The following is a 70,840-nucleotide window of genomic DNA, read 5'->3' as shown; positions in this document are numbered from 1 at the left end:
ATTCCTACGCTCACCGCTTCAATATCCGCCCCAGGTTCAACCAGTCCGTTCACTCCGCTCACTTCGACCCCGTTTCCCAGTTCTGGGTCGTCAGAACCAACGATTTTCAGTACATTTCCCCGTGGCTCGTCGTTGCTACCGGAGAGAATGCCGACCCTGTCATTCCCTCGATTCTTGGCATGGACTCCTTTCACGGACCCGTTGTTCACACCAGCGCCTATAAATCCGGTTCTCATTACAAAAACAAGAGGGTTTTGGTAATCGGTTGCGGCAACTCAGGAATGGAAGTAAGCTTGGATCTTTGCAGGCACAACGCCACCCCTTACATGGTCGCCAGAAACACAGTCAGTAACTCACTATATTCACTTCCCCTTCTTTCCCTATTCCCATGCACTAATAAGAACACGTTTTGTCTTTTTCTTTTTGCTGTTCTTTATTATACGAATTCGTGCTCCACTATGTCATGGTTGTTATCATAAAAGTTTGTTGATTATTATTGATTTTTAATGCTAATAATCCCTGATAAAATAATAGAGAAAAACCTGCATATTTGGACATATTATTATCGAGACACAGTTTGTTGACAAGATTTCATGGTACAGGTACATGTGCTGCCTAGGGAGATGTTTGGCTTTTCTACGTTTGGAATGGCGATGGGTCTATTGAAATGGCTTCCGATAAAGTTGGTAGACAAGGTCGTATTGGCGTTGGCTGGGTTAATGTTAGGTGACACCGCCCGCTACGGCGTTAGGAGGCCAAAAACTGGGCCAATAGAGCTCAAACTTGTCACCGGTAAAACCCCTGTGCTAGATGTTGGACAAGTAGCGCAGATAAGATCCGGTAACATCAAGGTACGTAGCCATGCTTTGTTTCCTGATTCATGAGTATGTAATTATGGCATAACATTGTAATCCAATCTTACCATATATGGAATCTTTTTCTAAGTTAGGTTAGGGTTTGTTTCAGGTGATGGAAGGGGTGAAGGAGATAACAAGAAACGGTGCCAAGTTTATGGATGGACAAGAAAAGGAGTTCAGTGCTATAATATTAGCAACGGGTTACAAAAGCAACGTGCCCACTTGGCTTAAGGTAAGAAGAAACTAAAAACTTCATTTTTACCTCAATCTTCTCGAACCTCATTTTTGTACTAGCTCTTCCCTTGTTTTTTTCTTTCTATTTTCACGATGTGAAAAACCCACAACACAACTTTTATTGAGTCAGTTGGGACATGCACAGCAGATACCAACAGAAGGATTTATTTTCTTCATGCAACTATGAAGGAAAGAGCATAAAATGATTTTGGGGTTTGTGCCAAACAAATATGAAACTTTTCATTCCAGTGACGTTTCATGTGTACCGATAATCAAACGTCGTGTTAGTTCTTCTATACTTACACCTAAAAAAAGTGTCCCTTTTGTTCCTTTCCGTCCTTCGAGATGGACAAAACTTCCTAGCAGAAAAAAACAGTCGCAATCTGCTTTGTTCCATCTCCTTTACAATTCCAAAAATCCAAATAGTATGTTTGTTTTTTACACTCTACTTGTTTAATTAACAATATATGATAATGCAGAGCCGTGAATCTTTCACGAAAGACGGAATGCCGAAAATGCCGTTTCCAATGGGTTGGAAGGGAGAGAATGGATTGTATACGGTTGGGTTCACGAGAAGAGGTCTTCTTGGAAGTGCATCGGACGCCGTAAAGATTGCTGAAGACATAGCTGATCAATGGATGAGCGTTAAGGACAAATCACGCCGTAATTCCCTTATGATCTTGCTCAAGAGTACATAGGATCACGTGGCTAATCTTGTAATTGTTCTGGATTTTTTTTTATTTTTTATTTATTTTTTCATGTATGTACAATTTTGTATTTCCAGCATTCTTGTGTCTAAACTTTTTTTTTCACTCTGCCTTCGTTTCAAACAGTTCCGTAAATGAAATGCAAGCTTATTATGTCTATGTCTCTATTTTCTTTGACACTTTATTTTAAGTTACATACCTCGATGATGAAGAAAAGAAAAAAAACAGGGTCACTTAGTTCAACGCAGGCTTGATTGAAGGATGAATTTTTGCAGAATAAATATAATTTTGATGGTGGAAGCAGGATGAGTGGGTGAGTTGGTGAGTTAATTATTGTGGTATAATTAACACGTTCTCTCTCCCGTATTTATTATGGTTAATAGAGTAGTAGTAGTAATAGTAGCTACGTACTTCCTATTCACTCTCACATCACACTACAAACAAATACACAACTTGGGTGCCAGCTCTAGACTGCAATATTCTGCTTTTTCATGCGGTTGGAATCTAATACAAAATATTATAAATTCTATAAAGTTCACAAATAACTAAGCATTCTTCCATTGAACTTGTAATAGATGTTGACGAGTTGAAGTTGAGAATTGGATAAGAAATTCATCAAAATATGATCAAAGAGGTCCACAAAACTTAAGACATGAATAAATCATTTAAATTTTTTTTATAAAGAAACTACAAAATTACAATTTTATAAAATTAATATCATGAAAACTAAATAAAAGGTGAAAGTAAAATATAACAGTCACATAGAATTAAGAGACACCTCACTTAAAAATATTATGTTAAAAGTCACCTCACTTGTAAAAATTTAACTAGAGTGATACGATTAAAAAGTTTTAATTTTTTTAGGACTATAAAACACAAAAGTTTAATAAATACTCAATTTAAAATTTTCAAATTTATTAGAGAATTAAAAATTAATTAAACCATTCAAATTTAAATAATTTATAAATTTATATACTTCTAATTATTTTTTTCTATTAAATATTTAATTTTTATTTTATTTTTTAATTGATTTATTGATGTTTAATTTTTTATTAATTAAGTGATATGGTTATTCTTTTATAATTGAATGATGAGGTTATCTTTATATATTATCTTATTTGTTTGTTTTTATGTATTAAAAAATGTGAAATCTTATAGTTAATACAAAATATTTTATTATTAATATAAATTGATAAATAATTTTTATTATCTTTGTTAAAAAATATGTTGTATTTGATATTTTATATTAAATGTAATATCATTTTGTATTAATAAAAAAAATAACAAGACAAGTTAAAAGCCATATAAACAATTAACAGAAAAATCAAACCATAAACATTCAATAAAAAATATAAAAAATTGAATACTTAATAAACTAAACACATTCATTAATTAAAAATACTAAAGAGAAACTTGAACCTTAATTAATTAATTTCAGTTTTTACAAAAAAGCCCACTCGTTTACATTGTGTTTCCCGTTTCCTTTTAATTATGCATATCCTTGCTCGCGTGTTACCCTTTTCTTTGCTTTATTTACGCAATGGATTCTTCACAAGGAAAAAGACTTGAACAGGAACCACGTTTTGTGCGCATCATTTGGAATACTATTAACACACTTGATTTTACAAGTTTTTATGTAGGAAATATTCTTATTCATGCCATTAATAATCTATATTAAAAAAACGAAATTAAATTAAATTTTATAAAATTGATTTAATAAAAAATGTTATATTAAAATAGTAAATTTAAGTTTAGTTATAAGATATGTAATTATATATCTCCTAAAACATGTTGAGCCACCAATAACAAAACGATATAAAACATCAGTGAAGAAAACCGTGTTCTAGCATCAGTTTGTGAAAACAAATTATATATGTTATATATGAAACTCTGATAAATTATTTAATACTTATTTGATGAAATCGTTTTTCTTTAATCTTACTTTAATAAGTTTCGCGTATTAGTTTTTTTTATGCCATTTACATTTTATTATCTTACTTTTCAAAAAAACAATAGAAAATATTAATGTCAAAATTTGTTTATAATCATGGTTTTTGAGTTATTTTTTTCTTGTTGATTCTTTTGTATCTATTTGATGTTATACTTGTTCATTATTGTTTTAATGATTATAAATAAATTACAACGCTCATCACTTTCCTTCTTTTATTTAAAATTATCATATTGACTATAACTAAAACAAAAATTATGAACAAAAAATATAGTTTCGAAATATAAATAGAAAAGAAAATTTTATGAACACATATTTATAAAATATTATTTGTAATAAATAAAACAAAATGGAAAAATTAGATATGATTCTATTCAGAACACACTAAGAAATGCTAATGTTGACAAACTTACATTTAACATTTTCAGGGATTTTAACATTGGTAAGTGTGTTATCCACTGTTTATGAAATCTAGTTGCTTCTAGTGCTATTAAATCCTAATCATACCAACATTCAGGTTTCTGTGTTTTTTGTGGGGGTTTCAAACCCCATTATAACTTTGTTGCATTTTTTTAAAAAAAATATATGTAAATTCTGAAATAAATGAAAAATTATAAAAACTAAAAATTTTAGTATTTATAATTTGCATGTAACATTCATAAAAAAAACAAATAATAAGATCTACAATTTTAATATCAAATAATATATAACTGAATCTAAACTTATACTAAAGTATATAACGTAAATTGAAATTCAAATTAAAGTACAAAATGAGTTAAAGAAAAACTAATTAAGAGGAAGGAACGCAAACAGAATCTTGCTGTGAAATAGTCCAACTGAAAACAACGTATGGTTCACATAGTAAAAAAATGTGAAAAAATCATTTTCACGTTATATTATATTCTTTAACTATCACATGTACACAATATTGTGTCATTTATCAAAAATAAAATTAAATACATAATTTTATTTAAAATTTTCATTTTATTAAAGTATAAAAAATGGTATTTATCTTTAAAAGAATCAAGATGTAAGTTTGATTTGATTTAATTTAATCTTAAGAAGGTAAATAATGAAAACGAAGATCCTAAAGTACTTCCCTTCCAAAAGAGATTATATTTTCTCTAAGTCACTTCACTCCCAGTAAAAATAGTTCCAAATCAACTAAAATTTGGATAATGATATTTGACAATGGTGACATTGACAAAACCAGATCCCATTATGAATATACCAGTATGCAGAGTGTCTACAGAGATGGGGTATATGTGTCCTCACATATATATATATATATATATATATATATATATATATATATATATATATATAATATTTATTTTAGAATAAATTTGAGTAGGTTGTAGGTAGCTTAGTGTAGTGTAGCAGTCGTTGGAGGTTGATGAAAGTAGTTGCAGGCATATGTTAGCAAAGCATAGGTTGGCATGACATGGCATGCAGAGGTAAGGTACTACTGATGAAATCAGGTCTGAATCGAGGCCAAAACTGATGCTGTGGACGCAAACCAAAGCCATGCCAATTTTCATTCATCTATCTATTCCCATGCAAACATATACACAAATTCTCTCTTCCTCTGCATGTAACGGGGCCCACGTGTACATACACCTAACACACCCTTTTCAATATTCTGTCAGTTTATACTGTTTTGTAATAATACATCTTTTTGTTCTTCACTCCCAGTGTGCATACATGCCAAACCCACCACTGTTGCATTCTGTTTTCGGCAGTGATGACCTGATCATCATACACCATATGAGGTCATACTTAATCCAGGGGTCCCCTACCTACCTCACTCCATATATATATATACATATCAAGAGAATTACTTCTCTATGATTCAGATTCTGTGGGGTCACTTTATCTCAGAAGCATGTTGTTTTTGTTGCAGTAGCTTATTGGGTAAAGCAGGTTTACAGCAAAGAGAGAGACGTTTCACAATGCCCACCCTTTTGTTGCTTCCATCTCTAGCTCACTCACACATCTCTGTCTCTGCCAAAGTACTTACAGAGAACGCGCTTCACGAATGCAACTCACGCTTACGACAAAGAGTGTTTTTTTATAGCTCTTTTGTCCATTTTTCTAATGTGTAACATGCACCTACAAGATTGCCTTCAAGGCCTTCTTGCAAACCAAATATGAAAACATTCATTAATTCAGCATACGCAGGCCATGCTTCATCGTCAGATCCTCAACATGATCTTCATACTATATCAATGTCACATATAACCTCCAAAAATGTAGATAGCAAAACATTTTTCTCAATAGATGCCAAATAACGTATAGTTTGGAATCCCACACCGCACAAAAGTAAGAAAATTTGGGTTTAATTCTTTTATATAAATTTATTCACAAATTGGGTGGTTTGAAAAAAATTTCCCTTCTAACTTACAAAGAGTAACATTGCATAAAACTTCTAGGAAAATATCTTAAAGAACAACTTTTTTTTTTTCAATGATTGATCTCAAATATATAAACTAATAAAATAATCACACCCACTACATGTGATAAAAAAATTGTTAAAATATCAATATCCAAACTTTTATAATGATAAAAAAATTATTAAAATATTATTATCCAAACTTTTATAATGCGCTAGGTACATTCACCATGTGTAAAGGTATATTATTGTTTTTAAAATTTTCAACCATAAAACCATTAAAAGAGTTGTGCTGATTAATCTATCTTGTTTTTTTTTTATCTTTTGATAAATTTATAGTTATTTGAATAATATGAAAAAGATGTATAATTTGAATAATGTATTTTGGACCATTGTTTTCTCTTATATAATAAATTAGAATACATGTTAGGAGAGATTTAATAGTTTTGTATTATTTTCTTTTTAATATATATTTTATATATCGGTTTCATAATAGTTAAATGTTTCTGTTAGTATTTTTTTATCTCAAAATTAAATTTTAATGTTTTTAAAATATCCATAATTAAATATAACTTTATGTTATAATTATAAAAATATTTATCTTGTACAGATGTTAAAGTAGTAAATTTTTTTAAATCATTAGAAAATTTCTCAGTTTTTTTTAAATATTGAATATTTAATAAGTTTTACTACTTAATTTTTTTTTTAAAAAAAAATTATTGTTTGCTGGAAGGGTAATAAAATACAAATTAGAGCAGCGGCCATAAAAGTGTTGGGGGTGTTGCTCCCTCCACCATCATTCTATACTTCCTCCACTTCCCCACACTGTTTTAAATACAATTATATCCTTAAGTTAAAAAGATTTTTATTTTTACCCTATTTTAAATAATTTGAAACCCTAATTTTACTTTCCCAGCACCTACCTACGGAACTCTCTTCCCCTTTCTCCATTTCCGTTTCACCTCCTCACCTCCGCACTTCCATTCCTTTTTCTTCCCAGTTTTTTTTTTTGTTTGAAAGCTTCCATTGTCGCCGTGGTGTGAAGGAGCGTCGCCGCCGTGGTGTGGAGGAACATCGAGGAGCGTTCAGAGCATTAACCAGCGTGAGGAAGTATACATCAACGGAGGTAACATCCTTCAACGGATGTCAACATCCATTTAACGTAAAACGGATGTCAAGGTTTATTCGAATACGCACCTGGAGGAAGCACGACACACACTCCACCACTCCACGCACTGCACCATGAGAGCGACACTGCACCACGAGAGGGAGACTGCTTGATAATTCTTTCCACCACCACCAACCTTTGCAACTTCTAGTATCTCACAACAACGAAAGAAAGAGAGGAAGAAATATAATGTTAAAATGAAAGAAAAGTATTTTACTCATGTACGACACTAGAATAGGTTATTAGTGAAATAGGTTGTGAATCGGTAAAATTAAAAAATAATAACCCTAAAAATAAAATTTTACTGAGGGGCAAAATAGTAAATGGGAGGTGGAGGGAGAAAGGTGTGGTGGTGGAGGGAGCAACACCCAAAGTGTTATTGTGAAAGAAAAGTAAGCGAGAGTTGCTCCCTCCACCACCACCAACCGCTCCCTGCACCACCACATACCTAATTTGCCCTTCTATAAAACGGATGTCAACATCCGTTTCACCTTCAACGGATGTTGACATCCATGAACGGATGTTGACATCCGTTTACATATTTTATATTTTAGTTTATTATTTTTATTTAAAAAAAAAAACTTCAACAGATGTGACGGATGTGGCCACATCCATTTAATAGATTTTTAAAAAGTATTTTATTTATTATTTAAATAATAATATATAAATTAAATTAATAATTATTATTTTATTAAATAAAATAAAATTATTTATAAATAATTAAGTAATAATTTTAAAAAAATTAAATAATATTTATATATTAATTTAAAATATAAAACATTAAAAAATTAAAAACTAAAAAAAAAACTAATTCAACGGATGTCGCCGTCCGTTAATGGATATGGCATATCCGTTTAGTAGATTTATAACAAAATTTTTAATTATTTTTTAAATAATAATACATAAATTAAAATTAATAATAATTAATTTATTAAATAAAATAAAATTAATTTATAAATAATTAAATAATATTTATATATTAATTTAAAATTTAAAAAATAAAAAAAAATTTAAATAATAATACATAAATTAAATTAATAATAATTATTTTATTAAATAAAATAAAATTAATTTATAAATAATTAAATAATAATTTTAAAAAAATTAAATAATATTTATATATTAATTTAAAATATAATAAATTAAAAAACTAAAAAAAAAAACCTCAACGAATGTTCCGTTAAAGAAAAGAGGTGGATTGTAGGATATTTTAAAATATAAAGGTTAGTTTTGAATTTTTAAAAAAATGTGGAGGTACAAAAAACAAAGTGGGGTGGTGTAGGGAGTAAAAGCTTTGCCGATGGCCCAGCCCAAAATTTAAAGTTTCCAGTTTACTTCTTCTGTTAATTCGATGACTTAATGTAAATATAGTTCGTTTGATTATAAAAAAAAATTGAGATATTTTGTGTTTGGAGAAATGTTAAAAAAAAAAATAGAGATCTATTTTTCTTTTTACCTATTTCTACTATAGTTCCATTGCTATTATTTTTATATTCTTTCATTACTAAACACGTTTCATTTTTATTTTAGCACCTTTTTCTACAGTATTTATTTCTCTGTTTTCTTAACTAATAAAACAATAAAGTTAAAAAAAAAAACTTAAATATATTTTAGATCTATTTAGTCACTGCATCTAATATTGGTTAAGGACTGAATTGTACTTAAATATTTGAAAAGTATATATTCTTATTAAAACTGAGTACCTGAAAGAGAATAAATTTTGGTTAAGGACTAATCTATATATAAATAATATATAAATTAACCATGTAAATTGTCGGTCCAATATTAGTCCATAAAACGGTGTACCTGAAAGAGATATAAAATATTGAAAATAGAGATATAAAATATGAAACAAAAACATAAAAATGTTAACACGTAATTAACAATATTTAATTGTGTTTATTATTTAATATGATGGGTTTAAAGTTAAAGATTGTCCAAACTATTTTTTATGTAAACTAAAAAAACATGGAATATCATAAGTATAATAATGAGATGAGTAATTAAATTTGAAGGGAAAGATAAGTAATTTTTTTTTTCAAAACTATTACTTTTGGCGCATAGAATTTTAAGTTGACGGTATAAAAGAGAACGAGGGAGTATAAAAAAAATTAAATAAAAAATAAGATAATTTCAAATAGATGAAGAGTAAAATATAGAAAAAAATTTAATTTATTATTAATAGTTTAGTTTTATTTTTAATCATTTATCGTTAATACAGGAGAAAATAAGAAAAATAAATAGATATAAGTACTTAAAAGTGAATGATGAAGTCTTTAATCAATCAATCAAATACATATCCAAATGAAACTTCCAGACTTATTATGTAACTCATTATGTAGCATCATTATCTTGAAGTTATAAATCTAAAGTAACTTTTATTTTTTCGTTTCTTCAAAGGAAAAAAGAAAAAATTTAACCCGGTTTTGCAAAATCTCTACTAATACAATCCAGAATTGGAGCCAAATTAGATAGTAAAAAGTCATTCCTTCGTCCATCTTTTGGCAGTATTCAACTTTTGTACACTGAAAGGACGTTTTTTTATTGTGTGTGGTGCATATCATAATTCTAATACCATGTTGAAAACGTGACCTAGGAAAGAGATAAAAATATTAAATAAAATATTATGAGTAAAATAAACCAAAACTATAATTAATTATCTCTCTTCCAATCACCAAACTATTTAGAAAAGGTAAAGGAAATTTAATAAATGATTTATTTTTTACACAATTTAAATATAATTTAATTTATATTTTCGATCGATTTCCGTGTATCTGATTTTGGTAAGAACCCTATCTCATTTGTGAAAAAGCATGATGGGCAAGTTGTCACAGATTCTGCTTTATTTTTGATTAATTTTTAAGGTTTTATAAATGTGGATAAATATGATATTTTAATAGCACCGTCTCAATCTGTAATAATTAACAATGATACAGTTGTCTCTCTTTTTCTTTATGCGTGGAAAACGCATAAATTTAAAAACAAATTATTCATGATTATCTTGTTCCGATAAAATGCAAGAAAATTGTAATAAACAGAGAATAATTAATTTAAATAATGTAATTACAGATAAACCCTGAAATTATTTTACTTAAATTTAATATTAATTTTTTTTGTTATGATTAATATATCGGTTACTTTTTAGTATATGGTTTATTTTATTAACTATATTAGATAAGCTGTAACATTATTATACACAGGCCTTTGACTTTTTTAATTACTATGACTATTGTATTTCATATCTTAATTACCACGGAACATAAAATACAGTCCAATATTAAAATACATTTAAATTTACAGACAATAATAAAATACAGTCCAATTCCTAGCCCCTGTGATAATTTAAATAAATCTACATATTAAATGCTTGCATTTTTCAAAAAATATTAATTAAAATGATTTGTATTAGATATTTTTAAAGCTGAAATAATATAAAAAATTATTATTCAATAACTTTAAGTAACAATTATCAACTGTACCACTGTATAGATGTATAGATAGTACATAATCAGATTTTCTAACATATAAGTTTTTTTTTATAAGAAGTATATTGTGAGAGATATTAGGTTTAATAAAGATAGAAGCTTTAATATCATATGCTGTTAACTTGTCTTTTCTTATTTTAAAGTTTTGAATATAAATTGTTTTATTTAAAAATATAAAACTAATATAAATATTATATTTTAACTTGTTAAAATAAAATAGAATAATAAAAAAAGTACTTACAGACAAATGCAACAACGTGTCTGTTTTTTCTACTGTATAATAATTTCAATTAAGTGCATTCGGTTAAAAATGTAATTATTTATTAGAATTTTTTATTCGAGTGAAGGAAAATATACAATAATAAATAAATAATTAATTAATTGTGCACTGTTATCTAAAATAAAATAGTTTGTATAACTTGAGTTTCATTTAAGTTTTATATTTATTTCCAAATTTCTTTAGTGAATGTTTTAGTCCTTTATTACTTGTTTATTAGACAAACTTTAATCTCACCGTGAATACTTTATTTTCTTCTATAAGTATTTCATCCAATCCAACCAGAATTATTCATTCCTAATTGGAGAAATAATAATAATAATAGAATACATAATTATCCTTATTTAATTAAAAATTTAAATTTATTAAATGTTCAATAAATATAAAATTCCAAAAGTCTACAGGTATTCTGTTCTTTGTTTGGATTTTCTTCTTCTTTGCTACTCTTTTGCCTCCTCTTTCTCTACCTGTCTATCTATTGTTGAACTCTTCAAATTCTTGTCCTATGCTTCTCACTTAGCTCTATCAACAAAATTCAACTCTTTCTTTACTTCCTCTGCTTCTCACAGCTTCCAACTCACTCCTCAACATATTCCCATCTCTACTCTCTCACCTTGTGCTTCTACAACCATGTCTCAGACTAACTGGGAAGCTGACAAGATGTAATTTTCTTTTTATGTTTCTCTCCTTTTATCATTTTGCAACATGGATTTCGTGCTTCCTGCTTAATTCTTCATTTTGGGTTCTGGGTTTCTCTCAAGAACTGAACTTGTGTATTGTACAAGTCTTATAAAGTTCCAATTTTTCGTTCTGGGTCTCTTAGGGTTTGTAGTTTTCAGCAAGTTCTATGGGGGAGTTGTTGGTTTTGGGTGCTAAAATTGATTTTTTTTTTTTGCGGTGGGTGACATGATTGTGTTGGGTGTTTTTTGATGTGGTGAATGTGAATTTGAGATAGTGAAATCTTTGATTATCGTTGTTTATTTGGCTAATGTTGCCTAATGTTGTCCTTGTTGCACTTTGAGGTTTCAGGTTAGATGTTTACATCCATGATTATCTTGTCAAGAGGGATTTGAAGGCTTCTGCTCAGGCTTTTCAAGCTGAAGGGAAAGTATCCTCGGACCCTGTTGGTGAGATGTCTCAAAACTCTACTCTTTCTTCAAATAAAGAAGTTTAACTGTGCTATTTTTCATTTCTCTACTTCCATGCTTATGGGATGACAATGTGGGGTTGCAGCTATTGATGCCCCGGGAGGCTTTCTGTTCGAGTGGTGGTCGGTTTTCTGGGATATATTTATTGCTAGGACCAACGAGAAGCACTCAGAGGTTGCTGCATCTTATATTGAGGTCGGTTGAGAACAATTTCCATTGGTTTCACAGTAGGGTGAGGGTACTAAAAATTGAGAAAAAAAAGCAGTATTGTAACATTCATATTTTTAGTTGAATGTTATTGTCAGTTGAAGAAGTTGCAATAGTATTTCATAAAGGAAGTTTATGCATTCAATTAGGTTCAACTTGCTAAATATTGTAATTACACCTCTTAATGAATGACTGATTTGGTTTGCTGTTCCTTACTTCCTGCATACAGTTTAAAGTATACTGTATGAGGAACGTTAGGAACCTTTCTTTAGAGTCAATGTTTGTTGAATCATATTTTTTTGAATTTGTGTATTGTTTAGTTCTAGGTTGATATTCTAGCAATATGATTTAATACTTCGTTCTGTTGTCTGCGTCTGTTTATTTGTGTACTTAATGAGCCTCATGGTAAGTGAGGTGTTCTGACATGTGATAAACTCACTTTCTTGGCCTGATTAATTATATTCTGATTTGTGTTGAGAGCTTACATTTTCTTTTCATTTCAAGACTCCTTTCAATATTTAATGAATTGGTTCAATCAAATGCTTTGTTAGAAATTATTGACTATTGTTATAGCTGAGTTGAGTTATAAGAACCCAAATATTCAGTTTGGGCAACTAATTTAGGTTTCCCCAGCTAATAATGTATACCCACACTGTCCTCATGAAATGATGTATTGGAATCTGCAATTCTAAGAGTTTCTAAGTTAATAGAAAATATTAGTCCTGCTTTAAGTTAATGGTCTGTGAAACCTTCTTTGCAGACACAATTAATAAAGGCAAGGGAGCAACAACAGCAGCAACAACAGCAACCACAATCCCAGCAGTCACAGCATCAACAACAGCAGCAACAACATATGCAGATGCAACATCTCCTCTTGCAGAGAGCACAACAACAACAGCAGCAGCAACAACAACAACAACAGCAATCACAACAACAACAGCCTCAACCACAACAACAACAAAGCAGGGATAGGGCTCACCTTTTAAATGGTAGTTCAAATGGATTAGTCGGAAACCCTGGAACTGCAAATGCACTAGCAACAAAGATGTATGAGGAAAGATTAAAACTTCCCCTTCAAAGGGACTCTTTAGATGATGCAGCACTGAAGGTTGGGAGATGCTTTGGGTATCTAATCTAAATATAAGATAAAAATGCTGTTTCTATAATGTGAATGTTCATACCTTTCTTTTCATATATTATACAGCAAAGATTTGGTGAGAACATGGGCCAACTTTTGGACCCAAATCATGCATCGATATTGAAGTCAGCTGCAGCCCCTGGCCAACCTTCTGGGTATCATATTTAAATTTATCTTTTAGTGCTTATTATTTCAAGTCTTTTTGGAGACAGAAGGTAGTTTGTTCTTGATTAGTCTCTGTAGCATAGATTATTTAAGTTTGATCTGATTCTGTGAGTTGAAGCTTACTTTGTTCACGCAAAACAAAAAATTGATCCTTTTACTTTTTAGTTTTCTGGACAGTCTGCATGTGCTTTTGAAGAATCAATGTTCATATATTCCCTGTTAAAAAAGTTATGGGTCTTGACTTTGCTTGTACCAAATTTCTTGATTTCAGGCAAGTTTTGCATGGTGCTGCTGGGGGGATGTCTCCACAAGTTCAAGCACGTACTCAGCAATTACCTGGGTCTACTCTGGTACAAATTTGTTCTTAGAGGACCTCATTAATTCGTATATTTCTTATAAGCTGTTTTCCCCTGACTTACCTCGTGGAATCAGGATATAAAAGGCGAGATTAGTCCTGTTTTAACTCCCAGAGCTGCTGGTCCTGAAGGATCATTGATGGGAATGCCTGGTATTTTCCCATTTTTTTTCCTGCTGTAACTAATTTGTGATATTTTGGAACCGTTTTGCTGCAAATTGACAGAATTTTAGTTGCTTTCCCTGTGCAATTTATTCATGGTTGGCTGAGGATATCTCATGATTTAGTGTTAGTTTCTTTATGATTCTTTTATACTATTCATGCACATAAAAGGAGTAAACAAGATATTTTCTGGTGACAGGATCAAATCAAGGTAGCAATAATTTGACTTTGAGAGGGTGGCCACTCACTGTGAGTAATCTGTTTAATTTGTTTTTATGTGAATTAATATTACTTATCCTGGTGAAGGCATATTATGTCCTGTTGAATGTGATATCATATTCATAATAACATTTATCCTTTATTAGGGTTTGGAGCAACTGCGCAATGGGCTACTCCAGCAACAAAAACCTTTCATGCAGGCTCCGCAGCCTTTTCATCAAATCCAAATGTTGACACCACAGCATCAGCAACAGCTTATGCTAGCACAACAAAATTTGGCGTCACCATCTGCCACTGAAGAAAGTAGAAGACTAAGAATGCTTTTGAATAATAGGGGTATTGGTCTAAACAAGGACGGTCTTTCAAATCCTGTTGGTGATGTGGTATCTAATGTCGGATCCCCTCTTCAAGGTGGTGGCCCTCCTTTTCCTCGTGGAGATACAGATATGCTAATGAAGGTGTTTGTTCTATTTTAACTTGTTTTCCATCTTCAGTATGGTTCTTGTATATTTCATGAAACTGTTTAATTTAGATATTTTGTATATTTACCACAAGTTTCATGGTTTGCATCCACTGTAAGTTTTTATTTTTATGTTTAGGTGAAACTGGCTCAGCTACAGCAGCAACATCAACAACAATCAAGTACCAATGCACAGCAGCAGCAGCAGCTTCAACAACACGCTCTTTCAAACCAGCAATCCCAGACTTCTAATCATAGCATGCACCAGCAAGATAAAGTAGGGGGAGGTGGTGGCAGTGTCACTGTGGATGGTGGCATGTCAAACTCATTTAGAGGAAATGACCAGGTCAGTCCTTTCTAGTAGTTGGTACGCATACTTGTTCAAGCTGTACCTGTTTCTTGTGGTCCTAATATCTTATGGAATAATTGGGCAATGTGCAATATTTCTTCTGATGCATAAAGGAGTGATAATTTTTTACTCATTAAATGTCTAACGGATTTCTGAAGTACACAATTGGTTTATTTTGCCAAGTATGTTGCAATAGTCACTTAGTTTATGTAAATTGTGAGATCTGATATCCAATTTTATGATTAAATATATCATCCTCTTTTCCGCTTGCTATTTGCATGTTGTCCTTATTGTTGGTGTTATATATTTTGCTGTTATTATGTTTTTATAATTACAACAGATTTTGTTTTTAAGTTAGTGGTTGTGAAATTGAGAATTTATGTGGTGGCAAGCTGTTTTGATTAAGGCATTAAATTTCAGTGTTACAAAATTTGATATCCAAAATGTCAAGATTTCCTGAACACTGTAGTTGGAAAAATGATTTTACTTCTGTTCTTTGAATTGAATTCCTCTGGACATAGATATGATGATCTGTTTATATAAACGTCAACAGAAGTGAGTGGCTATTTATTTCCTGCATTTGCAATGTAGAAATCCCAACATCAACTACTACTTTGTTTCTTTCAAACTGTTAACTATATATATACAACAAATGGCCATGCGTTGCAATGAGATTTTGACAATTATTTTGTAGTAAAATCACATGATTATAAATTTCTGTCCCTGAATTTGACAGACCTGATTTTTGTACCATACAAAGAGTTGTAAATAGGTTCCTAACATGATTATTTGAATGCACATTCAGGTTTCAAAAAGCCAAATTGGGAGAAAGAGAAAGCAGCCTGGATCATCGTCAGGTCCTGCTAATAGTACAGGCACAGCAAATACGACAGGTCCGTCACCAAGTTCAGCACCCTCAACTCCCTCAACTCATACGCCTGGAGATGTGATATCGATGCCTGCCTTGCCCAATAGTGGTAGTTCTTCAAAGCCTCTAATGATGTTTGGCACTGATGGTACTGGAGCCCTTACATCACCTTCTAACCAGTTGGTGAGTGCCTTTTCTCTGTGGTTAAATTGATGGAAGGAATTATGGAATTCCTTGCATGTAGACTCATTGCCATTCCATTTTGGCAGTGGGATGATAAAGATCTTGAATTGCAGGCTGATGTGGATCGCTTTGTGGAGGATGGATCACTAGATGAAAATGTTGAGTCTTTTTTGTCCCAGGATGATACAGACCCTAGAGATACTGTTGGCCGTTGTATGGATGTAAGCAAAGGTGCAGTAAACACCATTTTACATTGATCAATAAATATTCTGGCATCATCCTTGCAAAAGAGTTTCTCAAAGTGTATGTCTGAATTTCCCTCACTCCAATGTGAAAATTTGCAGTCTTTTCTTTGTATAGTGTAGATAATGTGTAATTTTGTGGTAAAATACAGTGAAGTACAATTTTTAAATACCAATTCAAATTTCTTGGTGCCTCAATATTCTTTACAATATTTATGATGAATGTGTGCAGTTCCTTTTTTGATTGATGAGTAAAAAATTGTTGGTTATATAATTAAAAGGGGCTTGCTTTGTTATCTTATATATGTGCATCTTATGATTGCTACTACGTGCTCTTTAATTCCTTGACGTGCATAAGCATAAAGAGGAAATGACATACAAATCAGACACTAAGGGCATGAATTTGTTCTATTGTCAGGCTTCACATTTACTGATGTAAGTTCTGTACGGGCAAGCACAAGTAAAGTTGCCTGTTGCCATTTCTCATCTGATGGGAAATTACTTGCAAGTGGTGGGCATGACAAAAAGGTTAGTGGAAGCATTGGTGTTGATAATGATATCTATTTCAGTACTTGCTTTGTTCAATCAACTTCCTGAATTAAGCAGTGATCTTGAATTGAAAAACAAAATCAAGAATGGTATTTTTCCTTTTATTATGTTTTGATATTGAATTGTATGGCCTTTAAGTCCTGTTTGCCTTGTACCGCAGGCTGTTTTATGGTACACGGATTCTCTTAAACAAAAAGCTACTCTTGAAGAACATTCATCTTTGATTACTGATGTTCGGTTCAGTCCAAGCATGCCTCGTCTTGCTACTTCTTCATTTGACAGAACTGTCAGGGTTTGGGATGTTGACAATGTTAGTTGACTTGTTTCCTGTTTTGCTATAGTTTGCAACTCTAGAGAAATTGTTTCTATATATTTTAGTGGGTTTGAAGTAACTTGACCACAATGCACATGACAATATTAATTGCCTCGACTTGAAGTGTGGCACACAGCAAAGTTAAAGGGACTTGTAGATAATCACTTTAACTGAAAATCTGTCCTTAGTGAGATAGATGATGAATTTATAAACAAGTACGCAACTATTAACCAACCGAGTTTTCAGCTTAAAATGTATTCTGCTCAAGATATGTTATCTTAGTGCTGTTTTGTAGATGTTCTTTGACGTGGTTTTACTATTCTGTATTGAAAGGCTTTTGTACGGAAGTGCTATATTTATTTGTTTGCAGTGAAGATGAATAATGTGGTGGTGTAGTGCTTAAGAAGCCTTAGGAATTCTTATTGCTGGTAATAGTATTCAGTGTTTCTAACAAATAGTTATAGAGATTGTATCGGGTTCAATATGAATATTGAATTTGACCATGATTTCTAATGTTCTAAATGTTTTGTGCTTTAGTTTTTTGCTGTTAAATCAATGTTTCTCCTATGGAGTTGTAGGATTGGTAGAAGGTTTCCTTCTACTGGATTTTGACGTGAACATTGGGACTATCTATTTTCTGGGATGTTAATGATTGCATTCTCAGATAATTTGTTTGCCCTTGTCTTGAACTAGAAGTAGAAGAATTTTGTGCAATTCTTTTAGCTGAATATATAATTACCATGCAGCCTGGTTATTCTCTACGCACCTTCACGGGACATTCTTCAACTGTTATGTCACTAGATTTTCATCCAAATAAGGATGACCTCATCTGCTCATGCGACGGCGATGGTGAGATACGATACTGGAGCATAAACAATGGCAGTTGTGCTAGAGTCTGGAAGGTAGAAAATGTTATTCATTATTAGCATACTTTAAATTCATTTCTCGGCGAACCACAAAGTAGGTCCAACCCTTCGCTGGGTCATGCAAAATATATGCTCTGTAGCACTCTGCTGCCCCTTTTTTGATAAAAGAACCTCATTTTTGTAGCTTGCTAACTTACAATTTCTTGCTCATTCATTTCAGCAATGATACATTCATTTTCAGTTTGCTAACATACAATTTCTTGCTCATTAGGGTGGCACCACCCAGATGAGATTTCAGCCTCGTCTAGGGAGGTACCTTGCTGCAGCAGCAGAGAATATTGTGTCTATATTTGATGTGGAGACACAAGTGTGTCGATATTCATTAAAGGTTGGTTTGCATACCTTTTTTTTTCTTTTCAGGTTTTTGCAGTAGGCATAGAGTAAATTCTTTCAACTAGAGGTTCCTGTTTTACTGGAATCAGAGTCCTTTTCTTCTGGTTATTATTAGAAATTCAGAGGCAGGCTTAATTTATAATACATAAATTTTAGTAGAGGGACAGTATTGTGCAGGAGATAGTCCTTGTGGTAACCTGAAAACTTTCTGTTAACTGTATGATCTGAGACGATTGTGTACTACAATGTATGGTTTACTATAACCCAAGATTATCTCATCACCAATTAATTATCTTTATTGGAATGTTGCACTATGATTGTAGGGACACACAAAAACGGTGGACTGTGTGTGTTGGGATCCTTCTGGGGAGTTGCTAGCATCTGTGAGTGAGGACTCTGTGAAGGTGTGGTCTCTTGGATCCGGGAGTGAAGGGGAATGTGTTCATGAACTTAGCTGTAATGGCAGCAAGTTTCATGCATGTGTTTTCCACCCAACATACCCTTCACTGCTGGCCATTGGCTGTTACCAGGCAAGTCTCATTCTCATTCTGTTTTTATTTCTCTTCCTTCTTCTTTCTTTATGCAGTGTTGTAAAATAATAAAATGTTGTGCAGTCATTGGAGCTGTGGAACATGAGCGAGAACAAGACAATGACTCTGTCTGCTCATGATGGTCTTATTACTGCTTTGGCTGTTTCAACTGTAAATGGTTTGATTGCTTCTACCAGTCATGACAAGTTCCTCAAGCTCTGGAAGTGACCATATTCTCCTCTTAGTTACTACTTTGTTTCCCTTCTCTGCTTCTTCAGCCATTTTTATTTTCTATGCATCTTTAGCTACTAACTTCTCTCTAATGTAACACTGTCTTCCATTAAATATCTATACTTGGATTCAATCCCTTTTCTTTCTTTTTCTCTTCCTAATACTTTTTTTCACCTCCCTTCTCGATACATCTTTTCCCTCTCCAAACTTGTTTTCAATGTTGTCAATTACCGATTATGGCGGTTGCCGGCTGGAGAGTTCTGACAAAACGTCATTCTACCACGGTCATGGCCGAAAGTGCATGGCAGTGAAAACCCTAAAAAGGAAAGAAGGGTTTCAATTGTCTGAGTCCAAAATGTTGAGATCACTTCAAGAAAAAAAGTTTGGGCCATCTAACCCAATCCAAACAACTCAAGGCTTAAAATCCGTAATTGGAAAAAATGTTTTTTTCTCTTTCCAATTGCACTCGTGTTATTTCTTATTTTACCTTTTTTTTTCCATTTGCACTCATATTTTTTCTTATTTTACCTCCACATTTTTAAAAGTTTCTATTAAGGTTGCCGTTTTGAAGGAATGTGTTTGAAATTTCATATTACGACATTGATATCAAGTTATAGTGTGTAAGTAGGGGTTAACTTATTTTACAAAATCATTTTAGGGGGGGTAAGTTAAATTTAAATTATATATTATTTGTATCGTATATTTATTTATTTAAATTCTATTTTGTTTGAAATATATATTTATTTTAAAACGTTTTATCCAAAATTATGTGTACATGGTGTTTGTTTACATTATTTTGAACTCAACAGCTTGAAACGTGTTTTTCTCTCTTTATGATTATTCATTTTGAAATATCCAACTGTCGCACTACAAGTTATCTGAGTTTTTTTTTAAATACATTTTGGGTAGTACTTTTTGAAATGTGTTGCAATCTGAAAGGTATTTTTTATTTATTTAGAAGAATGTTGTGGGGTGTATAAAGAAAATAAAAATACAGGATGTTGTATTTTGGCCTCTAGTTTATGTGTTTTGAATTTCTATTATCTATTAATATTTCATGTCTAAACAACTTAGATCCTTATGAAAATGTTACTTATCTTTTTTAAGGCAATTTTGTAGAGACGAATAAGTAACTTCAGGAGGGACTAAACATAAAACGAATATATTACACGAAAAAAAATTATATATTGTTTTTTATTTTATAAGGATTAAATCAATAATTTTAAAATTGTGAGCAATGACAAACAAATTTATTGGAAGAAATAAATTCAAAGTTTACTCATTTCATAGAAGTTTAAAATATATTTAATCTTATTTTTGAATTATTCATATTGAAATATTATTTATGACTAGTTGTATTGAAATTTAAGTTTTAATAGTTATGTATTTGATTTAAAATGATCTCTAATTACAATCTGTGATAATAAATATTAATATATTACACTATACAATAGAAATTAATTTAATTTGTGTATATATTTTATATTTTTTTACTCTTTAGTTATACTGTAATTTTTTTTTTGAATAATATAAATTATTACAGTATAGTAAAAGAAAAAGAAAACAGTGAATATACATATTCACTTATTACAAATAGTAACATCTAATTTAAATACTTTACAATAAAAATAATACGGAGACGTATAATATGAATTAATAAATAAAATATATAAGTATCATTGGTTTTTAACTTTAATACTTTATAAGATATTTTATGAGCAATAGTAATTAAAAATACAGTTTTTTGACATTTAATTAAATTTAAAATAATTCACAATAATTTATTTACATAGGTGGATAAATTAATAAAACAAAATATATACAATGATAACTTTTTTCTTTTTTTACTGTAAAATACATTTCTGTAAACAATAATAAATAAAGTCAAATTTTAATATATATATATATATATATATATATATATATATATATATATATATATATATATATATATATATATATATATATATATATATGGGGTTTGCTAACGCACGTACGCCTGTTTTTTAGTTGTTACATTTTAGTAATGTGTACTGTTTTTCAGTTGGTACATTTTAGTAATGTGTACTGAGTTCTAGTAGACAAAAATATCTTTATATATTATGAATTCTAAGTTTTAAGGTTAGAGGTATTTTAATAATTTTCATTCTCAAAACTAAAAAAAAAAACTTCCAAACCCTTGCTCACCCTCCTCATTCCTCTCAACCCTTTCTCTTTTATCTCTCTCACTCCAACATTTTATTTGTCATCCTATGATAACTCCAACTGAAAAAAATCAAAAACACTGGCTATTAAACAATTTTACATAAAAAGATTTTATAATGAGTTTTCATTTTATAATTTTTATCTTATCTAACTTTATATAATTTTCACAAGCATAAAAGAATTGGTAATTGACCTGAAAAAAAAATCAGAAATACTCGTTATTAAACAATTTCTTACAAAAAAGGATTTTATAATGAGTTTTCATTTTATAATTTGTCTTATCTAATTTTATCTAATTTTCACAAGCATAATAACATCAAAGGAATTGGTAATTGGCCTGAAAAAAAAATCAGAAACACTCGTTGTTAAACAATTTCTTACAAAAAATGATTTTATAATGAGTTTTCGTTTTATAATTTTTGTCGTATATAATTTTATCTAGTTTTCACAAGCATAATGACATCCAAAGGAATTGGTAATTGGTATGGAGGGTTTTTTTAGAGATGATGATTCAACATATGCAGATGATGAAATTAGAGAGGTTAGTGAAGATGACGAAATTGAAGAGATCTTGAATGAACCTTTGCCTGAAGGTGAATATGTCAATGACTCAACTATTTACAAAGGCAAATTGTTTAACGGTAAGTGTTTCTGATTTTTTTCAATTGGGACTACAGTAGGGATGACAAAAAAAAGGTTGGAGTGAGAGAGATGAAAGAGAAAGGGTTGAAAGGAATGAGAGAGGTGAATAAGAGTTTGGTTTTTTTTAGTTTTGATAAAGAAAATTATTAAAATACTATTAACCTTAAAAATTAGAATGCATGATATATAAGAGTATTTTTGTCTACTAAAATCCGGTATACATTGCTAAAATATACCAATTGAAAATAGGCATACGCGTGTTAGCAAACTCCATATATATATATATATATATATATATTTGTTGAATTAATAATAACTTTATTAAAATAATATTTATGTATATCAAAATGACGTACTTAATATAGAAAAAATAAAAATATAATTTTATACACTAAAAGGAAATGCTAAGTTATTGATTAAAACAACTACTACCAATAAAATAGAATTTATCGATAAATTTTAAAATTGTAATTAATAAAAATCTTTCTAACGATAATATTTATTGATAAATTAAAACTTATGTTATTTATAAAAATATTTATTAGTAAAGATTTTATAAGTAAATTTCATCAATGTCAAAGTTTTTATTTTTAACTTTAATTATATCGTGTAAAGATTAGTCGGTAATTAAATCTTTTTAAAATTTGTTAATAGTTAATTTTTAAGCTTCATCAATAATTACTTTTTAGAAAATCAATATCTTTAATTTTGGTGGTAAATCAGTTGGTAGTTGTATTTTTTTTTAAATCTTTCAATAATTCTATTAGTAAAATGAGTATAAACTTTTCTATTTTGATGGAATACTTCTTTTAAAGTAATGAGATTTGTGAGCAAAAGAGAAAAAAAAAAGAAAAAGACGAATAATAATACATGAGACAATAAAATGGTAGAGATGACGATAAATCAAAAAGAGCAAAAGAAGGAGAAAGAGAGTAAAGAGAGGTTGGAGGAAGACGGGGAGGATGGGAAAGGAGTAATTGGAGATAGTAGATGGAATGACGAGGATCGAGAGAGATGAATGAGGAAGAGAAAAAAGAAAAAAAAATGAAAACAGAAAAAAAGTACGAATAGGAAATAAAAAACTAAATCATGATATTTATTTATGAACTTTTGATGATAATCAAAATTCGTTGATAATTATAAACAAATATTTATCGATGAATAACTAAAGAAAAATATATATGTATAAATAATTATTAACATATTTGTTTGAACAAACAAAACAATAACACATCAATCCAAAGCCTTTCAGGAATTTCAACTTGTATAATTACATGAGTACTCACCATGAAAACTTTGGAATTGATGATGTTCTTCTCTCAACATCTAGTTGATACTTTCACCAACCTCATGTGGTCTCAAGGAAACCCAAATTTTTGATATTATTCATTCATTTTATGTGAGATAATTTCCACTATCAAGTTAAATTATCATAACGTAAGACCTTATTGTTGTTCCGTTATTCTTTAAGAGTTCACACACATAAATTACCTTGTTTAATGTATTATTTTCATTGCTTGTAGTGATATAGTGAAGGGTATGATCTTAAAGATGACAAAATAAGCTTACTAGTAATATGATTGTGGATGGTTATGGCCTTCCCTAATATTACATTTCAGATGTTGAAAACATGAAGAGTTGTAGTCAAATAAGATTGAAAATGTAAAATACTAATGCAAATAATATTGGTCATACCCTCCTTCTTATAGAGGATTTGTCCTCAATTTTTATGGAGTTTTGTATTTTTTTTTACCTTTTAAGTCAAGATTTAGATCTCATAACGTTTTTCACATTGTTTGTTTACTCCTTACGTAAAATATGAGAGTTTCTTTGTCAAGCGTTAAAAGAACAAATCCTCTTAAAAAAAGAAGGTATGATAGAAAACTATCTCCTGAACATGTATGAGAAGAACTTGAGGAATAATATTTGTAATTCAAAGAATTTATGACAAGGTCAAAGATCAAAACATATCTCTTTGAATATTATAATATTCCATGAAGGAAGAAACTTAAAGAACATAAAAATCGAGAACACAATTGAAGAATAATTTAGGAAATTAAATAAATTGTAATTTTAGTTTAATTTATAGAATGTTAAATTCGCTGGGTGAACCAGTTTGTGTTTACTGGGCAAGCGGGTCTCGCTAGGTGAAAGTCTGTGTCTGTAATTTTCGTTTTCTGTTATTTTTATGTGTTTTGTACTTTGAGCTTTATTTTAGGATTTCTAGGTTTTCTTAAAACTTATGTGCTTATTATATATAGAGGTATCAAAACCTAATGTAAATATACTTATGAATCATATTATATGCATTTGCATTGTTTAAGAGAGCATTTTTTTGGTTCTCGGATTAGAACTCTGATTCTTATCAAATATTAAATCTTTATGGCGAATCTTCACCTAATTTGCTAGATTGTGGCGTCCGTATCTATTAAGATATTTGGATGAAAGTAGATCGAAGAAGTAGACGACTACATTTCTACACCCCATTTTTATCACTTACGCAACTATTAAGATATTTGGATGAAAAATTTGTCGCTTTTTTTATTGACAAATCTATTTTAAAATTTGTAAGTACTAATTAAAAAATCTGTTGGTAATATATATTTCATTTATCACCTAATTTTATAAATAAATGAAACATGTATTATTGATGAATTTTTCTGTAAGTAATAAAATTGTCGGTAATTAAAATTTTTAATTCATTGGTAAAATTTGTTGATAATTCAAATTTACTAATAATTTTTTTCGTTGATAAAATTATAATGATATTTCCAAAAAAATTTATAGTGATTTAAATCTAACTTGTGGCAACATGACATATGTAGATTACCAGTATTTCTTGACTGTTGATGGAAAACTACCAGGAAAATAATTTAATGACGAGTATGGTGAAGTTCTTGAGCTGAAGTCCATTTCTATTTCAGTTGTGCTCCAAAGAAGAATTGAAGGAAGCTAAACTAGAACATATGGAAGTAGGGACACATAACACTCTTGATGTTATCAATGTGCTAAATAGGAAAACTAAGTCCATTCCTTTCAATATTACATTTGTGGAAGAAGCAGCACAACGTCTCGTTGAAAGGGAAGAAGACCTCAAGCAATTTAATTTTTTTAATTCAACGTTGAAGACAACCTTAGTAAAGGAGAATAATATTAGGTATGAAAGTAATAAAAAGGTTACGAAGAAATTTAAAGATAAAAATAATAAAATTTTTAGTTGTTATAGGGGAAAACTTTATAGAAAAGTACGTTTGTGACAGAGAACCATGTGAAAGGAAATAGTTTTTTTTTTCTTACTATTTTATCTTTGCTTCTTTCAGTCTTGTTCTATCATTTACTATCTTTTTATGTATTTCACTAATGATAGTAATATAACTTAATAAATAAAATATATAAATATTATTGGTTTTTAATTTAAATATTTAATTAGATATTTTATGAGCAATAATAATTAAAAGTACAGATCTGTTATACATTTGGTTAAATTTAAAATAATTCGCAATAGTTTATTTACATAAATAATTGTAGACAATAATAAAAAAAGTATATAAAATGAAAAATTTTTAATTATTTTTTTACTATAAGATTGTAAATAATAATAACTGTTTTAAACCCCAAATTATTTTGGTTCTAAAACTCCGTTTTTAAACCATAGTTCTGAAACTAGTAGACGTCCTTCATGAAATAACTGTTACCATTGGACTGGTCATGACAAAAACAGCAGAAAACGATTAGGGTAATCATAAATTACTTGCTGACTTGCCAGAAATCAATATTTTTTACTTTTAATTGTTTGTGAAATTTATTTTAATATGTAACCAAATAACCCAAACATAATTATTTATATAAATCTTGAATGTTGCTAATTTATTCTTTCCACATCTAACTTTTTATTCAAAAACTCACCATTATAAAAATTGAGCAATAAATATTATTAACGAAGCAACTTATTTCCATTCAATTAGGCTCACTAAATTTGATTATTAATATTAAGAGGTGACTTAGGCCTAACATATATACACAAAAAACTTAAGTATTATAAGGATGAATTATTGTTTTGACGACAATTTATATAGAAAAAAAGTATATTTTAGTGTGAAAGAGTGTCATGGAGTATGGCAAAATCAAACTTATGAGTTGGAAGTGACGTATAAACTCTTTTAAATAGATTTGACTTTGCCTAAGTGAATTTTCTAAAGAAACGTTAGATCTGCAATACATTCTATTAACAATCATAAAAAATTAAAATTCTTTGTCAACAATTATATACAACACGTGTTTACTTTACCGCTTACAAACGTATACTTAAGATATTTTTTTTTCTTCTTAATGTTAGTCTTAATTAAGTTTTAAGTTTCTCATTAATTTTAGTATTTTGGATTAAATTTTTAGTTTTTATTTTGTCCATTGCACATTTCATATTTTTGGTTAGCTATGATGCACATGTAGGTGTAAATAAATGGTTTGAATTTCAATTTCGTCATTCCTTTCATTTTTAATTGAAAACTTTGGTATCTTTGACATTTTTCATGATTTTATATATTGTCAAGTTTTAAAAAAATCACAACTTATATGTATATTGAATTGAACGTAGGTGTAACATATTTGTAGGTATGAATTGTTTTGTCATCCTAATTAAAATATGGTTAAAATATCTGTCCTTGATGATATGCTAGCAAATTAGTATCCATGGTAGCTCTGTATATATATAGTTTTAAGATGAACTTGCTAAATTGTACAAGAGGAACTTGTAGGAGAAGAAATCACATCTAGAGAGATAGAGAGAGAATATGATGATTTCATGTTTTGATTTTTGGAAGGGTGGAAAGACAGTAGAGGAAGGGAGTGAGGAGTGGAAAGAGATGAGCAAGAAAGTGAGAGAAGCATGTGAGAGTGATGGTTGTTTCCTCTTGAGGTGTGATGAGATCAATTCCAAAGGTGCACGCGAAGAGGTGTTTAAGAATATGGAAGAATTGTTTCATTTGCCTCAACAAACAAAGCAACAACACATCGTTTCAAAACCTTTCAGTAGCTTCAACGTCCATAAGTTTATGCACACTCACTATGAATGCTTTGGACTCGATGATGTTCTTCTCTCAACATCTGTGGACACCTTAGCCAACCTCATGTGGCCTCAAGGAAACCCACATTTTCGGTATTCATGCTTACATTTCAATGCATCACTTCTGTTAAGTTAGTCTTTTGAAAATTATAGAATGAATTTCATTAAACGTGTGTATTTTATGCAGTGAGACACTGAAGGGTATGAGCTTAAAGATGTCAGAAGTAAGCTTGGTGATCTTGAAAATGATTGTGGAGGGTTATGGCCTTTCCCAGCATCACATTTCAGATGTTGAAAACATGAAGAGTTGTAGCCACGTACGATTGAACATGTACAATACTGACAAAAACAATACTGCATACAAGGATAAATCCAACGGTCACACTGATAAAAACACCTTAACCATTTTGTGCGAAAATGAAGTTCAGGGTTTGCAGGTGCTATCCAAAACAGGCACATGGGTTGACATAGTGATACCTGAGAATTGCTTTGTGGTTATTGTTGGTGATGCATTGAAGGTATATATGTAGAAAATTGTAGCCATTGGGTACTTAATTTTTACATTATAATGAATTAAAATTCTTGTTAATAATCAGGCATGGAGCAACGGAAGGCTTCATGCAGCGACACATAGAGTGATAATGAGTGGAGAGAAAGAAAGATACACTTTTGGAGTTTTTGTAGCACCAAAGGAAGAGATGAAGATTGAGGTGCCTGGTGAGTTGGTAGATGACAAAATTCATCCTCTTCGTTATCGTCCATTTAATTATGGAGAGTTTTTCAGTCACTTTGTTTCAACTCATAACCATAATGCGATTGATGTGTTTGCTGGTCTTTGAAAGTAATTCATATGTTCTAGATGAAGTCAAAATATTCAAGGGATGGCTCATATAATTCCACCTCCTTTTCAATAAGATTTGCTTTATATGTTCTAGACCTTTTTATATCTGTCTCTTGTGTTTCCACCAATGAATATGTACTAATAAATAGTATGCAGTTTCACAGGTAATTCCATTCACTTTTTCTCCTCCCTTTCCCGAGTATTATCTCTCATGATATAATATGGATTTGTTTAGTAAGGTAGAAATTCTAGGATAATCCATTCTTATTCTTATTATTTGAAGTATAACATATTTTAAATTTATTTATAATATTGTTAACATAACTAAAACATGTTATAGAACTATACTTTAGAAAAAATTCTGGTATATGCTAAGTTAATATTTAAATAATTTATTTTAAATTACGATATAAATTAACTATAACACTTTGGATAACCTTAATATGCTAATATACATAATATATTGTTGTAATATTACTTCACATAAATGTATTTCAAAAGAATATGAATAATTACGTATAAATCAATCTCATAAATCATTAATGTAATAAAAAAAATTTGACAGTTAAAATAAATTTTTTATGACGATTTTACAAATAACAAATATATACAACATAAAAAATTTAAACTTTCTATAACAATTGTATAATCATCATAAATACAGTTTTAAGAGACGCAGATAATTTTAAAGATATTGGAGTGGATAGGTGTGTGGGAATAATGAGACCGAATGATTTATATTAAAATAATATTACTATATAAAGAAAATTTTCAAATGTTCGTCCCATTTTCTGATACAATCATTTCTTTCCAAATCTTCTTCTTCTTTTTTTTTCTCCCTCTCTCTAAAATTACTCATTGTTGGTTCATCTTATCAGTGATCAGAACCTCCTTAGGCGATCATGAGATCAATGACTTCTTTTTCCATTGATCAATTTCGTGTTTAGAACCGGTAAGTTTGTCTCTCTTTGATTGTTGAAATTACTGTATTTCTAGTACATGCAAGCACTATTCGATTTTTCATGTGTTCATCGATTTTTCATCGGGGTTCTGATTCTGTTTTTGGGTTTGGTGGTTGGTTTCCTTTCACAAATCCAAAGTCTGTAGGCTGTCCTAGGATCACTTTCGGTTTAGCAAAACTATGGAGAGGTTTAAATCTGTCAAGTTGCTTTGAGGTAAGGGAAGCTAGTTAATTTAATTGTTTGGTTGATGATTTTGTATGTGTGTGAAATTGTATGATTTGATGTTCGGTGATCCTTGTGTGGACTGTTATATGCTATGTTCATGAGGTTTGGGTTTCTGCAAAATTTTGGTTCAATGGCCGAATGAATTGTGAGGAAGTATGATGGTGAAATTAGGGAATTTGTGTTTGTTATTAGGTGGGTGGTCATTCTCCTAGTCGTACTCAGTTTTGTATTAGCGTTCGTTACTAGTCCTACTCAGTTTTGTATTAGCGTTCGTTACTAGTCATACTTGGTTTTGTATTAGCGTACGTTACTAGTCGTACTTGGTTCTGTATTAGCGTTTGTTATTAGCCGTACTCCGTTTTGTATACGCGTTCGGTTTTAGTGGGGTGTGTGACCTCTTAGTAGCGATCGGTCTTAGTGGGATGTGTGGCCTCTTAGTAGCGATCGGTCTTAGTGAGATGTGTGGCCTTTTAGTAGTGCTTGATCTCGTACTTGTATTCGGTTTTAACTGCGTTCGACCTCTCATGCGCCTTACCTGTTAATGACCGTTTAGTGATATTTTAGTAATCAGTATCAACTCTAAGTGTTCGGCCTAAGCTATAGGCGTTTGGCCTAAGCTATAGGCGTTTGGCCTAAGCCATAAGCGTTCGGTCTAAACTTAATATTTGGTATGGTGGTAGTATTAGGTCATGTTGTGGTACTCGGAATCCTCTAGTTGTCGGTCAGTAATAGTGCTCGGCCTTCTCTTCAGCTGTATCTATTATTGATCGTTCGGTCCTGTTCTTTAGGTAGTGAGCGATCAGTCTCCAACATGCACAAGGTGTTCGGTATTGTTCATATATGTTTGATGATTTCTGTTCGGCCCATATTTATATTTCTTAGCGTTTGTTACTAATCATACTTGGTTCTGTATTAGCGTACGTTACTAGTCGTACTTGATTCTGTATTAGCGTTTTGTATTAGCGTTCGTTACTAGTCATACTTGGTTCTGTATTAGCGTATGTTACTAGTCGTACTTGGTTCTGTATTAGCGTTTGTTACTAGCCGTACTCCATTTTTTATACGCATTCGGTCTTAGTGGGGTGTGTGGCCTCTTAGTAGCGATCGGTCTTAGTGGGATGTGCAACCTCTTAGTAGCGATCGGTCTTAGTGAGGTGTGTGACCTTTTAGTAGTGCTCGGTCTCGTACTTGTATTCGGTCTTAACTGCGTTCGGCCTCTCATGCGCCTTACCTGTTAATGACCGTTCAGTGATATTTTAGTAATCAGTATCAACTCTAAGTGTTCGGTCTAAGCTATAGGTGTTTGGCCTAAGCCATAAGCGTTCGGTCTAAACTTAATATTTGGTATAGTGGTAGTATTTAGGTCATGTTGTGGTATTCAGAATCCTCTAGTTGTCGGTCAGTAATAGTGTTCGGCCTTCTCTTCAGCTGTATCTATTATTGACTGTTCAGTCCTGTTCTTTAGGTAGTGAGCGATCGGTCTCCAACATTCACAAGGTGTTCGGTATTCTTCATATATGTTTGGTGATTTTTGTTCGACCCATATTTATAATTATGCCAGTGTGCTATTTTAATTAATTGTTCCAATTGCTTTGATGACTGATGTATGCATTATCATAATGGTGTCAAATTGAAAGTATGGTATGATGTTCCAACTGGTATGAAAGAGAATTCCAAGGAGGAATGTCTCACTGATTGGTTATCAATGTGGTGGTAAAATATGAATATGAACAGTGAAATCTACGGCGTTCATCCTGACATTCTAATGATTACCAAGTCTCAAGTAGAGATGAGTAAGTCATGTCGTGAGAATAACAGGAGGTCCTAGCCTATAGAGTCTTAGGTGAGTTATAACGGATTAACCTCGGGTGGCAGCTGATGGTTTTCCAATTACAACATCACCTGGGTGCACGAACGGCCTCAAGCTACATATTCATACTAGTCCGGATGGTCAAGTTAAAGTGGTCGGTCAATATGTACTTATATGTTTTATATGTGTGCATGAGTGTATTTTAAGTTTGTTTGAATTGTATGATCGCATGAATATTAAATTACACTATCTTTTGTTTTGTCATGTTTGTCCGTTCGATTTTTCTTTTGCAATGATGATCCTGTGACTGTGAGCAGAGGGAGAGGAGTTTTCGTCTGGAGCAAGTAGTCGAAGGAGAGGATCCATCTGTTTAGCATAAGACTGTTTGGTCTTGTACATGGTTTCATACCAGCATAAGGATTTTTTTAAAGTTTTAAATCTTCTGGTTAGTTTAGAATAACTGTAAGTTAACTTTCTTTTTATAGTGAATGTTCTACCTTATTATTATGTGATGTCTCGTTAATATAGTTTCATAATATATTTTTGGGATGTTTCAGGCGTCATAGAAAAAATATTAAAATTTGTCATATTCATGTTTTCTTTATGACGACTAAAATTATAACCATTATAAAATATGTTTCTTTCTAAACAGAATTTTAATAGTCATTATTGTAAGAAAAATATAGATGTTAACATTAGGTAAGTTGTATAAACATATCTTTCATGATAATTATTTTTGAAAACAAAATTAACTTAGTTTCATGATAAATAACTATATTTAAACAACGTGTGCCAAATGTACTTGTTTCTTGGACGTCCGACAATGTATTAAATGAAAGAATGTATTAATATTAATGTTATCGTTCTCATAATTATATTAGTCATCAATAAACTAATGTATAAGTTCAGCGCATATAAACCTAAAAAAAAAAGAAAAAAAAAGAACTAACTTTCTGAAACTATATGAAGATTCAAATTATACTAACCATAGAATAGGAAATTTCTATATCGTTTTTCAGTCACACAAAACATTTACTTCCTTGATCCACTTTGAATAGAAAATCTATTTAACATCAAATACATTTTCTACTTCACAATAAATTATTTAACTTTTTTTCATAACCAGGTTTTATATTTTAAGTGTTTGGAGTAAATAATCAGAAATGAAAATATCTATATTGACATCTGACTGATTAATTTGTAAGATAAAAAATTATGACTTATAAGAAAAAGAGAAAGATAAATATTCGGAAGTTTTCAAGATTAATAACTAGGAAAGCAACTTAAAATGATAAAAAAAAATATATTACTTTAATAATAATATTAATTGTCTATTACAATTTTCTTTACAAGAAATATATTCCTTTAATTTATAATTGAAATTTTGGTATCTTTGTATTTTTTGTAATGATTTAATATATTATCAGGTTTTAGAAAAATCACAATTTATATGTATATTGAATTCAACCTAGGTGTAACATGTTTGTAGGTATGAACTGTTTTTTGATCCTAATTAAAAAATGGTTAAAATTATATTAGTATCCAGCTATATATATAGTTCTAAGTGTCACTTGTTAAACTGTACAAGAGGAAATTGTAGAAGGAGAAATCAGATCTAGAGAGAGATAAAGAGAGAATATGATGATTTGTTGTTTTGATTTGTGGAAGGGTGGAAAGACAGTAGAGGAAGGGAGTGAGGAGTGGAAAGAGATGAGCAAGAAAGTGAGAGAAGCATGTGAGAGTGATGGTTGTTTCCTCTTGAGGTGTGATGAGATAAACTCCAAAGGTGCACGCGAAGAGCTGTTTAAGAATATGGAAGAATTGTTTCATTTGCCTCAACAAACAAAGCAACAACACATCGTTTCAAAACCTTTTAGTAGCTTCAACGTCAATAAGTTTATGCACACTCACTATGAAAGCTTTGGACTCGATGATGTTCTTCTCTCAACATCTGTGGACACCTTAGCCAACGTCATGTGGCCTCAAGGAAACCCACATTTTTGGTATTCATTCTTACATTCAATGCATCAGTTTAGTTAGTCTTTTTAAAATTATAGAATGAATTTCATTAAACGTGTGTATTTTATGCAGTGAGACATTGAAGGGTATGAGCTTAAAGATGTCAGAAGTAAGCTTGATGATCTTGAAAATGATTGTGGAGGGTTATGGCCTTTCCCAGCATCACATTTCAGATGTTGAAAACATGAAGAGTTGTAGCCACGTACGATTGAACATGTACATTACCGACAAAAACAATACTGCAAACAAGGATAAGTCCAACGGTCACACTGATAAAAACACCTTAACCATTTTGTGCGAAAATGAAGTTCAGGGTTTGCAGGTGCTATCCAAAACAGGCACATGGGTTGACATAGTGGTACCCCAGAATTGCTTTGTGGTTATTGTTGGTGATACATTAAAGGTATGTAGAAAATTGTAGCTATTGGGTACTTAATTTTTACATTATAATGAATTGAAATTCTTGTTAATGAACAGGCATGGAGCAACGGAAGGCTTCATGCAGCGACACATAGAGTGATAATGAGTGGAGAGAAAGAGAGATACACTTTTGGAGTTTTTGTGGCACCAAAGGAAGAGATGAAGATTGAGGTGCCTCGTGGGTTGGTTGATGAGAAAATTCATCCTCTTCGTTATCGTCCATTTAATTATGGAGAGTTTATCAGTCACTTTGTTTCAACTCATGACCATAATGCGGTTGATGTGTTTGCTGGTGTTTGATTCATATGTTCTAGATCAAGTCCAAAATATTCAAGGGATGGCTCATATAATTCCATCTCCTTCTCAATAAGATTTACTTTATATGTTCTACAACTTTTTATATCTCTCTCTTCTGTTTCCACCAATGAAGAAATACTATGCAGTTTCAGTAATTCCATAGCCTTTTTCTGCTCTCTCTCCCAAATATTCTAGGATAAACCATTCTTATTCTTATTATTTAAATTCTAACATATTTTTAATTTATTTATAATTTTGTTAACATAACTAAAATATGTTCTATACTTTAGAAAAAACTCTTGTATATGCTAAGTTAATATTTAAATAATTTATTTTAAATTACGATATGAGTTAATTATAACAGTTTGGATAACTATAATGTACAAATATACATAATATATTGTTGTAATATTACTTGACATAAAATGTATTTCAAAAGAATATGAATAATTACGAATAAATCAATCTCATGAATCATTAATGTAATAAAAAAATTGACCGTTAAAATAATTTTTTTATTACGATTTTACAAATAATATAAATATATAGAAAATCTAAACTTTCTATAACAGTTGTATAATCATCGTAAATACAGTTTTAAAAGACGCATCATAGAAAAAATATTAAAATTTGTCATATTCATGTTTTCTTTATGACGGCTAAAATTATAACCATTATAAAATATGTTTCTTTCTAAATAGAATTTTACTAGTCATAAAATGTTTTTTTCATAGTGTTTCTTTTATGTTATATATATATATTATAAAAAAGAATATAGATGTTAACATTAGGTAAGTTGGATAAACATATCTTTCATTTATAATTATTTTTGAAAGCAAAATTAACTTAGTTTCATGATAAATAATTATATTTAAACAACGTGTGTCAAATTTACTTTATTCTTGGACGTCCGACAATGTATTAAATGAATGAATACATTAATATTAATGTTATCAGTCTCATAATTATATTAGTCATCAATAAGCTAATGTACAGGGTTGGACAAAAATATTCGATCTGTACTGTACTATAGTTAACTATATTATATTATACTTAAAAAATCTGATCCACTTTTACTAAAAGTTCACTATACTATTTTATGATTTAGTTTTTAAAAACTGAACTTATAACAGTTTCGGTTCAGTTAACTGTGAGAACTGCATCTATTCTTTTCTCTTCTCTAGTTCTCATTCAACTTCTTCGTCTTGCTAAGAAAACGTTATTTAATAATAAAATATAATAAAAGAAACCGTTCAAATAAAAAATTAATAATGAATTTTTTAAAACAAAATTTTTTTATCACAAATTTTTATATTTTTTTATCAATAAACATATATTACTTTTTAAATAATATTATTTTAAGTAATAAAAGTAAAATATATTTTTTTTAAATTTAATTTTATTAAATGATTAAGTAATAGAAATCATAAAAGAAAAAAAGACTATATAAAAAAAATAATACTTAAATATATTATATTCTTTAACATATTATTGAATATGTAAAAATATGTTAAAATGTTTTTTAATGATATTAAAATGTGTGTAAGCGCACACACTAAAATAACTATTTATTTTAGGTTTAATTGCTTCCTTTGTCCCAAGTTTGGTTGAATTGTGTCAAATTCATTCTCATTTTTAAAAAAGTTTCATTGTCGTCCTCACGTGGTATAAAAGTGTCAATTGAATCCAAACATAGAAAAAATTTGTGTCAAAGTAGTCATTTTTCCTATATCTATGTGTCTTCCTTTCATACAATCAAGTACAGATATTCATTTTACCTTATCCAATTTAAGGCTTTTCATAGCTCCAGAGAAGTGACATATGAAAGGAAGACACAGAGATATAGGAAAAATGACTACTTTGACACAAATTTTTTCTATGTTTGGATTCAATTGACACTTTTACACCACGTGAGGACGACAATGAAACTTTTACACCACGTGAGGACGACAATGAAACTTTTTTAAAAATGAGGATGAATTTGACACAATTCAACCAAACTGGGGACAAAGGAAGCAATTAAACCTTTATTTTAAAAATCAACTTACTTTAAAATAAATATCAGTATTATTATTTTTAAATGATAGTATTTTACAGACTAAAACTAAAATATATTTTTTAACCTTAAATTTTATTAAATGACTATACAATGAAATATCATAAAAAAATAGTAATGTAGCAAAAATAATTAATATTATAGAAATATCAAATGACAAAAAAATTAACAAACGTTTATTAAGAATAACTTTTCTAGTATAATCTTTTATTATATTATAATAATTAATAAATATTAGTTTAATTTTTACATAATAAAATATAAATAATAAATAATTGATTAATAAAACAATTTTACGAGCCAACAAAATAAATATAAATAAAAAAATATTTTAAAATAAAATAAGTAGATAAAAAGATAAAATAAATTATATACACATATAAAACAAAAAAATATAAATAAATAATTAAAAAAATAAATATAAAAGTAAAATAATATTCATGACAAAATAAATATAAATAAAAAATTAAAAAATAAAATAAATAATTAAATAAATAATAAAATAATTAAAGAAATATAAATAAAATAGAAAATAATAATATCAAATAATTAAAAAGTTAATTTGTAAGACACTTATGAATAAAATAAAATAAATATTAAAATAAATTTCAATTAAAAAGAACATGTATTATTATTCTATTCAGTTTAAAAACTAGTATAATTCAGTTTAAAAATTAGTACAATTCAGTTTAAAATTAGTACAATTCAGTTTAAAATTAGTATAGTTAGTAGTTCAGTTTAGTTTATATTGTAGTTTAGTACAATTTAGTATAGTTCAGTTAGTTCAGTTTGTCTGAACTGCCCTCAGTTCAGACAAATTAGTTTGTAGTTCAGTACAGATTTTAATAGTACAATATAGTTCAGTTTTATTTGTCCACCCCGTATAAATTCAACGCATATAAACATAATAAACAAAAAAGAACTAAATTTCTGAAACTATATGAAAATTCAAATTATACTAATCATAATAGGAAATTTCTAAATCGTTTTTCAGTCACACAAAACATGTACTTCCTTGATCCACTTTGAATAGAAAATCTATTTAACATCAAATACATTTTCTACTTCAAAATAAATTATTTAACTTCTTTTTTCATAACCAGGTTTTATATTTTAAGTGTTATTGGAGTAAATAATTAGAAATGAAAATATCTATATTCACATCTGACTGATTAATTTGTAAGATAAAAAATTATGACTTATTAGAAAAAGAGAAAGATAAATATTTGGAAGTTTTCAAGATTAAATCAACTTAAAATGATTAAAGAAATATTACTCTTACTATTAATATTAATTGTTTATTACAATTTTTTTTACAGCAAATACATTCTTTAAGGCTTTATTCACTTAAATGAATTTGGAAGAGAGTGATTAAATGAAATTGAGAGGATTTGAAAGTAAACTTTTTGTTATTTATTTGAGTAGATTTAGAAGTAAGTGGAGTGGATTTGGAAGTAAAGTTTGTGAGAATTAGTGTAGGATTTGATTGATGTGACATATTAAAAAAATTTACTTCCAAATCCACTCTCATCTACCTCTAAATTCACTCAAATAAACAACAACAAAATTTACCTTCAAATCCTCTCAAATTCATTCAATCAGTCTCCCCCAAATCTATATTCAAGTAAATAAAGTGTAAATCAGGATTGATAAATACATCTATGCGTTTGAAATCCCAATTTGTCTCGTAGAACAAAACACTGAAGTACTATATACATAAAGGGAAGTATCTAAACATATGAAAAATTGATTTTATAAAGGCAAAGCTTGAAATATTAGTAAGAATCAACACGCAGCTTCATTGCTTATACGTATCTACAAGATAAGTAAAATTGGAGTGTTTATGTTGGTTAAGGTTGTACTAAGCTATTGATTTCTTCCATAAATTTCCCAGTGAGTACATAGATAATTCAAGTTGTAAACGAAAACTTGGGTAAGACAAAAATTAACGTTACAGACATACATAAGGTTCAAATACAAGATATTGTCTTCCAAAAAACATAAACTGCTATATATAAGAACTTTGCCAATGCCAACATTTTATGACCTATTGCTTGTTTACACTTGGGGATTTGATGGTTTTCTTTTAACTCATTATAGTAAACATGATCAAAATGCATGTTTCTTTAAACAACACATAAAGTAATTTGAAAACCAACCAACCTTTCTGAGAAAATGAACAAGATGAGATGACAGCTATAGAGAATGTGATGTACAAACCTGTGTTCCCGATATCGAAGTCTTCAACTTGGTAGAAACTCTTGTGCATTTATCATATTTATCAATACCAACAACAAAAGGGACCAGGGAAAGAGACATAGACAGAGACAGATTCTCACTACAAAAGACCATATGGTTGTGTTATTTTTGAACATTACTCAAAATGCAAGCCTTTGTTGTGACCACTTGAAGGACAAGGCAGAAATATTACAACCTATAATGCTTTTTGAAACCGGACACCAAGTGATCGTCAGTGTCTATATGTCTTTTCTTTTCCTTCTCAGTCCCTATCTTCCAACATGGTAAGACACTGAAGGTGAAGAAACTAACTAAGCATTCATTCAAATAGAAAATAGACGAAGGTAGCAAAAACAAATCAGTTAAAACCATTCTACACACCTTTATGTAAGACATTTGCAGTTATGAAAAATACATTCTTCCTATTTTGACAAGGACAAATAGGAATTGCCTCCATGCATGTCAGAGTCTCCCAAGTGGTTGAGAGACGTAATAGGTTTAATTTTTCCCACTAATATTGAAAGAGTTATAAAATTTACTTGATGACAAGATAGAAAATGAGAATGAGAGAAATTATAAGTTTAACTTTTTCACTAACATAAATTGTTGATTAACAAAAAATATTCTTTGGAGTAAAACAAATGTTTCAAAATTTAATTTTACATTTGCATTCATTTGTGAAAAAATGTTGTTTGCAGCTGATTTATCCTTATTCTTTCTGTTAAGACCTGATATGTAACAATTTTTTTAATAACCTTTTGACAATAAGTTACATGTTACTATTTTATTAGTATGTTTAAATTTATTTTCAAAAAAATATTTGAAACAGATAATCACAAACCAATACATTATAAAAAAGTTATAAAACAAATTATTAAAAAAACATTTTCCTTCTACTAATTACTAGTTTAGGTATGTTTACTATAAAATTATGACTTACTATAAAAAAAATAGAAAGACAAATGTTTGGAAGTTTTAAATATTAATAAAGACACAATCAACTTAAAATGATAAAAAAAAAATATTACTCTTAATAGTAATATTAATTATCTATAACAATACACGTTAAGGCATTTACTTTTATTTACATCGAATATATTCCTTTAAATCAGGATTGATGAACACGTTATTATATGCGTTTGAAATCCCAATTGTCTTGTAAACAAAATATTGACGCATGCATATACATGAAAGGAAGTATTTAAACAAATGAAAATTGATTTTATCAAGGAAAAGGTTTAAATATATAACTAAATCCAATTTGTAAGAATCAACACCCACCGGCATTGCTTACACATCTAAAAGATAAGTAAAGTCGGGGTATTTATGTTAGTTAAAGTTGTACTAAGATATTGATTTCATCCACGATTTTCCCAACGAATATAGAAAATTCAATTTGTTAAGGAAAACTTGCTAAGATGAAGATTAACATTCAAGAGATACATAAATTAAGAATCTAATAAAAGTGTTGAATATAAGATCAATAAAATTACATCATATAACTTACACAATATTACATAATTTAATATCCCTCGACTAATTTATTTTTTAAAACTCCCATTTACATTGAAAGTTCATATTACATGAATCATATATACGAAATTTTTGTTGTGAGATTATCTTAAAATAATAGTGTCATTGAATTATAAAATAAATAATATTTCAAAAGTGATCGACCCTAAATAAACCTTTTTACATTGTCTTAATCTTATATATCTAATTGTTCTACATTACTTAAAAATTAAAGTTACGATCAATTTATATATATTTATATATATTCCTTAACCTTCCTCGTCCATTTTAAAAATAAAATCATGAAAAATTTATCAAACTTTAAATTAGACAATACCTTAAATAGGAAAATTAATCCTAGCAAAATCATAATACTTGATCAAAATCATAAATATATAACCTATTCTTAAAATATATTAAAGTTGGATATCATTTAAATATAAATATTCAATAATGATATGATATTATTATTTAACAAATTTATAACAATAAAATTTATGTTTTGTATAATTTCCTTTTTAATATTTCATAACTTGCACTTATGTAATTTGATTATATATATGTATACCATTTTACGCGCTTATTCATTTTAATCTTATCTTGATCGATCCATGTCTTCACACGTTTCTGACAGATGGTTTTTATTACCAAACGAAGACGTGCTATTAATGCAAGGATTTTGCAGTTTCCATTCATTGCAAGAAATTTTACCATAATTCAGACACCTAAATTTGACATCTTTGTGGCTAATAATGGAATATTCAGAATATGTCCTGCAAAACTTAAACTTCTATATATATATATATATATATATATATATAAGGGGCTGTCAGTTTCAATTCCAACTCATCACCAACTTGCAAGCCAACATTTTCAACCCACCATGCCCAAATTTCATCATTAATTTCATAATAAACATGCTCTTGTTTCTTTGTAAGACTGCTACACAATGTTACCACACAACTATTTTGCATCCCTTATTATGCAGAACCATCAAAGTTATTCTCTCTCCTCCCCAAATCAGTAACATGGAATTTTGAAATATATGTATCTGAGTCTTGTCTTTTACTTATTTTCTTCCTGCTACCCTATAAAGTAAGAGAGTTTGATCAACCTAGCCCTAGAGATACTACAACGTAACATTTGTAAAGATCAAACTTTTAAAGTGGAAACAGGTAGTGACAACAGGTAAGGTATGATAATGTATAAACACCTGGTCCCCATTTTCATCTTTGGTACAATCTCTCCCATCAGGAAAAAACCACCAGCAAAGAGAAACTGACACATTCTCACAACAAGGAGCATATGGTTGTGTTATTTTGGAACACTGTAGAACCATGTCCTTGTTGTGACCTGTTGGATGACAAGGCAGATATTAATATCACAAACAAATATACTTAAATTACGTGACCCCTGTTCCACCTATTGTCCTTTTTGCCGCAGACAACCATTGCATCAATGTCTGTGTTCTCCATCTCAATATCTATCTCTTCTAACTGTCTTGGAAGAAAAACAGACAGAGAAAAGAAGACAAAAACAGATATCAGTTAAACGATTCTACACATTTCTATATGTGACACAAATTAACAGTTGTGTAGAATTACACTGTTCCATGATCAACACGGGACTTGATATCCATCGTTTAGATTAGACTCTTAATGTTGAAGTTTTACCTTTTGACAACTAAACATATGAAGATAAACAATGCAACTACTTTTGACTTCAGCTTCCTCATATCTGGCATGAGCTGTTCATTGATAATATACACATAACTACAGATATGTCCAACTTCTCTATCTTATTTAATGCAACCTTCCCAGGCAAGCACCATCATTTTCATCACTTTCAAAAATAAAAGACAAAAGAAAAAAGTTAACCAAGTTTCAAAAATATACTCTTTGACACACATATATATAAGAAAAAAAAATCAGCTTTATAATTCATTTTCTAATCATATAATAACATATATTAGTATTTTCAATTAAATATATATAACTAATTAATGTATTAATACATTAGCTGGTAAGTGGGTTTATTTCTTGTGAATGTTAAAATATCACTTTTGAAAAGTTCATAATATATAACATTTTTATTACTTTATACAAACCATTGTACGCATATTATTACTTTATTTTAAAATTTTAATACTTTTTATTATTAAAAATATTGTCAAAATAGTTGTTTAAGAAAATAAATTAGGTGTTAAAAAAATATTTTTCTTAACAAAAGGACTTAACATAAAATAAAATTTCTTAAAAACAAGATCTAGTTTTTTTTACCAAAGTCTCTCGTTGAACTTTTAAATAAAGGTAAGAGTATCATTTGATATAAAATTACTAAGAATCTTTATCAAATGAAAGTTTCTAATTAAATGTTTTCTAAGCGTTATGTGTCTGAAAAAAAAAAGAATAAAATAAACGGGCTTAATTAAATAATATACAGGAATCTTAATTATTCGTTAAGTTCATTTAATCCATCTTCCTTATAATTCTACAAGATTCTATTATTATTATTATTTTATAGCAACTCCTTTAAATGAAGTTTTAAAAAAAATATTAAGTATTAATTCTTCATATAAAATTAATATTATGCATTAATTAAGCCTCACGCTATGATAAATTATTATACGAAATCTATTTCTATAATTGTTTGACTTTAAAGTTGTTTCATGGCACATTCGCTTAGTCAACAAATTTTGCCAACACATTTTGGATGTAGTTTTTGGTTCATCACTTGAATACACATTCAACCAGTTAAACATCCATTTCATTATTTTATATAAGCTTTTTATCTGCTTTATAGATGGCATTCGACACTTGAACGTTGGTTTGATCTTTCTTTTCTATTGATATTATGCAAAAATAAATGTATTTTAGAACTAATTATATATAATATTAATATATTAAATATGAATATCGTGTTTCTTTAAAGTTAATTTCACTTGAAATTGACATTAATAAAGAGAAAATACATATGTATATGTATAATAGTATTTAAACTAGCTCGTACTTTGACTTGTTGATATCCTTGTATGACAAACTCTATATATATGGAGACAAAACTGGGTGTAAGAAGAGAAGCTACAGGTAGAGCAAAATGGAAAGTGAGAATATGACAATTCCATGCTTTGATTTTTGCAAGAGTGGGATGAGATTGGAAGAAGGGAGTGAGGAATGGAAAGAAATGAGCAAGAAGGTGAGAGAAGCGTGTGAGAATCACGGTTGCTTCATCTTGAAGTGTGATGCGATCCTCCCCAAGAGTGTTTGTGAAGAAATGTTTCATCACATGAAAGCTTTGTTTGATTTGCCTGAAGAAACGAAACAACAATACGTAACTCCAAAGCCTTATAGGAAGTACAATGGCAAGAACTCTGTCATCCCCCTTTGTGAAAGCTTTGGCATTGATGATATTCCTCTCTCAGATAAGGCTGAAGCCTTCACTAACCTCATGTGGCCACAAGGAAATCCACATTTCTGGTACTTACAATTTCTTCTCTTCTACTTTCTTCTTTCTCCCACTCACTGATTTTCTTTTATTTTCTTAAAGTATCAATATTCTGAATTCAAATGAAAGACTGGATTTTAGTACTTCTATTAATTGAATTGAATGATGAAAATGTTCATAATAATGACTTATATTGAATCCCTTGTGTATATTTTCCTTTTGGACTTGCAGTGAGACACTAAAGACCATGAGCTTGAAGATGGTAGAGCTAAGTTTCCTTGTCTTGAAAATGGTAGTGGAAGGTTATGGTCTTCCCCAACATTACATTTCAGATGCTGAAAACATGAAAAACTCTAGCTATTCACGATTGATCAAGTACAAAGTTTCTGAAAGCAATAATGAATGTGAAACTTGTCTTCCACCTCACACAGACAGTAGTTCTTTAACCGTTTTATGCCAGAAAGATGTTCAAGGACTTCATGTATTATCCAAAATAGACAAATGGATTGAATTAGAGATACCCCATGATGGATTTGTAGTCCTTGTTGGTGATATACTAAAGGTATGTACATATAAGTACAGAAGAATTGAAATTCTTTGACCATGCATTCATTAAATGATTGTAATGAAGTTGCATGAATGAACAGGCATGGAGCAATGGAAGACTTCATGCAGTCACACACAGAGTGACGTTGAGAGGAGTGAAAGAGAGATACTCATTTGGACTTTTTGCAAACCCAAAGGAAGAGATGAAAATTGAGGTTCCCGATGAGTTGGTGGATAATGAGATTCATCCTTTACGTTATCGTCCATTCAATTATGGAGAGTATTTTAACTACTTTGTTTCAAATCCCATTGAAGCTCTTGAAGTGTTCGCAGGTATTTGAAAGCGATATTTATGAACAGGAGCAAGAGATTTCTACATATATCTCCTTATATATGTAATGCAAAATAATTAGAGGGACCTTTACATTAATAAAACTTTTCACTTCTATTATATATGCACAATTTTGTTTTAGTGTGGGGTTGTTTTGAATTGTACACCTATTCTTTGAATCTTTTCCATGCACCAAATGAGAATCAATAGTTGTGTTGTGTACCACCTATGTATGGCAACATGATTCTCACAAAACAATGTAATTGATTGTGTTTGTGTAGTCTTCAAATCTTTCAATTACTGTTTATCAAGATTTTGAAAAAAAATATATTGAATTTAAGAACTTGAAGCCATAAAAATGAAAGAAATTGATTTTGTTAAAGATTTTTTAAACAAACTTTTAAAGATAGTTGCACAAATAAGATTTTTTTTTGTTTGTGTGCGTGTGAATAGCTTTATGCCCAATGAGTTATGGAAAAAAAATTAGAGGTTTGAGTAAAAATAAAAATCTCAATTATAGAAGAAACTAATTTGTTTTTTCTAAAGTATATATCAATTTCATATAGGTGGTTAATTCCTCTGAGCTACTAATATATCTAGGAATGGAAGAAAATATTAAAAGTGCTCTTATGCCCCAAAACAAAGGAAAGGCTCAAGGTAATACAGCAGTCTAGAAAAGGTCAACTACTATGGAAAGTAAAGGAAGTGAAAGGAAGAGGAAGATGGAAAAATAAGTTGTCACCCTTCTCCATTGTAAGAAAATATACTAAAAATATTTGTTGGTTGAAGCTAATTATTAAATGTAGGGCGTATAATCACTTTGGTGGAGTTAAAAAATTTAATAATGTTGTTTCAAAATATGGTATTAATAAGTTTGAATACAATTTAATTTTTGTTAGTGTTAACTGGGTTTTTTTTTGTCTTAGCATTCGTTTGTTGGTTAAAGTTGAATAAAATTTATCTTTTTCTTGTAATGATTTATATGAAATAAATTAATATACGATATAGTTGTTTATTTGACTAAATTATAATGTTTAATTAGAGTTAAGAAAATAAAATAAAAGTGTTTTACAAAAAAAAATGTTAAATTGTTAGAGATAAAAAAATTATTTGTGAATTTAGAATGAACTTCAAAATACCTAGATTACTTATTATATAAAAAATAGTTCTTTTTTCTTCTCATTGTTCATAAAAGAAATCTTAAGAAAAACACACATGATTAGTTGGTGTGTTTTTAGCTTTTAGCTTTTGTAATATATTATTCATTTAAAAAAAAAGCTTTTTTGAATAGAATGACGTAAGAATATTCACCTCCTCACCCAAATGTTCCAAAATATTCTTATTATCTATCATTTACAAAAATATCATTTCATATCAAAGTTTCAAGCATTCTTGTTCTTTATTGGTTACTAACTTAGAATATAATTCTTTATTTAAGTTTGTATTTATATATTTTATCTTGTTAAAAATGATTTCCAATATATTATCATAAATAATAAACGCAAATTTTATTCTATATAAATCTATAAAACATATCAGTAAAAGGTTAACCACTAACAATAATATTTTTTAATACCTATGACATTTTAATTTAATAAAAAAAAATAAAATAAAATAATAATTTCAATCTATTTATAAAAGTAACATTAATACAAAATCATTATACAACTATATACCTTTGTAAACAAACATTTGAACCATTTTGTCGTGCATAACACTGACCCTATAATTAGTAATCATCTAACAATGAATGCATCGATTTACTTCATATTATAGGTTTTAAGTTGAAATTATTTGAATAATATATTTTTCAAGCATAAAAAGAAAGAATAATGTATTTGTAAGAATTTGAGTAATACTCAGTGTTGCAACGAAAGAAAGGGTAGAGCAGAGCATGGACGACGAAGGCTCAAACTCAAGCACCATCCAGAAGATTCTAGATCTTCTCTACACCGCGGGCTTCGTCCACGCGACAGACTCCGATGCGTCACCGTCTGAAAAAGTCGCAGCCGGTCTCTCTTGGTGCATCGCCGCCATAACGCAAGTTTCTCTTTCTCCCTTCTTTCAATAAATTCGTTTGAGGTTTTCTCTGCATTCAATTCCCCTAACTCGCCTTGCAGAGACCAGGACAAAACACTCGGCATTGATGAATCTTTAGAATTAGTTGGATGCCCTCACCGTCTTCGACTCTCTCATGTCCAAGATCTCGATGCCGACGCTCTTTTTCCTGTAATTCAGTGGCTTACGTCACACCTTCCACAAAATCAAGAACACCGTGCCAGTGAGGTATTGGACTATTGCTTACAGTGATCGAAGTTTTGGTTCTGATAATGTGAAAAAGGATTGATGATGCGCCTATTTGTTGAAATAATGAAAGGGAAGCTTGAACTGGGTTTTCAACTATTTTTTATTATTTAGGGCATGCTTGTTTCTGTTTTTCGAAACTGTTTTTAAAAGTAATATATTGTTCACTAAATTGTATATGAGGTGACAAAACTTATTATGTCATCTATAGTGTGCTTGGATGCGAGAGGGGTTTTCAAAATTCCATACTTTTAATGGAAAAGCTCTCGAAACCATTTATAGCATGTATCCGAACAGACTATACTAAGTTGATTGGTTTTTTTAATGGGTCAATTAAAAGATATTTAACTATGATTTCTCAATGATTATCCGTGTATAGAATTGAACTCGGTATTTTCTAATAATCGGTTTTTGAAATTTTGTAAGTAGTTTTTAAAAACTTAATTATAGAAATAGCTGGTGCAACCTTTATCCAAATATGCTTTGTGTTTATAACTTGTTTAATACAGTGCTGATTTTTCGTATAGGTTTCTCATGCTGAAAATACCGTTGCAGCGGATGAGTCCAAGACTTCGATTGAGGCATTGAGTGGCAACTTGGATGAACTGGTTGGTGAGATCGATAAGATGTTAGATATGAAACTGACTCTTTGTTTTTTACAAAATGCCCCATCCTCCCCCATTTTAATCTTCTTTGATTGTTAGTTTTATGCTTCTCCTGCCGAATCTGTTAATTGTTAACAGAAAATGGACAACCGTTCTTTTGTTTTTCTAATTTTGCTATCCTTAGCAGCATTTGCATCTATGCCCTGTATAAATTTATTTGGTTTTGCTATTGGATGGGCATGTTATTTTGGCCTAAAGAATCAGCAGAAGATGAACGTTGTGAAGCAATTAACTACTCTACAAGAGAGAATCAATAATGAGGGTGCTGATTCTGCGGCACAGAAGTTAATTTCTTTAATGACGTCTTTGAAGGTGAATTGTTTCTTTAAATTTATGTAATATTCAAATTTTCAAACCGTCCAGTTGGTGCAGCAGATTTAACTAAGTTTTAATTAGCAGTTGCTCTAAAATATAATATTATGTCATGTGCTGCTAATGTCATTCACTGTTGGTTCAGGATCTTGAAAAGCAGGACAATTACTTTCAGTCCAATCGCGATTCTAAACACTCAGAACTTCAAGCTGATATTAGTGAATTAGAGAGGCAAATTACAAATTACAGTGATAACAGGAATCTATCTGATGGACTACATAATTCTTTTAGTGAATTAGTTGAAAAAGTCGATTTGATGAAAAAGGTAAACTAGTTTTAACAAGTGAATTTGTTTCCTACTCCTTTTGTTCTCATCTTGTGGCACTTGATGATTTTGAATTGTTGTTGTTGTTGCCCTGCAATTACTGAAATTATGGAACATGTGGACCAATGTGGTTTAATGAAATTGTGGTCATCACATGGTTGCAAAATATTCCCAAAATGCAATAATGCAGCTGCAGTTGCATCTGGAAACTGCTATTTAAAACCTTAAGCTTTCCTTTACTAGTACTTTACCATTGCATATTTCATTGTTTCAATTACTACAAACCCCATACCTTTACCTTTTTGTTAGCAACTTGCTGCTAGATTGAGGAATATTGTAGCACTAAGACGTCAGATTGATGACCTACCATGCCAATCAGAAGTCATCCAGTACGTTTGTTTCTTTCACCTTTCATTTGTACATAATTTCCATCATACTTCTCAAAGCTCTTTGCCAATGAATTTTGATATGTTCTTACCTAGTTTTATGTACAATTTAACTAACCCAGGATATTTTCTTTCAACGCTCTTCTACTCTTTGAAACACTTGAGATTAAAAACTGATAAAAATATATTCTTGAGGGCTTGACAGATCCCTCTCAATATCTTCTATATATATTGAAAAAGCAAGAGTACATGGAACACCAAGAGTCTGCACTAGACCTTTAGGTACAGAACTAGGTACTACTCATTACTGGTCTAACAGACTAGCCTTAATGATGATATGTAACAGTAATTATTCTAACAGAAACTATTTAACAACGTACAATAATTTCAAATTTTTGCAATTTGAGCTCATCTTCAACTCAATGTAGGAAAAAATACGAACTCAATCTAATATTTCTTTAGATTTAAATTTCTTAATTTCTTAATTTCTACAAGTGTTGTTTCCTAAACATTTTGAGAGAGTTTGCTGACTAGATAGGGAGAGACTGAGAAGGTTGAAATTGGATAGGTTGGTAGAAAGATACCACATCCCTGCTTAATCTTCTAATCCGTTCCTATTGGGTGGGAAGTTTAATCAATTAATTTACATAAGCCTGCTCGTCTCTAAGATACACTAATTCATGTGGAAGTTATGCCCCTGCTACTAATGCATCATTTTAATAGATGAAGTAGAAAGTTGAATTATGGAAATGATCTACTAAAAATCACTATATTTGGACCATCGTGCATTGAAGACTGGAAAACAATCCCATGCATGTATGACATGTTCAATAACATGTGCAACGGACTTGTAGCTTAAATATATTATTTACTAGATATTTCTTCGTTTGTGTCTGCAGGTATGAGTGTCGGCTCTCCGAACTGTATATGAAAATCCAGGTTGATGTATTGTTTTAATGAATAAACGTTTATTATTAAGAAAAGATAAAAGTTAAGTTAGCAGGAGTGTACTAGTTTTAATTGCTCATCTGATCGTGTCCGTGGTTTTCCTATGTACAGGGAAAACATCGACAAACTCATAAGTACTATGCTACCTACAATGCACTCTTGGAAATAAAAGAACTGATGTTAAAGGAAGCATCTTTGTTGAATTCGATCATTTCTCAGGTATTCATTGGAGAAGTGGAAACATGCTCTGAAATTTTCCTTGCATTTGGTTTGGTAGTGTTGAAGGGGACCTCAATTTAGACAGATTAAGGGTAACCACGACCACGACCAAGGCAGCTTTCTAACACCATACACATGCAATTGCTCAGAAAAAAAATGTTATTCAAAACTATAGTAGACTTCATAATTACTAACCAAAACTCATTGTTTAAACATACAACCACCATAACAAGACTATATAACTAAAAAAGAGAGGACCAGAGCAGAGGGAGTTCATAGAACATAGCACTAACAAAAAGTACTGGGAGTGCCTCTGAGTGAAGAATGTGTTAGTGGCAAATTATAAATTCTGATGCTGCATGTGTTTAGCATATTTTGGATGTGGAAGTACTAAAAATTAATATTATTGTCTATCATGAATCAACTATAACAGCAACTATATGAAAAGTTAACTTGTTGGATGAAGATTCATGTGGAAGTTACAAATTTTCACTTTTGTTTTTGAAATTCGTTGCCTGCTGTTCTCTGTTGCTGTCCCTGGTCATTTCTGATGTTTGCTAGCACCTTCCTGATGTTGTCGGCCTTCCTCTTTTCTGTGGCACCATCTCCAACATTATATTCTGTTGTCATTCAGTTAACTCTCTTACGGTTCCGTGTTCTCTCTTGCACATTGTTCTACACTTCCATTCCTTCCATGAAATGCTCTCTCAGGTCTTTCATGATTTCATTTCAGTTTTTGGATCGTCACTCCTTACTGCTTTCTGATATTATAACCAACTGTCCTGAACGACTAATAGTTTAAGCTATTGGAAAGACACAGATGATTTAATCACTTTCCTATGTCAATGGGATTCTGCAGAATATTCTGGTCTGAGGCTTTTCTTGACCTCTAAGTCTTTTAGAGTGGCAAAAGAACTCATACGTGCCTTCAATTCCCTGTTCTGACTTTGACGAGAAGAAGCCCAATTAATTGGGTTTGACGAGTTCCAGGTTTTCCTCAATACATTAAATGGTAGGGGCGGGGTTTTGGACAGTAGTTACCCACCACGAACTCGGGTTGAGGGTTTGTTTTTTTCTAACTTTATGGTTTAGGTCAGAATTTGATTGCTTTTTAATGTCCTTAATATTTGATTATATATTTGAAGAAAATTGTGGGATTACTCTAAAAAAGGTGGAGGTATCAATTCTTGATCCGCTGGGTGCCTGCCGCCACTGCACCCTGTTGCCATCCAATGAGAATAAAAACTATTTGGCCCAGTGTTTCATTTTTCCTAAGGGAAAATGTTAATCTAATAATCAGTTTTAGCTGTTAATGGGTTTCTTTTCACTTGGTTGCAGTTTCAAGAGGCCTTTAGTAGCACCGATGGGCGTATAAAACTAGTTCATTCCATGGAAGGAATTGTCAAGGGAAGTCAACAGGTAATCCTATTTTCTAGCTTTCACAAGTGATAAATTTGGAAGGGTCAACTGCAGCTCTTTAAGTGTCGTGTTGATTTTAATTTAATAATTCTATGAGCATTGAACAATGGGTGTCGTGTTGTTTTTAACTTAATAATTCTAAGAACATTGAACAATAGGTGTCGTGTTGATTTTAACTTAATAGTTCTAAGAACACTGAACAATATGATTAGGGATAAATTGTTTGTCTGAGCCGTCGCATGTTTATTTTTTCCGTTAGAAATTGTCATCGAATTATATAAAGAACGCAAGGCACAAGTAGCTTTTAAAACGCCAGCAGAAGCTTTTATAAGCAAATTTTTTTTAATACATGACTTTTTAATGTTTTTAATTACTAGTTTTAAAATAAATTTTTAACAATTTCTTACAGTACACAAAAAGCCACAGTATTCTGCATTTACTAAATTGATTTTATTATTATATCATTAATATAGTTATAATTTAAAGGATACTTTTGTTGCACAATGTTCAGTTTCATGGTAATTTTTAGAGAAAAACCGTAATAATTTTTATTTAAAAAAATCTTCATATTTTCTGTTTGGCATGTCATTAGGATTTTAGTAGACTTTAAATGAGAATTTTCTTTTAATCTTCCCTCTATTTATATTTGTCCACTGAACGTGCTTTTCATAAGAGCTTTAACTGCTGCACTTGTTGCAGAAGCTAGAAAAGGTTCATGTAGGACTTCAAGAAGAAGAAAGAATCCGCAATGATCTGAAGGGAAGGTATGCTGCAGCAGTCGGTGAGAGGAAGCGCTGCTATTACCTGTCGAAAGCTTTTCAGGTTAGCTTTTCTGGTCATCCGATGGCACGGCTTTTTGGTGATTTTTGTGTGCTAATTCTGCGTTGCGTTCCATAATTGATTGCTGTGTGTATACCATAACAGAATCGGTTAATTTAAGAATAAATTGGCACTTTGACAGTGCATGTGTGGACTGTGCATAAGAAATCATATTCACAGTAGTTAGAAGTGTTTTTTTTTAATCTAGGTTATAATTTTTTTTTAATGAATTGAACTGAGTATGTTTTTTCTTGTATCTGATTATTATTACCCTCAATCATTCTCCTTATCATTAATGTTATTGCCTGAGAGTTTTAATAAATTTCTTAAAAATTCTGTATTTCTTCTTATTGTCTCATCTAATACTATATTGTATTATTTATTTGACTTATTAATCTGTTTACATTTTTTTATTTTAGTATAATATTTTATATTCAATTAAGCAAAAAAGTGATGTTAAAAAATAGAAAAAAATGAAAAACTACAATTATGTTGAAATACTTTTTTGTCCACAAAATGATAATAAATTGGGTTTCGTTTTGGGGCGACTTATTGAAGAGGATTCTTTAATGACCAGGCCCAATGTGCGAAGAAGTGAAATTGCCCACATGACAAATGAAAAGTGCACAAAGTAAGGGTTGCAGTTCATGCTCACAACGAAATGTTTGTGTTTGTACCATGAGGTATGACATGAGTTGCAGTTATCATGTTTCACATTCATTCATTCTTATTTGCAATTTTTTTTTAAACTAATATAAACCACTCATTATACCCATGTTTAGAATTATTTTTTTGTACGAGGTTTTTGTGACTCTATAAAAGATCCTAGTAATATTACATCATTATATATATATATATATATATATATATATATATATATATATATATATATATATATATATATATATATATATATATATATATATATATATATATATATATATATATATATATATATATATATATATATATATAGGGGTTTGCTAACGCGCGTACGCCTGTTTTTCAGTTGGTACGTTTTAGCAATGTGTACCGGGTTTTAGTAGACAAAAATATCCTTATATATCATGGATTCTAAGTTTAAAGGTTAAGGGTATTTTAATAATTTTCATTCTCAAAAAAAAAAAACCCCAAATCCTTACTCACCTCTCTCATTCCTCTCAATCCTTTCTCTTTCATCTTTTTCACTCCAACCTTTTCTCTGTCATCCCTATTGTAGTTCCAATTGAAAAAAATCAGAAACATTTGCCTTTAAACAATTTTCCTTTGTAAAGAGTTGACTCATTGACATATTCACCTTCAGGCAAAGGTTCATTCAAGATCTCTTCAATTTCACCATCTTTACTAACCTCTCTAATTTCATCATCTGCTGAATCATCATCTCTAAAAATATCCTCCAGGTCAATTACCAATTCTTTTGGATGTCATTATGCTTGTGAAAATTAGATAAAATTATATACGACAAAAATTATAAAATGAAAACTCATTATAAAGTCATTTTTTGTAAGAAATTGTTTAACAATGAGTGTTTCTGATTTTTTCAAGGCCAATTACCAATTCGTTTGATGTTATTATGCTTGTGAAAATTAGATAAAATTAGATAAGACAAAAATCATAAAATAAAAACTCATTATAAAATCATTTTTTGTAAGAAATTCTTTAACAACGAGTATTTCTGATTTTTTCCAGGCCAATTACCAATTCCTTTATGCTTGTGAAAATTGGATAAAATTAGATAAGACAAAAATTATAAGATGAAAACTAATTATAAAATCATTTTTTTGTAAGATTGTTTAACGACAAGTGTTTTTGATTTTTTCCAATTGGGGCTACAGTAGGGATGACAGAGAAAAGATTGGAGTGAGAAAGATGAAAGAGAAAAGGTTGAGATAAATTTTTGATTTTTTCAATTGGGGCTACAGTAGGGATGATAGAGAAAAGATTGGAGTGAAAAAGATGAAAGAGAAAGGGTTGAGAGGAATGAGAGAGATGAGTAAGGGTTTGGGGGTTTCTTTTTTTTTTTTTTTTAGTTTTGAGAGGAACAAACCCCATATATATATATATATATATATATATATATATATATATATATTTTGGAAGGATGTGTATGGATGTTATTAATTAAGAAAGATTAGATTAAAACGATAGATGAGAGTAGAGGCCATGATTAGATCCGTTAATTTGATCTTTCTTACATGATTTGTTCCTTATCCATATGATTTGGTCCTTATCTATGAAAAAAAAATCACAAGATCAAAAATCCATAGAATCAAAATATCTATCAAAATCTTGTGAGTCAAAGTTAATTCATGAGTTTTTCTTAGAAAAAATATTCATTTTAATTAGAAAAAATATTCATTTTAAATACAAGAAAAAATGTAATTAACTTCTATTTTGTTGTAAAAATAACTATTATAAAATATAAATTGAAATCCTTAAATAGTAACCAAAGAATTGGCAAAAGTTATAAATGAGAAAAATCAGCTCTATAAATGCTAAGCCATTGTGAAAGGTTAAAGAGGAGAATGAACGAACAAAAATAAGGGAAAATTGTTTTTAAATGTTAAAGCACATGGGAGAACCCAAATATCCAACGAATATGTGATTATGTGCTAAAGTTAATTTATACTTGAAAAATAGTTTATGAAAAAAATTATTAATGATTTGATGAATGTTATTGATAAAAATATTATTTTAATAAATTAAAATATAATATTATAATCTTGCATAGCTAAAATTTATATAAAATAAATTTTAATTAAGTAAAATTAAATTAAAAAAAATGTGAATAACTAGATTTTAAATAAATAAAAAATTATGGTTGCAATTAATATTATTATTACTATTAAATTAATTATATATAATTGTATATAAAGGAGATTTATTTTTGTAATTGTTGTTTTGATGTACCATCTTAAATTAACCAACGAAAATCAAAAGACAACAATATCAAAAATGCACGTGAAATGAGGATTGGTAAATGGGTATTAAAAAAAACAAAAAAACAAAATGAATGGACATGCAAAAAATATATAAGAATTTGTCAACTCCCTTAAGAATAAAATAATTTTTATATAAAAAATATATAATTTTATATGTATATATAAATAATTTCTAAACATTAATTAAAATTTTGTAGTGGGTTAAACTCACTTTTAAGACTGATTAAAAGTGGGTTAGAACTAATCAATAAGCATAGGTCAAATTGACAAGCATCCTTCTTGAGAAGACTTCAATCCTGTCTTGGAGCTACCATGAAGTTTGAGGATCGGTTTCCACATAGGTAAGATGACACTTGTTTCCTACCTATGTTAGACTTTCGAAACACAGTTAAGGCTTTTAGAGGAGATACATGGTGGGTGTAGGATTTCACTTTTTTAAATAGGACAGTGAAATGTTAGTTATTATTCTGTCAGAAGAAAAAAGAGTATTAAAAAGAAAGTTGGAGGTGCAGAACGAGAGACTATGATAGTGTTATTGCCTCATGCAGTGTCAACATTACATGTTAGTGTTTGGAATTATCTTTATATTCTTAACTTACTAAATTGAGTCTGAGTTTTTTTTTAATTGGACAATGTTGTTTATTTTCAAAAATATAATTTAATTAGCAATCACGTTTGATTATTAATATTATATATATATATATATATATATATATATATATATATATTAAAATAATATTTTAGAATTTATATATCAAATTATTTATTCAAATATTAAAAATTATATTTTTTAATTTAAATTTAAATAATATTTGTTTTAAGTTTATAATTTTTTAAATTGTTAAAAATGTAAAATGTAAAGTTGTTATTGTAATGGTTAAATTTTAGTACTCGAAATAATTAAAAGAATGTATTTTATTTTTCTAAAAAAAAATAATTTTTTGCATAAAATTTATATTAAATTATTAATATCTGTTACATCTTTTATTTTAACTTATCTTCTTAAATCAATTTTATTAATTAAATAATATTTATAATAGCAGAACAAATTTTGTAATTTATTTATAAATAAACTAAATTCAATTAATTTTTGAAATATACAAATATAATATTATGAAATTATAGAATTAAATAATTATAAAACTACAAAATCTTAAAATTGTAAAATTATGAAATTATAAAATTATGAAAATATACGTCTTACAACCAATGTAATTTATCTTTGTTTAGATTTGTATATTCATTTATAATAAATTATTTTATTAAATTCTTTTTTAATAAAATGATGTGAATATAAATTGAAAAAATATATTTAACTTAATATTTATAAAATAATTGAAATAAAAGACTTAAAAAGATTCATTATAATAAATAAGATAATTTTAAAATATTGAAATTATGGTAATAGAAAAATTACCGTTATAAAATTTTGAAAAATTATGATTGTTTTTAATAAAATTAATTTTTATAAATATATATTTATTTTATTAAAATAATTTGTGTAAAAATATATTTAAGGTTTAATACGTATTTTGGTCCCTCTTTTCGTAGGGTCTGTTCAAATTGGTCCTACTTTTTTTCAAAAGTTCACTAAGATCCCACTTTTCGCAAAAACGATGCACGTTAGTCCTTTTTTAGGTTTAATACGTGTTTTGGTCCCTCTTTTCGTAGGGTCTGTTCAAATTGGTCCTACTTTTTTTCAAAAGTTCCCTATTTTGATCCCTATTTTGATCCCTCTTAGTGAACTTTTCGTATTTTGGTGAGCTGTACATTTTGATCCCTCAAAAGTTCACCTCAACGAAAAATGTACAGCTCACCAAAATACGAAAAGTTCACTAAGAGGGATCAAAATAGGGATCAAAATAGGGAACTTTTGAAAAAAAGTAGGACCAATTTGAACAGACCCTACGAAAAGAGGGACCAAAACACGTATTAAACCTAAAAAAGGACTAACGTGCATCGTTTTTGCGAAAAGTGGGATCTTAGTGAACTTTTGAAAAAAAGTAGGACCAATTTGAACAGACCCTACGAAAAGAGGAACCAAAATACGTATTAAACCTATATTTAATTATGATTGTTTTTAATAAAATTAATTTTTAAAAATTATGTTTGTGTATAAATTATATAATAATATGATTGTGGATGAAAATATTTGAATAATACAAATTTGATGTAAAGTTAAATTGAGTAACATGAATGAACAATTTTATTTATATAAAATTATTTAAATAAAATATTAAGAAGGTATAATTTTTTTTAATTTTTATTATATATATATATATAAATTTAAAATATAACAAAATATAAAAAAATCTTAATAGAAAAAATATATAATTTAATTGTTAATAATTTTCTTTAAATAATTTTTTATTAATAAACCTAAATGTTTTATATTCATATTATTAATTTTTAACTTTACATTAAAGATATTTTCAAATATTTCTTCCTATATTATTATTTAATTTAATTTTTATAACTTATTACAGAAATTTTCTTTTTTACATAAATTACTTAACAAAATAAATATATATTTATAAAAATTAATTTTACAAAAGACTATGATAATTAAAATATTTTATTATGATAATTTTTTTATTATCATAACTACAATATATTCAAATTAGCTTATTTATTATAAACAATCTTCAAAGTTTTTATTTTTAATTAATTTATAAATATTAAATTAAATATATTTTTTAAATTTATCAATTTATAAAAAAATACTTAAATTTTGAATAAAATTATTTATTATAAATAAATGTACAAATCTATAGAAAAAATATATTATTAAAATTAGTTCCTAAAAAGCCAGAATTTCAGTAACAAACGCTCTTCCTTCTCTCTACTGAAACTCACCATTTCTCTACTCCGATCTCCATTTAGGTACCGTAGGAATACTCCCGACGTCCCAAGCTTCAAATTGAACCGAATAATTTCAAGTTCTGAAACTGGTAAGTCTCTTTGTCCTTAGCCGTTCGTTTTCTGGTACATGCAAACCAAGTACCGGTTGCATGCTGTTATATTGTCTAAACCACTTTTGGTTTTTGGCTGTTTGGTTAGTTAAAAGAGTCGTGGAGCGTAAGGGTAGAAGAGCTTTTAGTCAGACAAACCATATTTCTGCCTCTAGGACGATCGTTCACACTAGGGGTAAGGGAAGCTTATTTAATTTAATTTGTATGTTGTTTTATTGTATGAACGTTCGTTATTTGACTGAATAATTTTGATGCATGATGGTTGATATGATTGGATTGAATGAACGTTTGTCTATTTAGAGTGGAAATGAAATATGGCTGAGTTATGTTATAATGTATGAATTATATGAAACTTATATGATATGGATTGTATGAAGTATGAAAGTTGATTTTGATATGAATGTATAAAGTTATGAAACTATATGTTAAGAAATGAGTTTGAAAATAAATAAGTCTGGTATGAAATTTCTCATATAAAAGTGTATGTTCGTTACTGAACGGTCATTGACCGTTCGGTTTTTCCTGGTGAACCTAGTTGAAACGGGATTCTTTCATTTGGAGAGAATCCTAGTTGAGGACGAGCGTCCTCGGGTGGTAATACTATGCTTGAGCGTTCGGCCAAACACAGTTGTATCTGGGTATCCTGTGATAAACTCAATTTATATATATATATATATAATGATATATTTTTGTTGTTCGTAAACACTACTTCGATAGTATCTTATTATATTTATCAAGCCTTTTATTATAAGTTTAGTAGTGCTCGGTCTTACACCCAGCGCTCGTACTGAGTAGTGCTTGGTCTTACACCAAGCGCTCGTACTGAGTAGTGCTCGGTCTTACACCAAGCGCTCGTATTGAGTAGCGCTCGGTTTTATACCGAACGCTCGCACTCGTTTTTAATTTCTCAACCTTGATGAAACAACGTTCGTCCAATTTCAGTAGAATCTCCTTTACCGTGCTCAGTCATTGACCGGCACTTGGTCTCTATATATACGAATTATTCTACGTTTGGTTCTTTAAAGTCTTGGCACATCTACCTTCATTGTGTCCGATCTAGAGTCCCCGTACCTTATGTATTCTGTGAGTGTTGGTTGTAGTTCACGAGAGTCAGTTCATTTAACTGATTCATGCTGTAATTAACGTTCGTCATATATTGTATAATTGTACTCGATTTATTCTTAAATCTAAAAGTAACCCTTTCGGTTTTATTCTATTCTGGAATGGTAGATTTCTCGGTCTCGTTCCTATCGTTCGTCCTCGTTCTGAAGAGGGCTGAACGTTCGATATTTGATGTTCTTGGAATTTGTGATAAAGATGACATTAAAAGGAAGAATTATAAAAGATGAAGAGTATATGAGATGAATGAATGGTTGTGGATTTTGAACGAGCGTTCCGGGGAGGAACGACTCATGAGTGAATATTTGAAAGTTGTAAAGTATGACTGTGGTAATGCTAAGCTGTTGATTCATCTTGATGTTCCGTGAGTACTCGTCCTCACTTAGAGGAGAGTAGGTCATGTGTGGGAACGGCAGGAGTTCCTAGTCCTTAGGGGTACTTTGGACAGATAGGACTAACTTCGGGTGGCAGCTGATGAGAGTATTCCAGCTCTATAAATGCTGATTGATATCCGCGGGCACGAATTTTTTTGCCATGCCTAGGTAACACTATAAACATTTAAACTTATAATTAATCATTTCCAATAAATAAATATACATATCAAAATATTTAAACAAAAATAAAAAACAAATTTTATAATTTTCAAGTTCTTAAAATTAAAAAAGTAAATAAAAAAAATTGCACAGAAAAGTTCCAAGTTATATTTTTATATCTGTTTTCTAAATAAAACCTTTTTAATAAATTTTAGGGTTAAATATGTTTTTAGTCCCTAAACTATTGGCCGTTTCTGGTTTTCGTCCCTCTTTCAAAGTAAGGTACAATTTAGTCCTCCTTCTTAAGGAAACTTTGATTTTAGTCCTCCAAAACTAACACCGTTAAAAACCAGCTGATGTGGCTAACGGTAGACTGACATAATTCTTTTTTTTGTCAAAGTTTATCAGTTTTTCTTCCTCTCTCTCCCTCGTCTCTTCCTTCAATCCCAACACATAAAACAGTAAAATTTTCCAGTCATTTCAGTCGCATCTCCTATCATCGGTCAGACAGCCACCACCATCAAAACCACGAACGCCAGCCCCGAGAGAAGAACCCACACCGATCGTCAGAAGGAGAAGGAAATCGAAAACTCATGTTTATTCTCTAAGCTTATGAGCCTCGAGAGAAAATTTAACGATGGAGTTTTGATTAGCAGAAAACTCCATAGCCAAGGAAATCGAAATAAGAAACAGTGACTCTTAGACCAGCTCTGATGTAACTAAGCCATTTTTCTTTATTTATAAATATAAAAATTAACTTTTTTAATAACCGAAGTATCTTTAAAAGGGAATTATGAAGTAGTGTATGTAAAAAAACATTTTCCTATATCTTTTAGGTATAGATATGGTAACAGATTATTGTTATAAAGATTAAACAAAAATATATATTTCTCTTTATAAATTTGTATTTTGCAGATGGCTCAAGTCACTGTCTCGGTCACTGGAATCTTTGATGACCAACTTTGATGAGAAATCTTTGTGTACGTATGTATGTATTACAAATGGAGCTGGAGGTGTTCCTGATGGGTCTTTCAAACGAGGACCAATGCTTATGGCTGCGTTCACTGTTCTATCCTCTTCTGTTATATCTGTTATGAACATGGTTCTTGCTTTTCACCAATACAGCTCCACGAAAGTAATAGGATTTAACTCTGTTTCATTGCCACTCAATTGGGTTTTGGCCACTGTTGTTTCGTTTTATTCAGTGAGGACCAGAGTGAGGGAGAATAAAAAATTCCCTCTTGTGCTCATACTGTGGTGGGTTTTCTCTTCTCTCGTGGATGTGCTCTCTCTGTTTGTAAGGGTGGTCAAAGATTTCGAAGTGTTGGACTTGTGGTTTTTCTTGTCAGAGGATAACTTAGTTGCTTCGTTTTCCTTGCCTTTGTTGGTGGTTCTTTGTTTCAATGTGTGTAGAAGGGAGCACAGTGATATGGAAGAGGGGTTGCTTCAGATCGAGGAGGAGTTTTCCATGGAGGAACACGATGAAGAGGCCTTCACTAATGCAAGTGTGTGGAACAAGCTTATCTTCCGTTGGTTGAACCCCATTTTCAAAATGGGTCGGGTTAAAAAGCTTGAACTTCCTCATATTCCTCTAGTTCCTTGTTCTGAATCCGCGGAAAGTGCTTCTTCCATGTTGGAAGGGTCACTTCGGAAACAGAAACTCGGAGAGGGCTCCTTGGCAAAAGCTATAGCCGATTCTGTATGGAAGTCTTTGGCCTTGAATGCAGTTTTAGTTGGTATATTTTATATTTTATTCAGTGTCACCGTTACTGTTCCTCTTTGATTTTTGTGCACTTTTAATCAAAGTACACAAAATAGCTTGTGATATTAAATGGCTTAGTTGCATCAGAGCTGGTCTGAGAGTCACTGTTTCTTATTTCGATTTCCTTGAATGCTTTTTATATCAAATTTGCAGGCTATGGAGTTTTCTGCTAATCAAAACTCCATCGTTAAATTTTCTTTCGAGGCTTATAAGCTTAGAGAATAAACATGAGTTTTTGATTTCCTTCTCCTTCTGACGATCGGTGTGAGTTCTTCTCTCAGGGCTGGCGTTCGTGGTTTTGATGATGGTGGCTGTCTGACCGGTGATGGAAGATACGACAGAAATGACCGAAAAATTTTACTGTTTTGTGTGTTGGGATTGAAGGAAGAGACGAGGGAGAGAGAGGAAGAAAAATTGATAAACTCTGACAAAAAAAAGAATTGTGTCAGTCTACCGTTAGCCACATCAGCTGGTTTTTAACGGTGTTAGTTTTGGAGGACTATAAATCAAAGTTTCCTTAAGAAGGAGGACTAAATTGTACCTTACTTTGAAAGAGGGACGAAAACCAGAAATGGCCAATAGTTTAGGGACTAAAAACATATTTAACCCTAAATTTTAATACTTCTTCTATTTTATAAATTTTATAAATTTCAATTAAAAAGTTTGATATTTTTTTATATTTTAAATTTCTATTTTTTAATTAATTTTCTTTTCGAAACAAAATTTCTATATATCTATATTTTTATATTTTTTAAGAATAAAAAATTATATTGTTTCAAATAAATAAAAAAACTCATCAACAATGAATAAGTCTACTTCAGGAAATAAAATGCATGTGGATTTATTGGTAGTAATTATGTGAAAGAGTCTATTATAAAAGGAAATTCAAATTCATAAGTGATATTTATATTTTTTCCTGAAATGGAATGCAAATTAAATTTTATGGTTATTATTATTATTAATATAATTATTATCATCATTATTATTATTATTATAATTAATATCATAATTATTGTTATTATTATTTTCATTAATATCATTATTATTATTACAAAAACATGCAGTACGTGTGTTTATTTTTTATAGTAATTAAAAATAATAAAATTTTATTATTAAAATTATGAAATAAACTTAAATAACCTTTATAATTTTATTTTATTTTAAAAGTCAATGTCTTACTTAAAGGATAAACTTAGTATAATAATTATTTTGGTTTAAAACTGTTGTGTTTTTATGACATTTTTTAATTATCAAACAGGAAATATTATATAAATAAAAAAAATTGTGACGGCATTTAATTGTTACTGATTTTCTTTTTACTTTTTAACAATTTTATCAGCATTTAAATTCTTTTGTTACAAATGGTTTTGACATATATAAGTCTGAGGATTATTTTAATTGTAACAGTTTTTAAATTTCACAAAACAAAATATAATTTTTAAATAAAGTATTTCAAAATAGATTTTTTTCAATCTTATTTTTGATATAATATACATATCAATTTTTCACTAATTTATTATTGTGTTAATGTATTCTAAACCTAATAAAAAAATACCATGTTTATTTTGTTAAAATATTAACAAAAAATATGTCTTAACAAATATTTTTCAATTTTGTAAAGATGATAAGTGACTATACTTTCACTCTTTGATACCTTCACAAAATTTAAATTTGACTCATCATTAGGTTTTGTTTTTATTTTAATCGAAATCAAAACCGGCATCCGACTTCAGATTCTAGGAATCGAAGCAATATATTTTCAAATGTTACAAAAATATTAATGTGTCGTTTTATATTATATTTTGTTAAAATCGAAACCTATTATGAGTGTTAGAAGGGTAATTTTGTACTAACATTTGTTTGACAAACTCTATATATATAGCAGATAGAAATAAGAAGAGAAGCCACATATAGAACGAAATGGAAAGTGAGAATATGACGATTCCATGCTTTGATTTCTGTAAGAGTGGGATGAGATTGGAAGAAGGGAGTGAGGAGTGGAAAGAAATGAGCAAGAAGGTGAGAGAAGCGTGTGAGAATCACGGTTACTTTCTCTTGAAGTGTGACGAGATCCTCCCCAAGAGTGTCTGTGAAGAAACGTTTCATCACATGAAAGCTTTGTTTGATTTACCTGATGAAACGAAAGAGCAATATGTAACTTCAAAGCCTTATAGGAACTACAATGGCAAGAACTCTGTCATTCCCCTCTCTGAAAGCTTTGGCATCGATGATACTTTTATCTTAGATAAGGCTCAAGCCTTCGCTAACTTCATGTGGCCACAAGAAAACCCACCTTTCTGGTACTTACAACTTCTTCTCTTACTTCTAATTTATTGTTTTGATGACTTGTTTTTAATCACCAGTATTAGTTCTTTTATTCCTTGAATTTGACTAAATTCCAATTATGGTACTGTAATTATAACTTTTTGGACTTGCAGTGAGACACTAAAGACCATGAGCTTAAAGATGTTAGAACTATGTTTCCTTGTCTTGAAAATGATAGTGGAAGGTTATGGTCTTCCCCAACATTACATCTCATCAAATGGAGAAAACATGATAAGCACGAGCTTTTCTCGATTGATTAAGTACAAAGTTTCTGAAAGCAATAATGAATATGAAATTGTTCTTCCATCTCACACCGACGGCAGTGTTTTAACCATTGTATGCCAAAAAGATGTTCCAGGACTTGAGGTGTTATCCAAAACAGACAAATGGAATGAAGTGGAGATACCCGATGATGGCGTTGTAGTCATTGTTGGCGATATACTAAAGGTATATACATATAAGTACAAAGAATTGAAATTCTTTTACCATACATTCATTAAATGATTATAATGAAGTTGCATGAATGAACAGGCATGGAGCAATGGGAGACTTCATGCAGTCACACACAGAGTGGTGTTGAAAGGAGTGAAGGAAAGATACTCAATTGGACTTTTTGCAAACCCAAAGGAAGAGATGAAAGTTGAGGTGCCCGATGAGTTGGTGGATAACCAAATTCATCCCTTACGTTATCGTCCATTTACTTTTGGAGAATACTACAACAGCTATGTTTCAAATCCCAAGGAGGCTCTTCAATTTGCATGTATTTGAAAGCGATATTTATCAACAGGAGCAAGAGATTGTTATATGTATCTCCTTATATATGTAATGCAGAATAATTAGAGGGACTTTTACATTAATAAAACTTTTCACATCTATTATATATGCACATTATTGATTTGTTTTATTGTGGTGGTTTGAATTGTACACCAATTCTTTGAATCTTCTTCATACACCAAATGAGACTCAATAATTGTTTTGTGAAACACTATATTTGAAGCAATATGCATGACAACATGATTCTCACAAAACAATGTAATTGGTTGTGTTTGTGTAACCTTCAAATCTTTCAATGACTATTTATCAAGATTTTGAAAAAAAAAACAAAAGAAGCATTGAATTTAAGAACAAAGCTTGAAGTCATAAAAATGAAAGAAATTGACTTTGTTAAATATATTGTATATGGTCAGGGACCTAGTGGTTCTTCCATGTAAGGTCTATATCCTTATCATAATAGAACATTGAATATCATGGTTGGATATCACAACTTAGATACCGGGTACTGATGTGTCTTATCCAAAAGACGCATATCCAAAGACGTATGAATAAACTTAGCCAAAAGATGAAACTTGTTTGGTAGGTGATTGGGCCAGTGAGTTAATGATTCATACAAGTTATGGTTCATCTAGTTGAATCTATGGTCGAGGTAAAACACTATAAATATAATACTAATAATAATTTACTATTCACTTTTGTATTAGCTGAGATTTAACCAAAAAGTTCTGACTAAGAACTAACTTTTGTAGGAATCTCCCTTTTTTGTGATTGTATCTGGAGTTTTGGAGGACAAGCACCAAGTAGTGAGAAAAATAATGAGTGATAGAAAGATCTTTACAAATATATTCGGTCTTGAAAGAACATTAAAAAAATTTCAAGCAAACTTTTGATTTAAGATAGTTGCACAAATATGATTTTTTTTTGTGTGTGAGAACAACTTTCTGCCCAATGAGTTAAGGAAAAAATTTTAGAGATTTGAGTAAAATTAAAAGTCTCATTTATAGAAGAAACTAATATTTTTTTCTTTTTCTAAAATATCAATTTCATACGTGTTTAATTTCTTACGAGCCACTGTAAAGAGATAATATATCTAAGAATGGAAGAAAATATTAAAAGTGATATTATGCCACAGAACAAAGGAAAGGATCAATTACTAGGGAAAGTGAGGAGGTCAAAGGAAGGAAGATGGAAAAATAGGTTGTCATCCTATGTTTCAAATAAAAAAATAAAAAACTTGCATCAACAATAAATATGTCTACTTGAAATAAAATGCATGTAGATCTATTGGTGGTAATTCAAACGAAAAGAAATAAAATGCATGAAATTCTATTGGCAGTAATTAAAGCGTTAAAAAGTCTATTGCAAGAAAAAAAATTCAAATTCATAAGTAATATATTATTATTATTATTATTATATTATTATTATTATTATTATTATTATTATTATTATCATTATTATTATTATTATTATTATTATTATTATTATTATTATTATTATTATTATATGTGTGGATGGTACATATGAATCAAAATGTCATGATTGATGGTACAAGTTGAAGAGACCAATCAATTAAAATCAGTTAATCATTCAATTAATCTAAAAATATTATTAATTATATTTAAACAAAATTAGATCGTAATTAGAGTTACTTAAAAATCAATAAAAAATTATAAATAAAATTATTAGAATTTTTAACTACACATTTATTATCACATTAATTACTTAATTGATACAATTCAAAATGACATAATTATTAGACTTCACATATATACAAGATATGATAGAATCCAAAGTGACATAATTCATATATACAAGATAAGTTAAAGAACATATTATTTAAATAGAAAGAAGATATATGAAAAAACAACAACAAAATTAATTTAAGTAAAACAATAATTTTTTTTTTATTATTTTCTTACAGAAAAAAGTAAAAGGTATAATTTAAGACCACAATGTTATTAAATAAAATCATAAAAGTATCTCTTTAATATTATACTATATCATTATTGTTTTCATTAATATCATTATTATTTTTATCAATATTATTATTATCTATCATTATGATCATTATTATTGTCATAATGATCATTATTACTGTCATTATTAATAAGAAGACACGTATTATGAGTATGTTTATTTTTTTAATAATAACCAAAAATAATAAATTTTTATTATTATAGTTATGAAATAACCTTAAATAACGTTTATAATTTTATTGTATGTAATTTTTGCTTTTTAGATAATTCTTTTTATTATAAATAGTTATTTTAGTTTTAGAAATAGTTAAATTTTAGAAAAAGAAAGTCAAACCGAAAAAAAAAGAGAAATTTTTAAAAGACAATGTCTTAGAATAAATTTGGTAAAATAATTATTTTGGTTTAAAATAATTATGCTTTTTGACGGTTTTTAATTATTATGATGAAATATTATATAAATAAAAGTAATTTTGTCACCGATTTTAATTGCTGGTAATTTTATTTTTATTTTTTAACAATTTTAGGAGAATTAAAATTTTTTTTTGTTACAAATGGTTTTTAAGCTATATAATTTTGAAGATTATTTTAATTATTAGAAATTTCACTTGTAAACAAACACAATATGTTTTTCAGTGAAGATAGGGAGTTAATACTTTGATTCGTTGATATGACAAAATCTATAAATATGGTAGATAGAACTGGGTGTAAGAAGAGAAGCCAAAAATAGAGTGAAATGGAAAGTAAGAATATGACGATTCCATGCTTCGATTTTTGCAAGGGTGGGATGAGATTGGTAGAAGGGAGTGAGGAATGGAAAGAAGTGAGCAAGAAGGTTAGAGAAGCGTGTGAGAATCACGGTTGCTTCCTCTTAAGGTGTGACGAGATCCTCCCCAAGAGTGTTTGTGAAGAAATGTTTCATTACATGAAAGCTTTGTTTGATTTGCCTGAAGAAACGAAACACCAATATGTAACTTCAAGGCCTTATAGGAACTACACTGGCAAGAACCCTTTCATTCCCCTCACTGAAAGCTTTGGCATCGATGATACTACTCTCTCTGATAAGGCTGAAGCCTTCACTAATCTCATGTGGCCACAAGGAAACCCACCTTTCTGGTACTTATAACTTCTTCTCTTACTTCTACTTTATTATTTTGATTTTGTTCTGAATTATGAGTTATTTTGAATCATTAGTATTAGACCTCTTATTCCTTAAATTGGTACTATAATTATATTTACCTTTTGAACTTTCAGTGAGACACTAAACACCGTGAGCTTAAAGATGCTAGAACTATGTTTCCTTGTCTTGAAAATGATTGTGGAAGGTTATGGTCTTCCCCAACATTACATTTCAGATGCTGAAAACATGAAAAGCTCGAGCTTTACACGATTGGGGAAATACAAAGTTTCTGAAAGCAATAATGAATATGAAACTGTTCTTCCAGCTCACACCGACAGCAGTACTTTAACCATTTTATGCCAAAAAGATGTTCAGGGACTTGAGGTGTTAAACAAAACAGACAAATGGATTGAAATGGAGATACCACGTGATGGCTTTGTAGTCATTATTGGTGATGTACTAAAGGTATATGCATATAAGTAGAGAGAATTGAAACTCTTTGACCATATATAGATTCATTGAATGATTAAAATGAAGTTGCATGAATGAACAGGCCTGGAGCAATGGGAGACTTCATCCAGTCACACACAGAGTGGTGTTGAGAGGAGTGAAAGAGAGATACACATTTGGACTTTTTGCAAACGCAAAGGAAGAGATCAAAATTGAGGTTCCCGATGAGTTGGTGGATAACATTCATCCCTTACGTTATCGTCCATTCACTTATGGAGAATTCTTCAACAACTATGTTGCAAATCCCATGGAGGCTCTTCAATTTGCATCTATTTGAAAGCGATATTTATGAACAGGAGCAAAAGATTGTTGCATATATCTCGTTATATATATAATGCAGAATAATTAGAGGGACTTTTGCATTAATAAAACTTTTCAGATCTATTATATATGCACATTATTTATTTGTTTTCATTGTGGGGTGGTTTGAATTGTACACCAATTATTTCAATCTTATCCATGCACAAAATGAAAATCAATAATTGTGTTGTGTAACACTAGATTTAAAGCAACATGCATGGCAACATGATTCTCACAAAATAATGTAATTACTTGTGTTTGTGTAACCTTCAAATCTTTCAATGATTATTTATGAAGATTTTGAAAAAAACAAAAGAAGCACTGAATTCAAACAAATCTTAAAGCATGAAAAAATGAACTTTGTTAAAGAAATTTCGAGCAAACTTTTTATTTAAGATACTTTCATAAATAAGATGTGTTTTTCTTTTGTGTGTGAACAGTTCTTGCCTAATGAGTTATGGAAATTTTTTTAGAAGTTCAAGTAAAAATAAAAGTCTCATTTATAGAAGAAAATAATATTTTTTTCTAAAATATCAATTTCATAAGTGATTAATTTATTAGGACACATGTACAAAATAGTGTTTAACGTCTAACCAATAAATACTCAATGTAAAAAATATCAATGGCAATTTTATAAATAAAATTCCATTCTAGATGTTAGTTACATGGGTTCCCGACGTCAAATATATGTTAGACATCAGTTTTCCTCAAATCCTACATCAAACTATTTGTCAAAGAACTGAAAAGTCATTGTTTTATTTATTTTAGACATCTAAGGCCCCCGTAGCCGACATCTAAGGCCTACTTGACATCCAGTCCCACTAAACAGACGTGAATAACCTACAAAAATATCTCAATTGTGCACGAGTTGACGGACAATCTCCATTGTCTGTGCCTACTCCATTGCTTGTGCCTACTCCTTGGAGGCAGCATATAAAACAATTTCCCTCTCCATTGCTTGTGCCCAATATCCATTATTTAAAAACTCTTTCCCTCCATTCTTTCAGTGATATCATTTTCAACCCTAGAAGAAAGTTAATTTTTTGGTTGGTTATTGGTTATTAGTTATTGTATTTATTTCTTTTTGGTTATTAATTATTGGATATGTGAATTTTAGTTTTGAGATATGATTGGTTGTTGGAGATATGATTTTTTAGTTATTCGTTATTGATTATTGGATATGTGATTTTTTGTTTTTCTGTTATACATTGTCTCTTATGCATGATTGATTAAGTTTTCCTATGTTAATTATGATTGTCATGTTAGGTAAACTTTTTAGATTGGATTTTCGCAATATATTGTTGATTAAATTTTGAAAATTTGTAGTATGAAATCATTAAGTGAAGTTTCCGTTTGAGATTTAACACAAATGATTAAACTTTTAATTGTTTGTATTAAATTTCGAATTGTCCGATCGGATATTTTGAAAAAATTATTTTTCACAATTTGCTATAACATGTAGATTGAAATTTATGGATAAGTTTGATAAACTTTTGGTTGAGATATTTGTATTATTCTCCTGATGCATATTTGATTTTAATATCGGTGACAACTTTCATTACTTGTCTTTTGGAGACTAATGCAAAATGCTGCTGAAATCTTATCAAACTTATAATATTAGATTTATTTGTATGTGTTAGCAATTATGAAAAGTAATTTTTTCGAATGGGTAGGGCCTAATAACCTTGTGATAGTTAAAAATTTGAGACTGATGAAATGTGTTACGAACATAGTTTGGATTAGAATTGGATGAATGAACGTCGCATTGATCAAGAATATGAAAAGAGAGTGTGATAAAAAAAATTTAATGATTTTTGGACCCGTCTAAGCGTTTTTTAGTCTCTCACTTAAACTGAGGGAGTATGATTGGTTATTTGAGATATGACTTTAGTTATTGGTTATTGATTATTGGAAGTGATTTTTTGTTTTTCTGTTATACACATGATTGATTAAGTTTCTTGTGTTAATTATTATTGTCATGTTAGGTAAACTTTTTAGATTGAATTTTCGCAATATATTGTTGATTAAATTTTGAATATTTGTAGTATGAAATCATTGAGTGAAGTTTTTGTTTGAAATTTAACACACATGATGAAAATTTTAATTGTTTGTATTAAATTTCAAATTGTCCGATCAGATATTTTGGAAAAATTATTTTTCATAATTTGCTATAACATCTACATTGGAATTTATGGATAAGTTTGATAAAATTTCGATTGAGATATTTGTATTGTTCTCTGAATGCATATTTGATTTGATTATCTGTGACCACTTTCATTACATGTATTTCAGAGACCAATGCAAAATGCTGTTGAAATCTTATCAAACTTATAGTGTTAGATTTCTTTGTATGTGTGTTAGTGATAACTCTCCAAATTTACATGTTTTTCTGTGTCTAGAAGTCCTTGTTAGTGTATTTTAGTTTTTAATTGGGTAGAATTAGGATGATTTTAGGTTTTTCCTTTAACTTTTTAGTTTTATAGAATTTTAGTTAAAAATAGGTTTTTAGGTGTAATTTTTAGTTTTTTTTAATAATTATAAAAAAAATTGAAAATCTTTAATAAAAATCTTTCTTAAATTTCTTTTTCTTTTCTTTAATTTTTGGATTGATTTCTTTTCCTTGTTGCAGGAAGGCCCTTAACAATTGGGCTAATTTTAGGAGTGGGCCTTAATCTTTGTAGGTTGTGAGAAATTTGAAAGCTGCTTAATAAATGGGCTGCTGCTGAAATTAGTTTACTACATTAAAATTGGGCCGCTGATAGTTTTGGGCTGGCGGGAACTTGGGCTGTAGATTAAAGAAGGAGAGTTACTCCTGATGAACGTTTGGCAAGTGTACCAATCGTTATTGTAGTAACAAAATATCGTCCTCTAGGATTGAATGAGTTAAGTACTAGATTACTAATTCACGTAATTTTGAGCAACAAAAATATCAAATTAAATGATGAACATAAACAAGTGATTGGAATTCAAATAATATAAACAACGTTAGAGAATTGATTTCATATATTTTCATATAAATTCCTACCCTTTCCAATTGATGTGTGAATTATAATTATC

General features: G+C 29.6%; 8 protein-coding genes across 17 annotated transcripts in view; all 8 read left to right on the top strand.

The window, feature by feature from the left end:
• The window catches only part of LOC108330486 (probable indole-3-pyruvate monooxygenase YUCCA4), a 2,377-nt gene extending 453 nt beyond the window's left edge, over positions 1 to 1,924 (top strand). The window contains exons 1-4 of the mRNA XM_017564969.2: positions 1 to 344; positions 603 to 851; positions 967 to 1,089; positions 1,571 to 1,924. The exon at positions 1 to 344 is cut by the window's left edge and continues 453 nt beyond it. Coding sequence (XP_017420458.2) covers positions 1 to 344; positions 603 to 851; positions 967 to 1,089; positions 1,571 to 1,789 — 935 coding nt within the window. The 3' untranslated portion in view covers positions 1,790 to 1,924. The remainder of the gene's footprint in view (positions 345 to 602; positions 852 to 966; positions 1,090 to 1,570) is intronic.
• Positions 1,925 to 11,479: 9,555 nt separating this feature from the next.
• On the top strand, positions 11,480 to 19,579 carry LOC108331715 (transcriptional corepressor LEUNIG). 2 transcript variants are annotated; one of them, XM_017566600.2, is made up of 18 exons: positions 11,480 to 11,730; positions 12,098 to 12,195; positions 12,302 to 12,411; positions 13,184 to 13,531; positions 13,628 to 13,716; positions 13,998 to 14,076; positions 14,159 to 14,234; positions 14,443 to 14,492; positions 14,609 to 14,920; positions 15,062 to 15,268; positions 16,077 to 16,322; positions 16,436 to 16,553; positions 16,983 to 17,092; positions 17,274 to 17,423; positions 18,173 to 18,328; positions 18,564 to 18,680; positions 19,009 to 19,215; positions 19,300 to 19,579. In XM_017566600.2, the coding sequence occupies exons 1-18, from the start codon at positions 11,699 to 11,701 to the stop codon at positions 19,441 to 19,443; spliced, it is 2,649 nt and encodes an 882-aa protein (XP_017422089.1). In that variant the 5' UTR covers positions 11,480 to 11,698; the 3' UTR covers positions 19,444 to 19,579. The 2 variants fall into 2 exon arrangements, with proteins under 2 accessions (XP_017422089.1, XP_017422088.1); XM_017566599.2 differs by having other exon boundaries at positions 16,409 to 16,553.
• A 7,410-nt stretch (positions 19,580 to 26,989) lies between these two features.
• Positions 26,990 to 28,386, top strand: LOC108330484 (2-oxoglutarate-dependent dioxygenase AOP2). The gene is made up of 3 exons (XM_017564968.2): positions 26,990 to 27,448; positions 27,543 to 27,873; positions 27,952 to 28,386. Exons 1-3 carry the CDS (start codon positions 27,084 to 27,086, stop codon positions 28,192 to 28,194), a joined length of 939 nt encoding a protein of 312 aa, XP_017420457.2. The 5' UTR covers positions 26,990 to 27,083; the 3' UTR covers positions 28,195 to 28,386.
• Positions 28,387 to 32,767: 4,381 nt separating this feature from the next.
• On the top strand, positions 32,768 to 34,084 carry LOC108331029 (probable 2-oxoglutarate-dependent dioxygenase AOP1). Its single transcript, XM_017565640.2, has 3 exons — positions 32,768 to 33,196; positions 33,285 to 33,615; positions 33,690 to 34,084. Exons 1-3 carry the CDS (start codon positions 32,832 to 32,834, stop codon positions 33,930 to 33,932), a joined length of 939 nt encoding a protein of 312 aa, XP_017421129.1. The 5' UTR covers positions 32,768 to 32,831; the 3' UTR covers positions 33,933 to 34,084.
• Positions 34,085 to 42,793: 8,709 nt separating this feature from the next.
• Positions 42,794 to 44,178, top strand: LOC108330983 (probable 2-oxoglutarate-dependent dioxygenase AOP1). The gene is made up of 3 exons (XM_017565586.2): positions 42,794 to 43,211; positions 43,411 to 43,741; positions 43,827 to 44,178. Exons 1-3 carry the CDS (start codon positions 42,832 to 42,834, stop codon positions 44,064 to 44,066), a joined length of 951 nt encoding a protein of 316 aa, XP_017421075.1. The 5' UTR covers positions 42,794 to 42,831; the 3' UTR covers positions 44,067 to 44,178.
• A 1,657-nt stretch (positions 44,179 to 45,835) lies between these two features.
• On the top strand, positions 45,836 to 63,981 carry LOC108331681 (uncharacterized). Of its 9 annotated transcripts, XR_008248612.1 has the most exons (16): positions 45,842 to 46,096; positions 46,177 to 46,342; positions 46,888 to 46,972; positions 47,153 to 47,337; positions 47,483 to 47,662; positions 47,972 to 48,051; positions 48,948 to 48,987; positions 49,108 to 49,215; positions 50,554 to 50,634; positions 51,334 to 51,456; positions 52,031 to 52,136; positions 57,279 to 57,346; positions 57,456 to 57,542; positions 62,667 to 63,081; positions 63,220 to 63,553; positions 63,638 to 63,981. XR_008248612.1 is itself a non-coding variant. In XM_052877106.1 (11 exons), exons 1-11 carry the CDS (start codon positions 45,951 to 45,953, stop codon positions 52,049 to 52,051), a joined length of 1,215 nt encoding a protein of 404 aa, XP_052733066.1. In that variant the 5' UTR covers positions 45,842 to 45,950; the 3' UTR covers positions 52,052 to 52,274. The 9 variants fall into 9 exon arrangements, 4 of the variants coding, with proteins under 4 accessions (XP_052733067.1, XP_052733066.1, XP_017422040.1 ...); XR_008248613.1 differs by lacking the exon at positions 62,667 to 63,081; XR_008248614.1 differs by lacking the exons at positions 57,279 to 57,346; positions 57,456 to 57,542.
• On the top strand, positions 62,702 to 63,874 carry LOC108331682 (probable 2-oxoglutarate-dependent dioxygenase AOP1). Its single transcript, XM_052876535.1, has 3 exons — positions 62,702 to 63,081; positions 63,220 to 63,553; positions 63,638 to 63,874. The coding sequence occupies exons 1-3, from the start codon at positions 62,702 to 62,704 to the stop codon at positions 63,872 to 63,874; spliced, it is 951 nt and encodes a 316-aa protein (XP_052732495.1).
• A 2,565-nt stretch (positions 63,982 to 66,546) lies between the features above and the next one.
• Positions 66,547 to 68,001, top strand: LOC108331260 (probable 2-oxoglutarate-dependent dioxygenase AOP1). Its single transcript, XM_017565908.2, has 3 exons — positions 66,547 to 66,969; positions 67,108 to 67,438; positions 67,527 to 68,001. The coding sequence occupies exons 1-3, from the start codon at positions 66,590 to 66,592 to the stop codon at positions 67,758 to 67,760; spliced, it is 945 nt and encodes a 314-aa protein (XP_017421397.1). The 5' UTR covers positions 66,547 to 66,589; the 3' UTR covers positions 67,761 to 68,001.
• Positions 68,002 to 70,840: the final 2,839 nt, after the last annotated feature.

Source organism: Vigna angularis, chromosome 4 (genome assembly GCF_016808095.1).
Source record: "Vigna angularis cultivar LongXiaoDou No.4 chromosome 4, ASM1680809v1, whole genome shotgun sequence".
Classification (NCBI taxonomy): domain Eukaryota; kingdom Viridiplantae; phylum Streptophyta; class Magnoliopsida; order Fabales; family Fabaceae; genus Vigna; species Vigna angularis.
Note: the sequence above shows the minus strand (reverse complement) of the source record. Positions and strands in the feature narration are given on the sequence as shown.

Excerpts from the sequence above, each read along its gene's own strand:
- LOC108331715 (XM_017566599.2), top strand. The coding sequence starts at position 11,699 with ATGTCTCAGACTAACTGGGAAGCTGACAAGAT. Across the intron at positions 14,235-14,442 it reads ATCATTGATGGGAATGCCTG|GATCAAATCAAGGTAGCAAT; the intron begins GTATTTTCCCAT and ends TTCTGGTGACAG. Across the intron at positions 16,323-16,408 it reads CATCACCTTCTAACCAGTTG|TGGGATGATAAAGATCTTGA; the intron begins GTGAGTGCCTTT and ends CCATTTTGGCAG.
- LOC108330484 (XM_017564968.2), top strand. The coding sequence starts at position 27,084 with ATGATGATTTCATGTTTTGATTTTTGGAAGGGTGGAAAGACAGTAGAG. Across the intron at positions 27,449-27,542 it reads CAAGGAAACCCACATTTTCG|TGAGACACTGAAGGGTATGA; the intron begins GTATTCATGCTT and ends TATTTTATGCAG. Across the intron at positions 27,874-27,951 it reads TTGTTGGTGATGCATTGAAG|GCATGGAGCAACGGAAGGCT; the intron begins GTATATATGTAG and ends GTTAATAATCAG.
- LOC108331029 (XM_017565640.2), top strand. The coding sequence starts at position 32,832 with ATGATGATTTGTTGTTTTGATTTGTGGAAGGGTGGAAAGACAGTAGAG. Across the intron at positions 33,197-33,284 it reads CAAGGAAACCCACATTTTTG|TGAGACATTGAAGGGTATGA; the intron begins GTATTCATTCTT and ends TATTTTATGCAG. Across the intron at positions 33,616-33,689 it reads TTGTTGGTGATACATTAAAG|GCATGGAGCAACGGAAGGCT; the intron begins GTATGTAGAAAA and ends GTTAATGAACAG.
- LOC108330983 (XM_017565586.2), top strand. The coding sequence starts at position 42,832 with ATGGAAAGTGAGAATATGACAATTCCATGCTTTGATTTTTGCAAGAGT. Across the intron at positions 43,212-43,410 it reads CAAGGAAATCCACATTTCTG|TGAGACACTAAAGACCATGA; the intron begins GTACTTACAATT and ends TTGGACTTGCAG. Across the intron at positions 43,742-43,826 it reads TTGTTGGTGATATACTAAAG|GCATGGAGCAATGGAAGACT; the intron begins GTATGTACATAT and ends ATGAATGAACAG.
- LOC108331681 (XM_052877106.1), top strand. The coding sequence starts at position 45,951 with ATGGACGACGAAGGCTCAAACTCAAGCACCATCCAGAAGATTCTAGAT. Across the intron at positions 46,973-47,152 it reads CAACTTGGATGAACTGGTTG|CATTTGCATCTATGCCCTGT; the intron begins GTGAGATCGATA and ends TATCCTTAGCAG. Across the intron at positions 47,338-47,482 it reads CTTTAATGACGTCTTTGAAG|GATCTTGAAAAGCAGGACAA; the intron begins GTGAATTGTTTC and ends CTGTTGGTTCAG.
- LOC108331682 (XM_052876535.1), top strand. The coding sequence starts at position 62,702 with ATGGAAAGTGAGAATATGACGATTCCATGCTTTGATTTCTGTAAGAGT. Across the intron at positions 63,082-63,219 it reads CAAGAAAACCCACCTTTCTG|TGAGACACTAAAGACCATGA; the intron begins GTACTTACAACT and ends TTGGACTTGCAG. Across the intron at positions 63,554-63,637 it reads TTGTTGGCGATATACTAAAG|GCATGGAGCAATGGGAGACT; the intron begins GTATATACATAT and ends ATGAATGAACAG.
- LOC108331260 (XM_017565908.2), top strand. The coding sequence starts at position 66,590 with ATGGAAAGTAAGAATATGACGATTCCATGCTTCGATTTTTGCAAGGGT. Across the intron at positions 66,970-67,107 it reads CAAGGAAACCCACCTTTCTG|TGAGACACTAAACACCGTGA; the intron begins GTACTTATAACT and ends TTGAACTTTCAG. Across the intron at positions 67,439-67,526 it reads TTATTGGTGATGTACTAAAG|GCCTGGAGCAATGGGAGACT; the intron begins GTATATGCATAT and ends ATGAATGAACAG.